Source organism: Elaeis guineensis, chromosome 10, assembly GCF_000442705.2.
Source record: "Elaeis guineensis isolate ETL-2024a chromosome 10, EG11, whole genome shotgun sequence".
NCBI lineage: Eukaryota > Viridiplantae > Streptophyta > Magnoliopsida > Arecales > Arecaceae > Elaeis > Elaeis guineensis.
This window is the reverse complement of record NC_026002.2, coordinates 36242459-36314102: the sequence shown is the minus strand read 5'-3', so window position 1 is coordinate 36314102 and position 71644 is coordinate 36242459. Positions and strand designations below refer to the sequence as shown.

General features: G+C 42.6%; 5 protein-coding genes across 15 annotated transcripts in view; 2 read left to right on the top strand and 3 right to left on the bottom strand.

The window, feature by feature from the left end:
- LOC105032091 (uncharacterized) overlaps positions 1–8151 on the bottom strand; it is a 19406-nt gene extending 11255 nt beyond the window's left edge. The window contains exons 1-5 of one of the 5 annotated variants that reach the window (XR_012134703.1): positions 7738–8151; positions 4846–5173; positions 3392–3606; positions 3123–3229; positions 1735–2017 (exon numbers count right to left, since the gene is read on the bottom strand). Coding sequence is in view for 3 of the 5 variants with exons in the window: in XM_073244153.1 (XP_073100254.1) it covers positions 3402–3606; positions 4846–5173; positions 7738–7885 (681 nt within the window). In the remaining 2 variants the exon portion in view is untranslated. Of the gene's footprint in view, positions 1–1734; positions 2018–2875; positions 3230–3391; positions 3607–4845; positions 6595–7737 lie in introns of those variants that run through there. The other 4 variants (XR_012134702.1, XM_073244153.1, XM_073244155.1 and 1 more) reach the window with 4 other exon arrangements.
- A 2786-nt stretch (positions 8152–10937) lies between these two features.
- LOC105032099 (uncharacterized) lies at positions 10938–18215 on the top strand. Its single transcript, XM_073244617.1, is given in 3 exon segments — positions 10938–12546; positions 12548–17644; positions 17900–18215. Coding segments are annotated over 2 exon segments (1815 nt in total). The 5' UTR covers positions 10938–11139; the 3' UTR covers positions 12956–17644; positions 17900–18215.
- A 15158-nt stretch (positions 18216–33373) lies between these two features.
- Positions 33374–40259, top strand: LOC105032089 (uncharacterized). 2 transcript variants are annotated; one of them, XM_073244616.1, is made up of 6 exons: positions 33374–33778; positions 34435–34605; positions 35549–35779; positions 36446–36514; positions 37180–37299; positions 39806–40259. In XM_073244616.1, exons 1-6 carry the CDS (start codon positions 33536–33538, stop codon positions 39848–39850), a joined length of 879 nt encoding a protein of 292 aa, XP_073100717.1. In that variant the 5' UTR covers positions 33374–33535; the 3' UTR covers positions 39851–40259. The 2 variants fall into 2 exon arrangements, with proteins under 2 accessions (XP_073100717.1, XP_010904743.2); XM_010906441.4 differs by having other exon boundaries at positions 33376–33778; positions 36446–36535.
- On the bottom strand, positions 39882–44559 carry LOC105032090 (histone H3-like centromeric protein CENH3). 6 transcript variants are annotated; one of them, XM_073244613.1, is made up of 8 exons: positions 44362–44556; positions 44244–44284; positions 44097–44142; positions 43827–43957; positions 43410–43484; positions 43073–43148; positions 40288–40402; positions 39882–40021 (listed from the first exon to the last, which is right to left on the bottom strand). In XM_073244613.1, the coding sequence occupies exons 1-8, from the start codon at positions 44447–44449 to the stop codon at positions 39925–39927; spliced, it is 669 nt and encodes a 222-aa protein (XP_073100714.1). In that variant the 5' UTR covers positions 44450–44556; the 3' UTR covers positions 39882–39924. The 6 variants fall into 6 exon arrangements, 5 of the variants coding, with proteins under 5 accessions (XP_073100714.1, XP_073100713.1, XP_073100712.1 ...); XM_073244612.1 differs by having other exon boundaries at positions 39883–40021; positions 40276–40402; XM_073244611.1 differs by having other exon boundaries at positions 39888–40021; positions 40177–40402; positions 44362–44559.
- An 11835-nt stretch (positions 44560–56394) lies between these two features.
- The window catches only part of LOC140851900 (uncharacterized), a 51023-nt gene continuing 35773 nt past the window's right edge, over positions 56395–71644 (bottom strand). The window contains exons 2-4 of the mRNA XM_073243996.1: positions 59655–59982; positions 56828–57042; positions 56395–56664 (exon numbers count right to left, since the gene is read on the bottom strand). Coding sequence (XP_073100097.1) covers positions 56838–57042; positions 59655–59982 — 533 coding nt within the window. The 3' untranslated portion in view covers positions 56395–56664; positions 56828–56837. The remainder of the gene's footprint in view (positions 56665–56827; positions 57043–59654; positions 59983–71644) is intronic.

Sequence of the window (71644 nt, the reverse complement as noted above, 5' to 3'; positions counted from 1 at the left end):
AGCTGCAAGCAGCCTTCGTCCGGACTCCTACGGGAACCGGACTCCGCCGACAACATCAACCGCAAGCGGACTCAGTCTGGACTCCTACGGGAGCCGGACTCCGTCCTCAACTCCGACGTCTACAGACAGACCATGTCCGGACTCCGTCCGGACTCCTACGGGGACCGGACTCCACCAACAACTACAACCTCAGGTGGACTCCGCCTGGGTCCCTACGGGGGTCGGACTCTGACCGCTGCCGAGCTTCAGCCAGCAGATCTGCATTCCCAGGCCACAATCACGGCCACGACCCTGCTCCACTTCCTGCGGCGGACTCCGCGCAGCCCCATCACTCCCTGACAGGCCGCAGTAACGGTCGCAACACTGCTCCACTCCCTACGACGGATCCCACGCCCACGCGGCTCCATTACTACCTGACAGGCCACGATAAACGGCCGCGATCCTGCTCCACCTCCTGCGACGGATATCGCACGATTCTCCCATCCGCTGGCAAGATGCGACAGCATCCACGCCCCACTTCCCGCGGCAGATTCCACGTGGCACGCCCCAGTGATGGCCACGGGTCTACTCCACTACTCCTCGCAGTAGATTCCTCCTGACTATGGACGGCCCACTACCAGGCGGTTACAAACGTCGCCATCAATCCGTTACCTCCTCCGCCTATAAAAAGGGGGACCCAGATACGTTATTCTATAAGCTCATTTCTTATCTCAAAACTCTGCTAAATTCTTCGTTCGAGCACTCCATTCTTGTTGAGGCAGAGAACTGACTTGAGCGTCGGAGGATCTTGCCGGAGCAACCCCACCTCCGGTTTAGACTTCCTTTGCAGGTCCCGGCGGCGACCGCGGCTTCCCCAACTCCAGCTTCTCCGGCGCAAGCAGATTTTTGCACCAACAGTATATTTGACAAGTCCAAGTAGATCTAAGGGCTCTACTAGTATAGAGAGACTAAATGATAGAGAGGATGGTCATTGAATAGAAAAAGAATGAAAAAAAGTGAAGAAAATTTATTACCCTCGTCTACGCCTCTATCTCACCATAGGCTTTGGGAGAAGACATCGCATATGTATTGTACATGTTGCACTCTAGTAGAATATGGTTGCTATAATAATTTTTTTTTAATAATTTTTTTGAGTAAAAGTTACTAAGATAAGTTACAATATTCATCCAAATTTATAGATTTTAAGAATTAGACTTTGATTTTTCTCTTTAATTATATATTGATCCTCAAATGGTTTTAGTTGTTGTGCACAGATGAAAGTATATGGCAATTGTTAATTAGGAAGTGGAAAATAGAAAAGAGAATTGCTAAAATCATATGCTATTTAGTAATAGAATGCGGCTAGATTTATGCAAATATTTTTTAAATAAATATTAGATTAGTTTTATTTTTTTATTTTTATTTTTTTTGCTCCAAATATGAGGGTACATTGTTTATTAGGGATTAAAATGTCAATGTTGCTTTAAAAAAAAAAAAATCATGACTTGAACAAGTGAGAGGACGATACCAGAGAAAACAAAGCAATTTAATGGTAACTCGTAAAATATCCCTCTTACAAAAGAGAAAATAAAGAAAAAAATTTATATTAAATTAAAAAGAAGTAAAAATTCAATTACTTGCATATAAATCAAATGAAAATAAAAAGTATATAATAATGACAAATATATTAATAATTGTAGTAATTAAAATATATTAATAATTGTAGTAATTAAAATAAATTTTCAGTGAAAGTCAACATTATACTATTAAATGAGATATTGATAAAAAGATAAAAATAATTATTAGCTAGAAGGCCTTCTAGAAAACAAAGATCGGTAGCTAATTTTAGGACAAAAAACAAAGATCCCTTAAACCAAGTTAATGATGACTTTTAACTTAGTCACTTGGATCTTAAAATTAGATGGATTTATTGTCTCTTCTTCTTGGGAGGATCTGTTCCTGCCTGTCCACTGTTTGCCCTCTCTATACCAACTTGGATCATTGCTTGTTGGTTCTGTAGTTGTCTACGCGTGAAGTGCTGCAAAAAAGGAAAAAAAAATCTAGGATCAAGAATTTTTGGTTCTCGTGTTTAGACTATAATGCTGGCGGTGGAAATCAAGGTAAATGATACAGCTACGAGTATAGTCAATAAGCAGAGATAGATACCATTGCGCCGACCTCTAAAAATGGGACTATAAGGTTGTTGGGAATTTGACAAAGACAATGTTTTCAGACGGTGAAGTTGATTGAGGAAATTGACCGAGGGGCGGGCACGGTGATCAAAGTTGGACAGGAAGAAGTGAAGAGCCGACCAAAAGGTTGAGGTAGAAAACTCTTAGATCAGGAAGAAATAACACGAAACCAACATCCTAGGTTCAATGGTTGAAGGAAATGATAGGAATATTTCCTTCTTCCACGGAATGGCTAATAACTAACACACACTGTAAGAGAGAGAAAAATAGAGTAGAGCTAATATATCGATTCGTACATCTTTCAAAGTCCAACTTGATCCAAACCAGACGGCCAGAGGTCTGACATTGATGATTCCAACAATTAAATATGATCTACCATTTCCAAACTATTTAATACCAAATAATTATATAATTTAAAAATCTCTAATCTATACATCAAATAATCAAAAAAATATGCATTCTTCGTATATTGAAATTTTCTATTCCTTTATTAATAGATGCTAAGCGAATCTCGAAATCATATTATTTTTTGACAATAAGCAATTTAGAGATAGTTGTTTATGTTTAATAGCTCACATCATGGATACTGATCCCTAATTATCTGGACTAGACTCATCTTATTTTGATTGTTGTATGGACCCCACATATTAGATATATTATAATATATATAGATAGACAGACAGAGAGAGAGAGAGAGAGAGAGAGAGAGAGAGAGTTCATAATTTAGTTAAAAATTTGCATAACCCTTAGGTCAATGTCCAGACTTTTCTTCCAGATATGGCAACAGGTCATATGGAAAAAGACTACAAATAATAGAAAAAAATAGAAAAGATAAGCAAATAACAAATACTTTTATCACTGAAAAATCCCTTGAGTTTATATGAACACCAAAATTCCTCTCCTCTTAAGTTGGGGAAAATGCAATTATGTACTCTATCAATTCATGCTCACCAGGCTCTGACCAACTTGCAGTTGCACAATGACTTGCTACAATTTGTATTGTAGGCTCAAACTATCATCACCATGTGACCCAAACCTCTGGCTCCAAGGTAACTTGCCTATCATAGAACAAGAAAGCAAGAAACATAAAGATTTAAGGAAAAAACCTTGTGATTAGAGATAGAAGGCAAAATACCCCTTTTCCTTCAACCCATTGAAATAACCTTTCACCTCATCAATTAATCAAAATCATCACATGACACAGAGTTTCTGATGATTACCCAATTTTTATCATAAGACAATAAGCTTTCTTGGCACATCCTCCACAACTAAATGCTCCTCACCATCATGGTCATGAAGAACAAATGTCAGTACACCAACCAGGCAAAGCACTGAACCTAAAATAAGCTTGTCGTAGTGCTCCACCCAGTGAAATTTGAGCTGGCTGGCTCCATAAAATGAGAGGGCTACCAGAGATATCATCACAATTAGAGTACTGCACCAAAAAGAAAAAAAAAAAAGAGGTAATGTACTTATTGAACTCCTGAAACTGAAGAAAAAACTAAAATATAAAAAGGTGAGACTTGTATCAAGTGTTCATTTAATACACTAACGCACACAAAAACAAAATTAAAAAATAAATGTAAACCTCTTGACCAGCATGGAATGCTGGTTACATACATGATGCCTGGATTAGCTTTGAACAAAAATTTTAAACCACATTTTTGATAGCCAGGGCCTTGCATCTAAGCTTGTCGGGTCTTGTCAACAAACTTTCTAAGCAAATTCAGTTACATTTGTTATTATATCACACATGAGTACTTCCGATTTGATGGGGTTTTATCAGAATTCTGATGCTCCTAGCCAGAATTTTTCCAGACCGATACTTCAATGTATACAACCCCTTTGATGTATATATATTCCTTCACAAACTACATTCTAACTTTACACTCTCTTCCATCTCTAACCTGATAGCAATCAATTTATAACAAGTTAATGTCAAAAATAACATATTAAGCCAACTCTTCAATGGTCCCGCATTTCACCAAATCACATTGCCAAAACAACTCTTAAAGAAGATAATTCTCCTATGCACATCCATTTGGTGGGATTCTCTTATATCAGTGAGCGTGATGTAGCTTTACAAAGTGTTGAAAAACTACTAGTTTTACATTCACCAAGATTGTTTTAAACAATAGTTTAATAGACAATTTGATATTCATGCTTTTTGATAAAACAAAGATGGGTCATCCAAATTGGGAACAGAAATTGGACAAAGACATGTAACAAAGCATTATGCCAATCATTTACAACACTATATAATTTATCCAGATAAAAATTTTATAACAAATATGCAGCCTAGTTTAATAATTTATTTCTGATCACTAGATGAAGCATTGGTTTAGAGGTATCAAGAACAGATGAGGGTGATGGCAACATAAAATACAGAAGTCAATGAGGCACGACTGGCATAATATATAAACTTAAACAACAAAAAGCCTCTGCAAAGTAGTGACTAAACCAGTATAACATTGCTGTTGAACATTAACCCTACTTACCCCTGCTAAAGGCAGCCAAACTGCTAGAATATCCTTACTAATCATACAAGGTACAATATAAATTCCTTACACATAAGATCTAAAATTCGGAAGAAAGTTCATAAAACAATCTGAAATGCACCCAATTCTTTTCATCATGTTCCTTTTACAAAACCAAAGTACATATAGAGGCATACCTGAATAGAAGCACAACAATAGCTAGCACCATCATAGATGACGAGTTGCCAACAGCAAGGAAAACAGGAAGTGTTGTTGCACAAGGAGATAATGCTGGTACAAGAATAAGTCCAGCCACAGCCATCTTCTCCATGGGATGGTTGTGGGAGTGACTGTGGCCTCCCTTACCAAATAAGAATAGCAGAACATAACTTCCTCCAAGAATTATGAGAAGCAAGGATGCAAGCCTATGCACTGTTTCCTCACCAGCAATTGTAGTGGCCATGGTAATTGCAGCAATGCCAAGCAGTGAGGTTGAAACCACATGCAGGACTGCTCCAAATGCAGCTGTTAGTAAAATTAAAGAGGAACTCTGTGAGTGTGCCAGGTTAGTCGCAACAATCGAACCACATAGATCTTTGCAGTCCAAATAGCAACAATAGTCTCTGTTTGACATCTGGAACTAACTCTAAAAGCTAATGAGCAACAATCTGATGTTTTCTATTTACATTCCCGTCTCTTAATAAGAACCACTAAACAATCTGACTAGACGGGTGCAGGTAGCTCGACTGCATTATCAAACTCAAAAAACAACTACGACAAGTGGATGCAGCCTGATCATCATTAAAACATAATGAACCAGTAATATGAATGACACAGGAATTATCATCAGATGTATATATAAACAGGGCTGTTTACTGTCAAAGATCACTAAATCCAGATAGAATGGTGAATGCTCCCCATTGCACCATGCAAAAAATGTCGGGACCTATATAAATGCTTATATATGGAGAGGACAGATGAACACTTGCTTATGCATCTGTGCTCATGTGTCGATTGATCAGTAGGCAGAATTAAAAAATATACCAATCAAACCAATAGGTACTGTAAATGCTGTTGCTATCAATCATCACCGGCATCAGCAGAGTTATGCCAAGAAGATCAATTTTTGTTACTGAAATCTACATACAGCTTGAAAGTGACCTCCTTGAGAGATACTCAACTAAGAGCTTGGAAACAAGTATGATACATAAAGCCAGGCAGGGATGCGGCCCTTTTTGGGGAGGAATGATGCAGTGCATGAGCCAGTGTGATCCACAGAACCACTCCCATGGGGGATTTCTTCCCCAAGCAGGTCCTCTTGTTCCTTTCCTTTCATAAGGGCCCACAAACTGCCACTGCTAGTTGGCCCTAAATAGACTTCAATCTTGTGGAACTCTCTTCTTCCTCCACACCAACCACATAGGAGAAATGAAAGCAGACTGGCCTCAGATATCTAAACAGATTTTAAGGATCTTTTAAACACCTTAAGAAAAGGAACAATTCAGAACCAAATGATTCCCCAAGTCTTATTTGGCCCTTCACGAGCAGCAACTATGGCTGATTCTCCACCCTTTCTTTGCCAGAATATCCCTGGTATGAAGCCTGTGCTTTGACAGCAGCCACATGAAAACCTTCATCTTCTTCTGGACCTCAGCTCGCGACATAATTTTTGCAAATAGACATAACAAGCCTCCTCTGTTGATGAACTAGTAGAATGTGTTAACAGTACAGATGGTGATCACTGGTGACTCTCTGGTACCTATCCCAATCTAAGAACCTCTTCACCAGGTCTAAATCTGAAAGTAAACTTCCACTTACAGTGTAAGTTGGAATTAGTTAACCTATGCAAATCATCTAGAAATGCAGAAGGTTACCGTCCTTGTATTGTTTGCAGATGAGTGGACACAAGGTACACCCCTATTGACAGAACAACCCCCCAGTGAGACCTTCAACAGAAACAACAAAAAACCAACACCCACAAAGTAAAGAAGGCAAGCCTTTAAAAGGATAAGATTATATCTACAATCAAGAAAATAAGTCATTCAATAAGATTTATCCTTTCTCTGTGATCATGGCAGCAATGCCACTATCCTGGTTCAAACCTAGAACCTCTCACTAGCAAAAGTGCTAAGGAGGGGGGTGCTGACTAGTGGAACCAAATCCTATCGACAAGAAATTATTTTGCTAGAACATAGAAAGCCAAAATTTATATTACTCATTTTCTAAATGCATGTCATCCCAGTCTTATGATACCTGCATAAAGTCGGCAAATGTTTATCATGGATTTAATGAAGGAACACAAGCTGACTAGGATAGGAAAGATGTTAAAATCCTTCCATTCACTAGCAAACAGTTATATGTACGTATGTATGTGTGTGTGTGTGTGTCACCATATTAAGGCATACTGTGAGGTTTATCACCTAATTCTTATTGTACTTTGATCATAATTTTCACATGATTTCTACTCTAATTTTAAAAGGTCAACACTAATTGGGACTTAACAAACAAGCATGCTGAAGGCCCAAACTGTGTCTCCTCCTTTGTCATCGGCCCCTTATTTAGGAGATATCACAGAATGAAAATAAAAATGGATTACTAGTATTAGCATAACGGGTAAGAAAGGTTTTAATATATTAAAAATAAATAACTTAGTTTTTACTAGCATGGCGACATCCAATTTCACCTCGCCCATATACTCTACATTCTACCATCAATGACTTTGTTAAATTACTCAAATAAGTATAAATTCATGGGTCCAACATCGAAGCCGGAACCAGTCCTAGAACTATCTAATGGCAGGATGCCAAAACAGCAGTTAGTGGCCATTAAATACCTTAAATCGCATCCTTTCACCCGAAAATGTCCAAACTGTCACTGCAGATTCCAAGATACCATTTTTTCAGACCAAGACCAATTCCACATCTAATACAATCCGTCCGTAATCGATACACATTACAAGGAACGGCGGGCCTAACAAGCATTTCTGTAGATCTCTAACGGAATATATGATAGCATAAAAATCAAACCAAGAATGATTCTGAAAACGATGACAAGATGTTAAGAAGGGATCTGAGGAATATATAACTCACTGACGAGGAGAGTTCTGGAAAGGGTCCATTTCTGGGCGCGACCGACAATGGAGAAAGGGAGCCAGTGGGTGGGGATGAAGGAATGGAGCAGAGATATGGTCGCGATCCCTCCGATCGTCGAGAAATCCTTCGGGTTGAAACCCTCCATTTCGAACCCCAGAGATCTATAGATGAATGATACAAACCGCTTCCATTCCCGAGATCCAAACAAAAGCTACTACAGATCACCAATTCCTTGAATTGAACTCCAACAAGAACAAGAAGCGAACCTAGATCTAGAGAGAGAATAAGGGGTGGTCGAGTTTGGGAGGAGGGGAGGGGAGGCGATAAGTGCGAGCGGGTGGAGTGAGAGAGCTCGGCGTGAGCCATCGGCGTTTTGTTACTCGCAGACAAATAACTCATGGGCGCATTTCCGGTAACGAGGAAGTCTTCGATCGAACGGTTCGACCATTTGTACCTCACATCATCCAATAATAAATTAATATATTATTTTATTATTATAAAAATATTATTATTTAAATTTAATTAAAAATTTTAAATAAAAAATTATTATTAATTAGGATCGATCAGCTATTAATTTTTATTATTATAAATAGAGAGAAATTAATTTTCTTGAACAGTATACTGTTTTGTTATTGGTGGTTCAAAATATATGCGGGGAAGCTATTCTATCAATATCTTTTTAATAAATATATATTTTTATATTTTTAAAAAATACGTGAAAAAAATTATACCTTACAGCATGCATCGTATATATGTGTATATTTTACAATGGTGCACCATGACATGCACTGCATGATCATTCAGACCGTCAATTATAGCTATTTTTTTCTATAAATTTTTTTTTACCAAGCATTTATCCCAGTGCATTGATATAGAAACGTGGGGATTATAATTGATAGAATATATGGCCATGTGATATAGGCCGTATAGAATATGATTTCTCGGTATATGATGCAATGCATGTGGCCCCAGATGGCCATTCTTGGCCAAACAACATGGATAGAAAAACTTGGTACCGACGATGGGCACTCTGATCATAAACATCTTATAAAATCTGCAATAATTTATGATCAATAATTTTATAAAATCTAATTACAAAAATTATAAATAATTTAAATAATTGGAAAAATATTGTTATTACTTTCATTATGATTCCCAAACGATGAATGAAACCAAATTTGGGATTGATTATATCATGTACTTCTGCCTCAAAACAAATCCAATGTCCCGTGCCTAGTCCATATACAAAGCCGCAACTCGTTACTGCTTCTAACCACTCTTTTCCACTGCCACATTCCACCACATCTGTCACTCTCTTGCCATTCTATGTCCATGCATGTATCTTTCTTTGCAATAATTTTATACGGCGAAGCTTAACCTTGTCTTTTTGTAAGATTTTGTGGTTATTGCGCATCTCTAACTTGTGAAAAAAACAAATGTAATATGATTTACAGAAGATCTAAGATACAAGAACACATCAGTGGTAGAATAGACAAGACAATATAGAAGATCTAAGATACGTGTATAGATTGATCACATCAACCCTCATACTCCCATGCCTCGAGATGTTCTTCAGTAGCCTGCAGTGTGGGAACCTTGATTCTCCAGAGTTTTTCAAGAAAAACCCATCATCTTGGACCGTGGAGAGCGCTATATAAGCAACTCCGTCCAGGTCAACATCCAAGATGTATTGGCGGTGCCTAGCAACAGGGCTGCAGATATATTTAATTTCTGCCATTAGTCATATTTATTTTCATATAATTTTATTTTATATTAAAAAAATTATCAATTTATACTTTAAGAAAATATTTGATCGGGGAGAGTGAGGATCTGAAATCAGAATCGGAATTGATAACTCTCATTCCAACCGTTTAGTTGGAAGAAGTCTCGTTTCGATTCCGATTCTTGAGTGGAATGAAAATGGCTAAATCTATATAGAATTCAATTCCTATTCTCTTCTATGAATTCAAATTTTTATTCCGATTCTGATTTTGATTTTGAACACGAACCAAATACTTCGGAGAATTTGATCATTTCAATTTTGATTCTAAGCCATTCCAATTCACATTCCTCTTCTAATTTCGGTTACGAACCAAACATCCCCTAAGAATCAAATCTTGTTTTTACTAAAGAGTTCCGTCCAAAGATGGCAATTTATTTCGTCCCATTAAGTATCTGATCCAATCCATTTCTCATGAGGACGGTTTTATCTGACCCACGATGGATTTAGAACAGATATGGATAATGATAAAACTAGTTTCAAATCTGATTTGGATATATATAGCCCTTTACAAATCTTTTTCAAAGGGCAAAAATAAAAAGATGATTCATATGCAAGAAAAATTAATTTTTCATAGTTTAATCCAACTTGAATCATCCAATCCATTCCATCCCATCCAGTCCCGAGACTCTATCTGCCCCATTCCACTCTGAGGCAAGTACAGGATGGATATAACTAGTAGTCTACTCAAGCCATACTTAACCTTTGCCAACACTTTCGGTTATATTTTGCCGAGAGAAATTCATTGTGCACCACGGATGGTGTAGAAAATCCGACGTGAAGTGCATCGTCTCATCCGATTGATCCACGTAATCATCGCTTTTCTTCATACATTTAATATCTACAGATCAGTTTTTTCGTTTAAAAATTTTGTATGATGAAAATATTTTTGTCATTTAGAAAAAATTACGATGAAAATAGCTTAGAGAAAAATTATAATATGAAAGGAGCATTTTTATCCAACCTTTTTCCAATGTGCAGCCTACAGGTCAATTTTTCTGTTTGAAAAATTTGAATGATGAAAATACTCTAGCTCTTTAGAGAAAAATTATGACACCTTGTGTATATTATAGATGCAAGATATCATAATATGGATATAAAATATTATAATTTTTTTAAAAAATAAGAATATTCTCGTCATACAAAATTTTTAAATGAAAAAAATTAATTTATATATATTAAATATATATTAAAAAATGATGACTATATAGATCAATCGAATAAGATGGTATATTTCATGTCGAATTTTTTGTACCATCTAAGGTGCATAAAAAAATTTTGTATTTTGCTACATTTGGTGCTATAGACTGATGCGGGCCCGGCCGCATCATCCACGCCCGACCTTACCATGGAGCCACCCCAAGCTCATATTGCCTTCCCCCTCCCTGTATCACCTCTTGTTCCCGTTGTATCTTTCGCGGAAGGGATGATTGGTCTTCGTTCGCGACGTCGACCGTTGGACCGCACAATGACTGTTTCGAGAGCTGTGCAGGCGGATAAATGATAGAGATCGAATTCGATTGTTGCCGACATTAAAAGATTAATAGCTGGCTCGCGCCTCAGTTGCTGGGCGATCAGCTCTCCAGGGTTTCGACCTCGATCCAAATCTCCTCTCGGCGATGGGGATCGATCTCTTCGACTCCTGCGATCCGCGCGCCGACGACGTCGACCTCTCCAAGATCGAGGTCGACCAGCAGTACGCCCGGCGATTGGAGAACAATAAGAAGCGGGAGGCCCTCCAGAGGTATGAGGAGCTCAAGAAGCGTGGCCTCGCCGGCAACTCCGACGACTTCGACGAGGGCGAGTCCTAGTCAGATGACGGCGACGACGATCCCGTCGACTCCGGTAAGAGGGACCTCCAGTTCTTCAATGCCCTCGTCAGGGATCGAAAGAAGGACCCCAGTATCCTCCAAAAAGATGCACAAATCTACTCATCCGATGAAGAGGCGGGGGAGGAGAAGCCCAAAGCTGCGAAAAAGGAGAGACCTTAGTATCTGAAGGATGTCATGGCCCAGCATTTGATCGAATAAGGACCGGAATTCGATGAGAAGCCACTAAAAGATAACCGCAAGGTCGAGCAGGAGGATGGTCTCAAGGCATTCCTGGAGGCGGCGGAGAAAGAGGAAGCAGAAGCCGTGTCTGAGGATGATGGCGATATCATTAAAGAGAAGGAGGCGGTTGTGAAGGAGGTTGATGAGGACGCCGATGAGCGTAGCAAGAAATTGGATGATTACTTTGGGAAAGATGATGGATTGAACGACGATGATTTGTTTCTGAAGAACTATTTTCTCCAGAGGTCGTGAGCGATGAAGGATAAGGACGAAAAGCCGTCCTTTTATGACATTGATGTTTCAGAGGACGAGGATGAGCTGGACAAGCAGGATAGGTATGAGGTGGAATACAATTTCCGGCACGAGGAAGGGGAGGCAGACCGAGTTCTGGGTCACTCGAGGTTTATTGAAGGGTCGGTGAGGAAGACGAGGAGCAGGAAGCTGGAGAGGAAGAGCAAGGAGGAGAGGATGGCGCAGGCTGAGTTTGAGAGGAAGGAGGAGCTGAAGCACTTGAAGAATCTGAAGAAGAAGGAGATCCAGGAGAAGCTCGAGAAGATTCGGATGATTGCAGGGATTGGAGATGATGGGTTCTGCAAGCTGGATGAAGAGGATCTAGAGGAAGATTTCGACCCAGAGGAGTATGATAAGAAGATGAAAGAAATGTTTGATGTAGATTATTATGATGCCGAGGATGCTGATCCAGGGCTTGGAAGCAATGACGAGGGTGATTTGGAGAGGCCAGATTTTGTTAAGGAAGATGAATTGCTTGGGCTTCCGAAAGGTTGGGGTGTTGATGGATCTAATGAGGGGATCAAGGCAGTGAGAGAGAATGTGGAAGAAGAGCCACAAAAGGAGGGGGGTAAGAGGAAGAGGAAGCGTAAAATCTCTCTTAAGGAGAAAGTTGAGCTTGATAAAGAGTTGGAGGAGTATCATAAGTTGGTTTATGAAGATACAATTGGAGACCTGAAGACTCTGGTTCAAGTACAAGTCTGCTTCAGCTAATAGATATGGCTTGCCCCCTGAAGAGCTTTTAGTGGCTAATGACAAGGATTTGAACCAATATGTTTCCCTGAAGAGGTTAGCACCATATAGGGAGATGGAGTGGAAGCTGACATATCACCAGAAGTTGAAGAAGGATTTGATCCTTCACGGGGGAAAAACAGATGCCCAGAAGACTGGTAAGAAGCAGAGGACAAAGGGAGGCCCAAGATCTACAGAGCCAGAGAAGGAAAAATAGAAAACAGAACCAGAGGAAGCAAATGGTGAACCTAATCAATTGTCTAGGCGCAGTAGAAGAAGGCACCGACAGGCTGAATTGAAACTGTCCCGGTCGAGGCTCATGGCTTATGGAAAGATCCCCTTGAAACCTCAGAAGAAGCTCTAAATTTTTTGGAGAAAGTTGCATGGGTATTTAAAAGGTAGTTCATTTATAAAATTTTGTCTTCTTTTGTTATTGATTTTTAGGTAGGCAAATCCTGTACTCTTTTCCTCAAAAGATGGAGTGATCAGTCAGCTTTCCTTTCATTTCCAGGGTCTCTAATGTTGGAATCCTAATATTCTTCATAGTTATTGTGTTTGAATTGCTATTTATGAGGCACTTTTGAGCACTTTGTAGTGGAAAATTAATTTCTTATCCGGACTAGTGACAAATTTAGTGATATGCAGATGTATGATTTGTGTTTCTCTAATGCTTTACATGAAAACTGTGTATTTTGCTTCATTTCTGGGTGGAACTGATAGGAATATATTCAGAGAAAGTCATTCTATTTTCTCCTATCTTCTTCTATCTTCGTAAAGACTTTTTATCTTGTTTTTCATCGAGTCTTGATATTGATCAATGATATTTCGATACAGTTATTCCATATAAATGAGTTGAGGATTAACATGATACTGATTGTTTAACAGCCATGCCTAATTGCTGTTAGAAAGCATTGAGCAAATGAAGGTCATAGGTTTCTATTATTTCAGGCATTAGCTAGCATTTTATTGCTTTGCAAGGATGGTTTGTTGAGGATGTAAAAATCGAGGGAGTGCTTATCTCATGGTAGTGAAGGATGGATGAGACTATCTGCTGTAGCCAAGGGGGGCAAGAAATCTGCAACAACAAGCTATTGCTGAATAAATTTCTATTGAATCAATCAAGCAAGAAAAGTTATAGATGCATGTCATCTGGCTTGAACTTAAGCATTTATGTAGAGGGAAGCTCTTGATAAATTTTTTACTAATGCTTGTCTTGGTAGTGTCAATCTTGTTCCTAGCTGCATGTGCTGTCATGCCCAATCAAGGGATCATAGATATTTGCAAAAGCTCCGCAGATATATGGGCATTGTTCCACCAAAATGGTGATTTACCTTGGCTAGTCCAAAATAAGGAAGAATTTAGACAATTTCCTCATCAAGATGACTTAAGATGATTATAGGGATGGCTTAAAGACAATGTTGCGATTTTTGGTACATGTGGAGTGCAAAAGTTTCATGCATATTTGAATAGAATAGATAGAACAACTAGAAGATACTTCATTTTATATGTAGGTGGGTTGAAGAATGCCCTTGTTCTTAGACAATGATGACGAGAGATATCAAGTGGAACACCTCATGGTCGTCTTGGGCGATATTTAAACAAACTAGTAATTGAAGCTATGTAATGTATTATAAGCTTTAAGGAAAGTTATGTTCACATTTTAATGAATATAATGTCTGCTTGCGAATGCATGATGCATTTTCTTAGATATAAGATCATTTGGTTAAATGTTATGGAGTTGAGACAGGATGGCATTAGTGCACTCAAGGTTGGTAAGTTAGTACTCGTACAATTTGATACAGTTTCTGCTTGCACGTAATACTTAAATCAAACGGTTACCTCCAGCCTTTTGTCATTCTATAATTTTTCATTTAAAAATTTTTCAGTTGTACCTGTACTTGGGAAATTAGTTGACTATCATTATTAATTCTAGAAAACCTTTTTATTTGTCTCTCATTTCAGATATTTGTTTACGTCGTAGGAATAAATAGTTAAGTTGAAGCTTTAGACTCAAAGTAGTTCATAAATGTGTTTTTGATGTTCATCCATATTGAGATATTTGTTTATACCATGAGAGTAAATAGTTAAGTTGAAGCTTTAGACTCAAAGTAGTTTATAAATGTGTTTTTGATGTTCATCCATATTGAGACGAGATGTTGGACATTCACTGTTATCAACTTTGATATGAGTGGACGTGCTACATGCTTGAAAGGGATTAAATATTTTCAAAGAAGCATCTAAGGCTTTGAAACTTGATGATTCCATTGGAAATATTACATATGTATTCTTATGGAAAAGAATGTTATTAATGAAACGTCATATTTTTAAATCAACTAATTTGAAACAGAATGTAGAAATAGGATTTTCTCTGTGCACCATTGCAAGATTTATTTCCCCTAAATTTAAACCATTTGATTTTAGATGCATTTAGTCAAGGTTTGTTCAAAAGTAACTTTCAAGTTTTGTTCAAAAGTAAAATTATTAAAGGTGTTTCCGAAGTGACCAAAGTTGATTCTAAACAATAAATCATCTGAAACTGACTTAACTGACCACTTGTCTGACAAATGGGTCCTTGACCAATATTAGCTGTGACATGTAGCATCTTTGGTAGCTGAAACTTTAATTGATACTCATTGACATCAGCAAGTAAAATGGTGTAGAATATGTTCAAAGATAAAGGTAAAGGTTGTGAATATTGCAGTGTACTCTGAGCTTCTAGTTGCTTGCTGTCTTCACAGGTATGTCACAATTATTTGCCTATTTGTATTTTAAGACTCTGGATGGAGTGAACCTTTAAGCTTTTCTCCTAGAATATGCCAAATGTGGTTTAATAAAGGGAGGTTTTTAGCAACATTGGATGCCATTGAAGATGGTCTAGATTTCATAAATGTAATTATAGCGACCTTTAAGCCCGCTATTTTGGAGCATGGTTTCATTCTGCATGAATAATTAAATTGCAATTTTCAAGTGTGTTGGTATATCAAAGGTGTTATGCCATCTTAATTTTGTGTCATAAGCTTTAATTGTAGGAGCCTTATATTGTGTACTGACCTGACACCTCTTTGATAATTGATGAGATTTCTATTCTTTGACCAACTAGTCCTGGCTACCATGACTTTAATTTGCTTTATCTAAATTATAGTACTGTTCTTCTAAAAGGACTGTAAGTTGAACTTTTAATATGGTACATAGTGTTGTACTTTACTAAAATTTTATGTAAACAATCTTGAGCCCCATTTTATTTCCCCAATAAAAAGCTTTAAATTTGTAACAGATGAAGTGGTTCCTACGTTTATTCCTTTCTTCCAAACTGATTTTTTTTTCTACTAGCCATTTGTTTATCTGCTTTGTGCGGATGATCATCAATTTTGGCAAATTTTGCCATGTGAACACAACATGAACTTTGAATAATTAGCTTCAACATTTAGCTTGTTAGAGACCACTCTGTATCTCATCAAGAAAAAAAAGAGATCACTCTGTAAACTATCCTTGAAAGAAATTGGGGTTCAAGTGCAACTTATTCTGTAAATCTTTCTTTTTTCTTTTTTAAATAAATCATCCTCAAAAGGAAGTAATTAGTTATAATTTAAGCCCGTCAAAGTCTCAAGGACAACTCGGTGACTTCAAAGAAGTATGAGGCGCCACCGAAAGAATGACAAACTATCATACGTCATGCTTTAATATTAGACCTAACCAGTGGCTGTAGAGTTTGCTTAATTGTTTGCACCATCCAAAATTGCTGATGAGCTGAGGAAATTTACATACGGTTAAATGTGATTCTTTGCTCACAAAAATGAAGTATAATCTAAATGATACTAGTTAGGCCTGATTTTATAACTTCTGGATAATGCTTAGGTGTATGTCTTCCCGATATATGGAACGATTGATGCTTTTTTTTGTCATGGGCATCAGGCGATTAAGAAGACGGAGCTAGGAAAGAACATGTTTTCTTTCCTTTTCTTTTGGACTTTGAGGGAGTGGTTCCCAAGATTTTCCACTTTTGGGGCCTATTCAAAGTAGCTCCCTAGCCTACAGTGTCATGCTGCTGCTGTAGTCATGACGATTTAGATGGAGCACTTGCCCAAAAATTACTTGTGATGTGGAACGTCCATGTTTTTCTATTCTTTTCTTATTGATGCCATTCTATCATTGTTTGTTTATTGAGCGAGCCTATGATATATTGTAAAATCTCAAAAATATTTTGAATGTTTTTGCTTTTGATCATTGTTGAAATCCTTATTGTTAATCACGGTACATCCATTTGTTGCAACTAAGGCTTTGAAGCTGCACTTATGCAGTCTGATCTTCCCCTGGTCATTCGGAAAATGGAAACCTGATCTTGCTGGCAGCTAGACCTAACTTGACATAAAGAGAACTATGTGAAGATTTTGTGAGAGGAATGAATGTTAGACTGCATAAGGGACTTAGATATATTCTCTTACAGGTTAACTTTCATGTAGCTTAACTGAGGCTGGGACTTCTCATTTGGAGTTCTTGGTTTTGAATCTAGTTGATTTATTCTGGAGCTTTTACAGTTCGAATCAATCCCAGGTATCATTTTATTTCATTTTTTATAATAGAAAAAATGGCATCGAGATGCATGGTAATGACCGAATGATGCATGCATTTCACTGGAGTGTGTTTGTGTGCCTTCATAAATAGGCTTTCACGAATGATGATCATGTATCATTTACTTCATTTATGTGTTCCTTTGCTACATATATAAAAGATTATGTGCTGAATAGGTCTACCTTGTGTAAAAGGCCTGCTCGCTAAAATAAGCTATTCAACATTGCGGAAGGCAGGCTTCGTATTGTGCCTGCTGATTGGGCAGTGAAGGAAGCTCTTTGGCTAATGGTCCAGTGACTTGGAGTCTCTCTTCCAGCCTTACTCCAATGCTCTTGCAACTACTGATTCCCTTTGAAATGGGTGTTCCAGAATTGAATATACGGAGAAATCAAGAACAATCCAGAACAAGCTCTGGTTAGGAATATCATGCATGCCCTGGAGGTGGCAATCACTGCATATACGGAGAAATCGGGTGAGCTAATAGGTGAGTAAGCTTCATCTACTAAAGATTTTATTAGTTTTAGGACTTTCTGATCTGCGAATCTTCTCTCGCAATTGGGTATCTTTTTTCAACCTTCAATGAATTTTATCCACAGATAACTTATCCCTGCCAATATTTCTCATTAATGATGCTTATCTTCTTGGATTGCGCTAATCCCTTCCTGCCATGCTGGCACGGGAAATTGCGGTGGATTTTGTTAGCATGACATTAATGCATTAACTTAATTTCAAATTGCAGGCACCAGGACTTGTTCATGATGTTTGCACGCAGGGGAGGGGAGTTCAGAACCTGGCTGGGGAGGGGAGGTCACAACTTAGCTGGATTACCAACATAGGTTGGACCCGGGGCCGGCTTCCGATGATATCCTAGTAATACCTCGACAACGCAACACCTGGCGAGGAAGAAAGTTCTTGAGCAAGCATGCTACATAAGAGGATGAGATGTGGAGCAATGTGCTCCTTTTTAGCTAGCATGGAGTTATCAAAAGATTAAAAAAGAGAAACACTGTATGATACTCTAATTTGATTCTTATCCCTAGAATATTAACTGGCAACCACTCACCAGAATAGTAGCTTTATAGTTAGTGTCACAGGTGGAGACCATTTATTATATACCAAAAATATTTAAGAGGCAACAGCCTACAATCTGCAGCACCAATGGTAATGGAAGGAGACAGGAATTAGTATTGCATACTTCCAGGGTCCAGTCCACAGATAAGAGCCTCCAAAGTATATAATCTCGTACAGCTCTTTACTTATTCCCTAACCAATGAACACCTTAGAACTGTATTGTCCTCAGAGTCAATAATATTAGAGATGGCAGTCTCCAGTTCGTCGGCTGTGATCCCTCATCGGGGTTCTCCCCCCCGCCGATCTTAGATTTTTTCAGTTTGAGCATAGTTCTCTGTCGCTCCAACATTGTGGTAAAGTCTTTTGAATAGTTGAGATTGAGGGAGAAGAGGAGGTCGTTCTGAAGGAGTCCGACCTTCAATACGGTCATCGTCACGGATTGATTCAGATTTCGAACTTCCAGAGTTGCAGCATTAAAACAGTAGATATAATCGTGGACGTTCTCTTTTTGCTTGATTGTAATAAGAAAGTTTGAGTTTTGTCGCTGTCGGCGACTACTGACGAAGTGTGCGACGAACAATCGGCTCAACTGATTGAAGGAGTCTATAGAGTTTGGCTGCAGGTTGGAGTATCAATGACGAGCAACCTTCCTCAGAGTCGAAGAAAAAGCTCGACAGAGAGTCGCATCATTAGTCCCTTGCAGAAGCATAAAAGTTCGAAAATTCTTCAGATAGTCTACCGGATCGGTAATCCCATCGTAGGGCTCCATCTGAGACATCTTAAACTGAGGCGATAAGGGTTCATTCATAATTTTTTGTGTAAATGGTGGGTCGATGTTGAACCCCAGATCATCATCCGACTGCTTCAGTGCCTGGAGTGCGTCAATCCATCGTTGCATCTTCTGGAACCTCCTTTTCAGATCGTTCTCCCAAGTTGGGCGATACCGAGGAGAAGTATGATTCGGAGTAAAATTCCTTCTGGAAACTGGGGTAGGTGACCGCCTAGGTCTATAGCGAGGTGGACTTTTAGGTTGGCTATGACGACTGGCTCTCACCCTCGAGCTATAGGGAGGTCAGTCTGCTGATCTCCCTCCGACCGACTACAGATTTTCTAGGATAGGATGAGGCTTGCTATTCTGTTGTATTTCTCTTACTGCAGTCGAAAGTGCTTGCACCTGCTGGATGAGACTATTATATTGATCCTTGGAGATTGTCGGTGTTGCTGGTGCTGTCGGTGTTGCTGGTGGTGGATTCTCTTGAATCGATGGTGGTGGTGCATTGATCTGTTGGATGTTGTGATCCATCGATTGTTAGAGCATTGCGATGCATTTGATGCACCCCTCTAAATCCTCGTGGTGGCTGATGGCGAGCTCTCTCCTCTCGAAATAAAATCTCGAAATCGATCGAGGAGTCTTTCCTCTAGTGCCAAGTATTGCTGTCGATCTCTCTACTTGAGGTCGATCATCGAGGTGATATAGTCGAGGTGAAAACCGCCACTGGAGCTTCATCCGAACACCTGCAAAAAAAATCCTCACTGGGGGCATTCTCCAATGAAGATCCTTCGATGCTCAAATCAGGAGATGGAGAACAATGAGAGGAGAGAGCGAGGAGTCGATTGCGTACTTTAGAGGATCCCGGAGCCTTTATTTATAGGAAAGAAGTTTGAGTTGTATCCATCTTGGAGTCCTGATAATTCTCAAATTTGTCATATAGATTGATTCGGATAAGATATTTTTCTTTTACGGGAGACTTGATTACAAAAGAATTTTACTCTATCTGAACTTTTTCAATTTGAAGGAGAGACGGATCTGGTGAGTTCAGCTCGGCCAAGGACGAACTATAATAGGTCATCCTGTGTTGAGGTTCTGGAGTCCGTGGAGCCGACATTCGATTTTAAGTTGGTTAAGATAGGTTGGCAATGTGCAAGCTATAGTAGGTCAGCTGAGATTGGTCATGGAGGCCGTAGGGTGTGTATCGATCTCAGACAATCTAGGATAGATCGGTGGGGGACGACCTAAAATAGATCATCCGAAGTCGAGGAGTCGAGAACCACTGTTGATGGGGTGCATCCGATGGCCTTCATCTCCATCACATCTGTATACCTACCGGCATCTATCTCCTATAGCTCGGTCAGAGCCGAGGCCGAGGTACAAATCTACAACAAGGATGATAGGAAAAAATGGTAATGTATAGTACTGCACCTGGTCTGAACTCGATCTTGCAAGCCCCACAAGCAATTCTGATGTTGGATGGAATATATTGAGTTGTTTTGACATTATGGTAAATAAAACATCTATAATATGTATAATAATTCATGGAGCAAGATTTTTACAAAGATTGGAGAAAATTCTTGTTCCATTCCAAAAGCACATAATGGAGTGATCCATCAAAAGCATGCAAGGGCTGGCAGGTCAGCACCCTCTCTTTCATCAGTAGGATGACCTTGGTGAGATCGGTGCTGAGCTCAGTTCCTATCTACCTCCTGGCCAATACGATTGTCTCTGTTGCTTGTATTAGATGGATGGATCAGCAGCTTGGCAACTTCCTCTAGGGATCTGGGCACGATCGTCATCCACTCCATCTGCTCTCCTAGGAGGTTGTGTGTTAGTCTTTGCGGGATGGTGGCCTGGGGATCTATTCCTTATTAGTGAGGAGGGAGGCTTTGATTGCCAAACATGCTGTTAGGTTTTTGCTCCAGTCGGACTATTTGTGAAGCATTGTGATGCGAGCCCGCTATAGTGAGTGGAGCCAGGGGACCCCCATCCAGCCGGCTAGAGAGTGCTCCTTCATCTGGAGGGAAATTTGTGCTCTGGGGCCCAAGGTGATGGAGCAGGTCAGATATTTGATAGGCGATGGTCACTCAGTCGCGGTGATCCAGGACGCCTGGGTCTCTAGCTGTCCTCTATCTTACTGGCCGACCTTTGTGAGCATCGAGATGGAAAACCACACGTGGGTGTCTGACCTCATCACTGCTGATGCTTTGGGCTGGAGAGTATAGGAGATCACTCGCTCCTTTGGGAGGCCACTTACGGAATGGATCCTTGCCATCCCATTTTCGGTGCACCCTACATAGGATGCGAGGGTCTGGGGTTGCTCCTCCTGCTCGAAGGTTTTTTTAAGAGACCTTTACCGTTTATATACCCCGCTGCATTTCAGACAGATTGAGGCCACCTAGATTTGGAGAGTCCCTGCTCGCTCCTTTGGGAGGCCACTTACGGAATGGATCCTTGCCATCCCACTTTCGGTGCACCCTACATAGGATGCGAGGGTCTGGGGTTGCTCCTCCTGCTCGAAGGTTTTTTTAAGAGACCTTTACCGTTTATATACCCCGCTGCATTTCAGACAGATTGAGGCCACCTGGATTTGGAGAGTCCCTGCTCATCCTCAGGTGCGGACTTTTCTTTGGAAGCTTGCTTGAGATCGGCTCCCTACTCAAACTTTACTTTGGGAGCGAGGCATGGAGGTTCTGATCTTGTGTCTGATTTGTGGGATAGAAGATGAGTTTGCGGAACATGCTATCCTGCGCTGCCCTAGGATGAGGGTGGTTTGGAGACAGGTGGGCGATTACCTTTGGGAGAGGATGTTGAGTTCCGGTGGTGCAGTGGAAGGATTAGGTGTTTAAAATTTTCATTAAAAACATCTGATGCATCGAAAATCTCAATTTTCAGAAACTCTTGACTATATCAATCAAAGTATAATAAAATAAATTTGGATCAGAAGAATATCTGTAACGCTAATCTAATTTTCATGAGGCATCTAAGTATCCGCCCTCCAACGGTGATCCACATAAAAATTGAACCAAGGACAGCGCTCCTTCTTCACCTTGCTTCAAGAGTTCTAATCCCTAGAACTCAACCAGCCACCAATCGATCAGATCTTCCTCCAGACCTGAGTTTGAACCTTTCTAAACCATCTACTGAACTTGACCACCTTTTTCTAGACCTCTTAAACCCTTAGAGTTGTTAGGATTAGGCTTGTCTTAAAAGATCAAGCCTTGTCCTAAAACCTAAAGTTGTAAGAGAGGGAGTGGATAGGGGATGTAAGAATTGAATGATCACCCCATCTGTCATCCCCTATTTATAGCACCAGATGGAGCACTAACAGAGAAGGCACACCTCATCTGAAAAGGTATATCAAGTCCTCGTATCACTTATCTGAGAGTCCTTAAACAGAAGGACTCTTCAGGGGGTGATACGTCGATTCCTGCCTTCTCACGTGCGCTCGCCCAGAACGAGATGCTTTTTGTATCTCTTCACATATCAGATTAGCATAAAATTTTACCACATAAATCTTTATTTAAATAGGAAGCCATCACCAAATTACACATTATTTGGATAAGAGTTTATATGTGAGAAGGACTCTTCACCGAAGAGACGTGCAAGCACCTTCTCCCTGTCACGCACGCAAAGGGTGTGAAAAGCAATCTTTCTTAATCTGATAATTTTTTAGATTTTTACCACATGATCAACACTTAAAATTGATCCTTATCACAAAAATTATCAGATAAAAAGTCACTTAAGACTCCCTAAATAGAAGGAGTCTTCGTGTCCCTTTGCACGTCAAGAAAAAACTATCACATGCACAGAAATATTTTGAGCAATTTTTTTACACACAATATGATAGATTTTTCATACTTCAAAAGATGCGATAGGTGGCTCATCATCTGATCTACTTGTCATAAAAAATAGAGGCCCAAAATAGAAGGATTCTTAGTCCTTCTCCATGCCACAAATAAAGTACGCATGCATTCTGCATATTAGCGTCAAGAGTCCTTCTTAAGTTGGACTCTTAGTTATTTGGCGTGTACACCAGATATGATGCCTCTTTTTGGCTGCTTCTAGGTGGCTTGACCTAATCCAAATGCCCACCAAATTGGGCTAGCAAATGAGCAAGGCATGAGACCAAATTGATCTCTAAAGGAGCAAGAGTTTCACACGTGCTAGCGTGCTTACCGTAGCCCTGATTGAATTCAAAATTCCAATCAACCTTTTTCAAAAGAGCCCTTGACCAATTTTCATATGTGTGTGACCCATTGGGTTCCACATCTAGCTGATAGTAGGTTTGGGTATAAATTGATCAAATTTGATTAGATTTCAATCTAATCGATTTAGGTCCAAATTGCTAATCCGAGTTCAACAATTTTAATCATTTCTAATTGGTGATCGAATTAAATTCTTTAATTCGATCAAAAACCTACAAGTCAAGATTGACATCTAGCAACGTATCATGGCTACCCAAAAGATATAGAATTAATTTTGATAGAAATACTAAATATACTCTTCAGTGGTAAGTTATCATACAATTCAATCCTTCGATCATCCTTGCATCCTGAATATGTTCATGAATATGGAATCATGTCAAACTCAAACACATATTCATATCGATTCTCAATTAACCAATGATGACTCTGATAAAGAAGTACCAGAAATTTTTTCTAATCTCTTTTCTGCTTTTAGCCAAAAGACTTTTTTCAAGTCATCTAGGATTGAGAATACACAGAATGCAATCTCCTCTTACTAGGAGTAATCGATTTCATATTGATCTACTCACAATCTCTATATACACTCCACCATATCCTAAACACCCCGTACATGTCTTAATATCATTCCTGAGTATGAACCAAAATATGGATTCATGTACATAAGATTCTATGGTGGTCTCAAGTCTAAGAATCACCTGCATAACTCTCACTTAGAGAACCATCTTTAACATGCAAGTAAGGCTTCCATAAGATGTTCTCTTTCATCGAGTCAATTCAATGGACTCATTTTTCAAATGAGCACCCATATCCTTGTATTAGTGTCCCACACAAATGGCTAGTGAGATCTGCCACCCTCTCCATCGAGCATACATAGGATGTGCCAGTCTATCCAGAATATTGATCCCCAATTCAATGCTCCTACGACTAGGAATGTTGAAGATTAAGATTTTAAGGTTTTAGGTCTCACTAGCATGATCCATTCATGTCTCCTAAAACTATTGTCCTAATCTTTGGAGTTCATCATAATCTTAGACATAATAAGATGAAGCTAATATGATGAATCAATGTCTCAAATAATAAATGTCATTACATGAGTTGAAAAATTATAAAGAAAAGTCCCATCGCAACACACTTATGATTAGCTTATAGGGCACTTTTCTTTCAATCTCTCACTTGCACTAAAGTCAATCGCTTTTATATCTCATATAATCTTGATGGTGATTATATAGCTGCTTTGGTATGGGCCTTAGTGAATAGGTCTGTTATATTATTCTTTCTGTCTACTCATTCAAGGATAACATCTTGTCTCTAACGAGATGAAAGCGTCTGAGGATGTGCTTAGATCTATAATGAGACCTAGGTTCCTTAGCTTGAATAATGGTCTCAGTGTAATTACAATAGAGTGACACTGGTCCTTCATTCTTAGAAATGACTCTTAAATCCATGATGAATTTTTTCATCCAGACAGCTTCCTTAATGGCTTCATTAGTAGCGATGTACTCTACCTCAATGGTTGAGTCAGTTACTGTCTGCTGCTTGGAACTCTTCCAACTCATTGCTCCATCATTAAGGTAAATACATACCCTGATATCGACTTGCTATCATCCGCTTTCCAATGATCCTCCCTTGGATCAGTTTGAAATCTGATAGCTATGCCTAAAGCATAAGCTACATCAGGTCGGTACATAGCATGACATACATAATTGATCCCATAGCCAAAGCATAAGAGATTTTATTCATCCTCTTCTCTCCTCTAGTGTCTTAGGACACATTTTGTTAGAGAGATGTATACCATGTCTTGTAGGCAGGTAACCTCTCTTACTAGCCTCCATATTAAACCTCTTTAATATGAGATCTATGTACCGTGACTGGGATAAGCCTAATATCTTTTTAGATCTATCTCTATAGATCTTTATACCCAGTATATAGGATGCTTCACCCAAGTCTTTCATGGAAAACTTATTCGATAGCCAAGTCTTGACTGATTGCATTATTGGGATATCATTCTCAATGAGCAGTATGTGATTGACATACAAAATCAAGAAGACAACAGCACTCCCACTTGTTTTCTTATACACACATGGTTCCTCCTTATTTTGATAAAGTCAAACTCTTTGACTGTCATATTAAATCAGATGTTCCAACTCCTCAAAGTCTGCTTCAATCCATAGATGGATCTCATTAGCTTACATACTTGATTTGTCCTACCACTTGAGACAAATTTCTCTGACTAAGTCACATAAACCTCTTCCTCTAGATTATCATTGAGAAAAACGATCTTGACATCCATTTGTCAGATCTCATAGTTATAGTATGCCGCTATAGCAAGCAAAATTCGGATGGACTTGAGCATAGCCACTGGTGAGAAGGTTTCATCATAGTCAATTCTTTAGCTTTAATTGAAATCCTTTGCCATCAACCTAGTTTTATAGATTTTTACTTGGCCATCTGCTCCGATCTTCTTCTTGAAGATCCACTTGCATCCTATTGGGATCACTTCTTTAGGTGCATCAACCAAGGTCCACACTTAGTTGATATATATCGAGTCCATCTCAGATTTCATGGCTTGCAGCCATCTATCTGAGTTTCTACTTATGACAGCTTTCGAATAGATCAGTAGATCATCATCCAGAATGATGTTGATCATATTGTCATCAAATCTCAGAGGTGCATGATGCACTCTATCTGACCTTCGGAGAGGAAGTGTGTATTGTGGATGTACCTCATCTTTAGGTACTTCTGATTGAGGATCTTTTTGTGGTCTAACCATTGATATTTTTGGATCGATTTGTAGATCATGAACTTTAGTAAGTTCAATATGAACTTTAGTAAGTTCAATATTCCTCCCACTGCCTCCTTCTTAGATGAGTTCATTTTTCAAGTGGCGTGCTTACTGATAAACACTTTTTGTTCAGTAAGGTGGTAAAAGTAGTATCCATTAGTTTTTATAGGATACCCTACAAACCTACACTTATCTAATCTAGCACTAAGCTTATGTCTAAAAATATTTCTGACATAAGCAGGACAGCCCCAAGTCTTAAGATATTTAAGATTAGGCTTCCTTCCCTTCCATATCTCATATGGTGTGCTTGCAACAGACTTTGAAGGCATCCTGTTTAATGTGTATGTGGCAGTCTCTAGGACATATACCAGAAAGATATTGAGAGATCAATGAAGCACTTTATGGACTGCACCATATCCATCAAAGTGCAAATCCTCCTTTCTGCTACGCTATTTAACTGGGGTGTATAAGGAGGGATCCATTCAAAGAGAATATCTTTACTTTTAAGATGATCAAGAAATTTACTGGATAAGTATTCTTCTCATCGATCAGATCGAAGAACCTCAATATTTTTTTCAGTTTGTTTCTCAATCATACATTGATACTCCTTGAACTTATCAAAGACTTCGAATTTATGTTTCATAAGATACACATATCCGAACCTTGATAAATCTTCCATAATAGTGATAAAATTGGAGTATTTTTCTCTGGCCTGAATTATCATTAGTCCACATACATCTGTATGTACTAGGACTAACAACTCATTCATCCTCTCTCCATATCTAGAAAATGGAGTCTTGATCATCTTACCCATGAGACAAGATTTATAAGTTCTCAATAATTCACAATCATATGGGTCAAAGAATTCTTCTTTGTATAACTTGTTAATCCTTGACTTACTAATATGACCAAGGCGACAATGCCAGAGATATGTGACATTCACATCTTTTCTCTTTCTTTTCATATTTCTTTTAATATGAAAAATATTTTTATTGAGTGCACGAATTAAAAGATTGTTATCAATATAACTACTGCCATAATATTCATTAGAAAAAAAAATGGAGCATCCATTTTTTATTAATCTTATTTCATAACTTTGTTTTAATAACAAAGGTATAAAAATAATATTTTTAATGACCTTTAACATATAATAATAATCTTTCAATATTAAAATTTTGTCTGAAGGTAAATCAAGCATATAGGTTCCCACAGCCTCTGCTCTAATGGACTCTCCATTTGTGCCATAAAGCTCGAGGTCACCTCTTTTCAGACCTTTGATATTTTGTAGTCGCTGTAATGAATTACAATTATGCGATCCACAAACGGTATCTCATACTCAAGTATTAGAGTCTGAGCCACTCAATGAAAAATAGGTTTGTATCATATACATATCTTTTGGTGCTATACTTGCATCCTACTTCAAATTTGCAAGATTATTCTTGCAATTATACTCCTAATATCCAAACTTGCCATAAAATAAACAGCTAATATCTATATAGACATCTTTTACTTTCTCATTATTACTGACCATTCCAAGATCAGGAATATCTAGAACATCGAAGTTCTTCTTCGATACGAACCTTGTTTGCAAGTTCCTCAACCAATCCAAAGAGTTGGATTGGCCAATATATTTTTTATTTATCATGTTATGTAGTGAAAATAAAGAAGTCATAATGCAGACTTAAATCTACATAAATAAAGAACAATAGTATAAACAGACCACTCATGTTTGACATGCATAACTAGATGAGAACTTTTAAACTAGTTATATTTTTCACTATTTTATCGGATACCATAGCCCGCTCCTATAGTAAACGAGAAACTCTAATCTGATTTCTTAATGAGGTTGAGATCCTAATCCCTCGATGAAGCTTTGTGGATATCACAACAAACCTCAATGAGTTCAAAGGTAGAAAAATCTATCCAATTGCATCTCACGTAACTCTCAACATAACTTGCCTCTAAAAATACTTATAACCTTGTGGATATCATAATAAACTATAGTATTTTTAGTTAAGTCAGATCCTTCATTTTTATACAGTCATATTTGAAAAATACTGTCCTTGTAGATATCACAACAAAGCAACATATCCAAATATACCGTAAAGCATATAATATGCATCAAGATAAATCCACATCAATTCTCATAGCAAGCTTTGTGGATTCATAACAAACCTACTATGATTTTTGATAGGATATTGACTAGGTATTAAGGAAGGCATATATAGTGTTCAAAATACTGAGCTACCTTCATTCAAGATTTAAACTAATCCAATTGGCCAGAAAAGTGTGAAGATTGGTGGAGGTTCCCCCGTTGCTTTTCTTAGACGTCAATAAAATTGGCCAGACCAGTAATGAAACTAATTAAATAACCACCGTACTTAAAATACTCCTTAGATATCAATTGATTAATCGATTCAAGAAATAGGTCAGCTATAGATTCATAACACTATGACTTAATATAATTTTTATAAGAAATTTAATGGTCTCAAGCACATCCTAATTCAATCATAATGATGCACTATTATAGTTATATTTTAATAATCATAACAACTAATTGTGGCATCTATTCATATCTCTAAGATATGAAATCATAATTATTCAATATGATTATAACTAAGCATCTCAAGTATATCACATATGCATAAAGTTCTAATAACATGCATGAATACAAAATACTCTTTTCACAATTCTTCTTCTTGGGACATCACAGTGGCACCCCTACACGCCATAAGAGTACCCTATTGAATAGGAAGAGATGATTTTTAAATCTTACTTGCTCTTATGATCGGACGGTCTGATGATGAATCTCAATTAGAGTACTAAGCTATTAAAAAAGATTTTATATATATACATCATGCATTTTATATTTAAAACACATCGCTAAGACATGCGAGAGTTTGGATGTTCAATCGAATTCAACCCTTGACCCGACTTGAACCAAACTAAAAACCTATGCTTGATCACAATCAAGATAATAATTTAATCTTTGATTATATAGATCAAGGTAGGCTCTGATACCACTGATAGATTTCGGTGATGCAGCAGAAGGGTTAGGTGTTTAAAATTTTCATTCAAAACACTCGATGTATCGGAAACCTCAATGCCCAAAAATCCTTGACTATAATAATCAAAGTATAATAAATATAAATTAGGATAATAAAAATACCTGTAATGCTAATCCAATTTTTATGAGGCGTCCAAGTGTCCATCCTCCAATGGTAATCCACACAAAAATTGAACCAAGGACAACGCTCCTTCTTCACCTTGCTTCAAGAGTTCTAGCCCCTACAACTCAATCAGCCACCAATCAATCAGATCTTCCTCTAGACCTGAGTCTGAACCTTTCTGAACTATTCACTGGACTTGACCACCTTTTTCTAGACCATTTAAATTCTTAGAGCTATTAGGATTAGGCTTGTCTTAAAAGGACAAGCCTTGTCCTAAAACCTAGAGTTGTAAGAGAGGGAGAGAGGGAGTGGATAGGGGATGTAAGAATTGAATGATCATCCCATTTGCTGTCCCCTATTTATAGCACCAGATGGGGTGCTAACAGAGAAGGCACGCCTCATCTGAAAAGGTATATCAAGTTCTCATATCATTTATCTGAGAGTCCTTAAACAGAAGGACTCTTCAGGGGGTGATACATCGATTCATGCCTTCTCATGCATGCACGCCCAGAACGAGATACCTTTTGCATCGCTTCACACATCAGATTAGTGTGAAATTTTACCATATAAACTTTTGTTTAAATAGAAAGGCTGTCACCAAATGACACATTATTTGGATAATAGTTCATATGTGAGAAGGACTCTTTATTGAAGAGATGCGCGAGCACCTTCTCCCTATTGCACACGCGCATGCCCAGAAAAGGGTGTGAAAAGCAACCTTTCTTAATCTGATAATTTTTTAGATTTTTACCATGTGATCAACACTTAAAATTGATCCTTATCATAAAAATTATCAGATAAAAAGTCACTTAAGACTCCCTAAATAGAAGGAGTCTTTGCGTCCCTTCGCGCATTAAGAAAAAATTATCGTGCACGCAGAAATATTTTGAGCAATTTTTTCATACACAATCTGATAGATTTTTCATACTTCAAAAGGTGTGATAGGTGGTTCATCATCTGATCTACTTGCTATAAAAAATAGAGGCCCAAAACAGAAGGATTCTTAGTCCTTCTCCATGCCACAAATAAAGTGCACATGCATTCTGCATATTAGCGCCAAGAGTCCTTCTTAAGTTGGACTCTTAGTTATTTGGCGTGTACACCAGATATGGTGCCTCTTTTTGGCTACTTCTAGGTGGCTTGACTTGATCTAAATGCCTACCAAATTGGGCTAGCAAATGAGCAAGGTATGAAACCAAATTGATCTCCAAAGGAGCAAGGGTTTCACACGTGCTAGCGTGCTTACCGGAGCCCTGATTGAATCCAAAATTTCAATCAACCTTTTTCAAAAGGGTCCTTGGCCAATTTCTGTATGTGTGTGACCCATTGGATTCCACATCTAGCTGGCATTAGATCTGGATATAAGTTGATCAAATTTGATTAGATTTTAATCTAATCAATTTAGGTCCAATCGAGTTAATCCGAGTTCAACAATTATAATCCTTTCTAATTGGTGATCGAATTAAACTCTTTAATTCGATCAAAAATTTATAAGTCAAGATTGATGTCTAGCAACGTATCATGATTATTTAGAAGATATTAAATTTTGATGAAAATACTAAATATACTTTTCAGTGGCAAGTTACCATATAATTCCATCCTTCGATCATCCATGCACCCTGAATATGTTCATGAGTATGGAATCATGTCAAACTCAAACACATATTCATATTGATTCTCAATTAACCAATGATGACTTTGATAAAGAAGTATTAGAAATTCTTTCTAATCTCCTTTCTGCTTTTGGCCAAAAGACTTTTTTTAAGTCATCTAGGATTGAGAATACACAGGATGCAATCTCCTCTTATTAGGAGTGATCAATTCCATATTGACCTACTCATAACCTCCATATACACTCTACCATATCCAGAACACCTGTACATGTCTTAATGCTATACCTGGGTATAAACCAAAATATGAGTTCATGTGCATAAGATTCTATGGTGATCTCAGGTCTAAGGATCACTTGCACAACTCCCACTTAGAGAACTATTTTTGACATGCAAGTAAGGCTTCCATAAGATGTTCTCTTTCATTGAGTCAATTCAATGGATTTATTTTTCAAATAAGCACCCATATCTTTGTATTAATGTCCCACACAAGTGGCTAGTGAGATTTGCCACCCTCTCCATCAAGCATACATAGGATGTACTAGTCTATCCGGAACATTGATCTCCGACTCAATGCTCTTACGATCAGAAATGTTTAAGATTAGGATTTTAGGATTTTAAGTCACACTAGCATGACCCATTCATGTCTCCTAAAATTATTGTCCTAATCTTTGGGGTTCATCATAATCTTAGATATAATAAGATGTAGCTAATATGATAAATCAATATCTCAAATAATAAATATCATTACATGAGTTGAAAAATTATAAAGAAAAGTCCCATCGCAACACACTTGTGATTGGCTTATAGGGCACTCTTCTTTCAGAGGAGTCCTGGCCCTTGGTTGGCATCATTTCTAAGTTTGATCCATCAGAGTGTTGCTGATAGGATGTTTATTGTTGGAGGGCAACTGGCTTATATTGTCTACCAGATCTGATTGTCTAGGAACCGCCTTGTCTTTGACGATGAGGTGATTCGTGCTCATCGGGTGCTGGAGTGAGCTATCTGTTTAGCTCAAGAGTACTATCAGTTTGATATTGCCACTTCGTCCCTTGACATCTTCAATCTCTGGAGCTCTCTGGCTGCCCCGACAGTGACCCATAGGGTTCTTTCCATTTCATGGGAGCCCCCACCCTCGAGGTTTGGTGAACTTCGATGGCAGTGTTCAGGTGGGCGGGAGCAGAGTTGGCTTTGTTATATGTGGCTCAGATGGGAGACTTTTAGCATGTTAGGAATTGACGCCTCGAGATTTAGCCTACATTGAACCCACAGCGAGGTTCACGGCAAAAAATGGAGTCAAATGAGACTAAGATTATCCCAAACGGAGCTCGGATGGAAGAGATACGAGCTTTTGAAGTCGGCACGAGACCCGAGACAGCGGAGGACCGCCGGTGGGTGGCGACGGTGCGGCCACAGGTGGCGGTGCGCGGGACGCGCGATCCAGGCACGTGGGACGCGCGACCCAAGCGGGCGGCCCAGCCTGTGCGCGGGCCTGCATGCGGGCACGGCCCAGGCCCATGCGTGTGGTCCGGCCCAGGCCCATGCGCCCTGCCTGGCCCTGTGCCCCGGTCCACCGTGGATCGGACGGTCCACGGCTGGGCTTGTGGACCGCGTGGGCATTTTCTATGCATTTCACGCAGTCCACGGCACTATTCTATGGACCGGAGCGCGATCGGAGGGCCCAGGGACATCCCGGTCTTGATCCGATGGTCCAGGAGGTTATTTGGCTTTGTTTAAGACTCCTAATCCATCTCTAATCAGGTTTAAGCCCTTTAAAAAGGCCTGTGACGAACAGTGAACAGCGGGGATTCGGTTTTTGCTGAGGGCGCCGTGCGGAACCCGAGAAGAGAAGAAAAAGAAAGGCGTAAGGCCGCTGAGAGAGAAAGAGCGGGGCTCTTGGACAGCGGACGCCAGGCACTTCAGGAGTTCAGGGAGGTCCTCCAAGAGAGAGAGAGCTTTTGAGAGGAAAACTTCTAGAGAGAGAGAATTGAGTGTACAAGGGTTGAGGGTGAGATCTCCTCTTGTAAAATTTTCTTTTTCATAGTGAAATTTGCATGTTTCGTGGAGGCGAGCCTTTTTGTGGCTGATCCACGTATTTTGATTGTTTTGCTTTGTTTCTTATTTCTTCCTGCTGCATCGCGTGGTACTGAAAAAGTCTTGGAAGGTGGTGTCCTGGCCAGACATCCATCCAACATAGCAGTTAGTGATTCCTATCTTTTTGAGATTTCAATCCCGACTGTGGAGCTTCATGCAGTTTGGGCAGGTATCATTTTTGCTAGACAGCAGCTTCATGCGAAGTAGATTATCTTGAAAGATGACTATGCTACTGTCATTTTATAGATCCAGAAGGAGGTCAGGCAGTATAATGGTCATCTGCTTCTTCAAAATATCAGGATCTCTCTCTATTGAGCTACTGTTGTGAGAGTTCGGTATATTTATAAAGAGATAAATATGATAGTAGATTGGATGGCGATTTTTATTGCCGAATATTCTGATGTTTGGCTACGAAGGTAGAATGAGATTTGCTTATAGATTTTATGAAATTTTGATCTATTAAATTTCTCTCGCATTAAATCAGTGTGATTGTTCGTTTGTATCAAAAATAAAAAGGGAGAGAAGGAGGAGGAGGACGAGAAGAATGTACCAACCTATGCCCGTTTGTACGTTATTGAGTGGAAAAGCATCGAGTAAGGCTATCACCCGAAGGGGATCTCTCCCTCGCTCGTTTCTCCCTTTTAAACCCCTCGCTTGATGCGCCGAAAATGCCAAAAAAAAAAAAAAAAACTCTTCCAAGCATCCTCGCCTTGAAACCCCGGTCGGACGAAAGAATGGCGGACGACCCTCTCTTCCTCCACCTCCACAAGCTCCCGGCGGCGACGTCGGAGGAAACCCTAGCCCGCGTCCTCGAAATCCTCTGGAAGACCCGAAAGACCGGCCTCGCTCCTCACGAGAAGACCCGCCTTTACTCCCTCCTCAACCTCCCCACGCTCCAAGAGCTCGACCCCGTAAGCCTCCCCCCCCCCCAACCTTCCGCCTTGCGAAGTCCAGGGATTCAACCTGTTTTTATGCTTAACTTCGTTGATTTGATGGCCTTCCGCTCTCTTTCCCGTTTGAATTTTGAGTATAACTGGATCCGTTTTATTGAATGTTAATTGCCTCGATTGTCATTTTGTGTTACAATTAATGTTTCATATTGGGCTACGCATATCTCAATTGATAATTGATCAAAGTTCACTTGGAACTATTTTTTTGCCCGATATTTTTATGATTTTATAAATCTATCAATGTTGCTTTCCTAGTTATTTCCTTTTTAAAGCCCTTTTCTTTAGCAAAAATCTTATGTTCAAGCATTTAACTTTAGTATGTTTTAGACCACCTTCGGTAATGCGCCAGCCTTTGTACGACCTTAATGGTCTTGATGATCTATTTTGTTTCACATATCTTATCTTTTTTTCTCTTTTTGATTGCTTTCTGGTCTTCAATAAGAAGTCCAATCAGATCTGTAGACTTCATTGTTCACCTGACAGAGTCTTGGTGCGTGTTATGCTGCTAGGTTTTTTATGACTTACAGGCTAGGTTGTTATTATAGTTAAATGAGCCTATTTCGGCCAAGTCTTGATCTCAGATTTCTTGTGCTATTAAAATATGAACTCAATTGGAGGTTTTGGCATGCCTTCGCTTCATTATCAGGAAGTGTGTACATGAGAAGCTCACAAGTGAAGATGTCCAAAGTTCATTTCCTGTTGATCTATCTGTTGAACTTCAGAGCACTCTTGTGAAGGTACTTCAGAAATATCAGAACCAGTGGATGGAGGAAGCCTCTAGAGACCAGGTATTCAAATCTTCTCTCAAAATGTTTCCATAAATTAGAACGATGTTCTCATACAGCAATCAATCAGGGTAGTCTATTGGTGTACTGCAGTAAAGGATGTTTGACTGCCTTATCTGTAGTTCTTTGTTTTATACAGCTCAACTTTCAAACTTTTAGCTTGTTCCAGAATTCTGATGGCGATAAATATAGGAAAAAATTTCTGAATTTTTTGGGAAAAGGTATTGGTAGAGATATGCAAAATTACGATGAAAATTAATAGTAAAAGATTGTACATCAAGTATATCGTGGCAACCTCGCTATCTTCTTGTGAATGAGTAAATTTCTAGATGCCTTCATTTCATATACTTAACAATTTGCTTCCATGTTACTTTTGGAAAGATAGATACGTGATCAAATATCAGAGTAGCTTATAAATTATAAGATTCATCGAGAAGTTTGTTGGTCACTCTCTTCCTAGAAATTCATATTTCATGCTTGTCCTAAATTTCAGAAAAATCAGGATTCCCTCAGCTAACCTGGCTTCTTTAAATTGGCTAGATCTTGCTTTATCTTGTAACTGCATAAATATAGAGGATTCTGAAAGTTTACAAGCTAATTTTGCAAACATCTGGGAAGTTTGAGATAACACAGTCTGGCTTATGTCATTTTCAATGTTGACTGCTGTGTCATCAGTTGCTGGTTATAGAATTTGGCAAGCTTCATACTTTTCTCTATATTTCTTATAATATCTAGATTTTGTGTTTTTGTTTTTTTTTTTCGGATTGTATAATGAATTTCAGAGGCAATACTGATAAGCACAAAGAAATTTGTAATGAGTATGGATTTAGAAAAAATTATATTAAATTAGTGTTGCAAACTTTGATGCTCATATGGATATTATTTTTCTCTTTCTTCTCTTGATGACGGACTCACCAATTTTTGTTGCCGTAATACATCATTTTAGCCTCTTTGGCAACAGACAAGGGTGTCATATCAGGTTAGAGTCAATATGCCACCAGCTCTTCCACCTCTCCCGGCTTCGGAACAATCATCACTATGGCCACGGCAAGATGATGCAACTAACTATCCCAACGGCAATAATTTCTGTGGTTCTGTTCCAAGCAAAGCTGATCCAAATCTGCCACGCATCCCCCCAATTCCCCTTCAATGGGATAATGGTTCTTTTGATAATCTGGTATGGCACATATGCTCTAATTGGAGACTTATTGAGTTATTCAGGTCTTTGTTGATAGGGATGCATGGTGCCTCTTGCGCAGTAGATGTATTGATAGTCAGAATGTGTTAAGTGGTGGTATTGATAGTCAGAATGTGTTAAGTGGTGACTGTGACCTGTATATATATGAGTGGTTATACCTTTGTTTTCAGTTGATGTTGACTTCAATTTGAATATGCTTTGCTTTTTTTTATTTCTGCTTTATTCTGGTTTGATTTCATTATAGATCCCGGTTACAATAACTATCACCATAACTGTCAATCCTTGTTCCCACCATTTGGTGCTGGCTTTTGGATATTTTTATAATTCTTTTTGTTGCTTCATCTGATGTTAGAGCATTAATCTTCCGATATATTTGAATGCTAAGATATTATCTCTATCTGAGATTCAACAATACATTGATTTTAGTAAGCATCATGATATGCAGTTTATCAACAATGCAGTTTGTCTATGGAAAATGTCAACCTTGACATGAAATAGCAGTCATTTAGATAGTAAGAACATGAATGTCTGACTCTGCTAAGAGATTTATCTGCTGCTTCAATTATGAAGGTTCCCTTCTGGCTTGAGCAAAATATTAGCATAATTATGCCTCAGTTTAGAGTAATTTGAATGAGTATATTGCAGGCGATTCTTCCCCGACTCAAGTCAATGACATGGACCATGGAGAATCGAAATTCAACACCTGCAAATCAGGTGGCTATCATTACTTTGAAGGTAGTCTATTTATACATGTCAGGCTGTTCTCTTATCGTAGATAAATTCATAATTTAAAATGCAAGCATATTTTATGGTTAGTGATGCCTATGTTCCATCTGCTAGTCAACGTATGACGTCTATTTTCTACTCCTATTGTATAATATGCATGCATATATGCATGTATTTATTTATTCTGGATAGGAGAAAGGGTTTGAGGTTAACGGAGGACAGTTGTTAATGGCAGTAAACATCAGATATTCATAATATGCTGCAATTCCTTCCATATCCAGCCCGCCCCCTCCTCCTCTTGCCTTTTCTCTGATAGGCACAACAAACTAATGAAGATTATGATATGGAAAATTAGCAACACATGGGCCTAAACGGGTCCCTACTTAATGCTCCATAATGCTGCTTTTATGCAAAATGTAAAAGTGGTCATTTTGGTTATGGCGCATGTGTGTAGCTTGGCAATGCGAAAGTGCATCAAACATGTTATAATACATGAAACTGTAAATTTTCTCCCTTTTTTTCACTTTTCTAATTTGCTTATTCCGGCGGTCCACTTAACTGTTAGCTATTATAACCAGGGTAAAAATTAATGCTTTAAAGTATCCATTACCATATTTTTTCTTCACCCTTTCCTCCCTTTTTTGTGCTTCCAGCTGCAAGATTATACAAAGTCTCCTTCAGGGGAAATAGGGGTGAAGTTTCAGCTTTCAAAAGACACACTGGAAGCCATGTTGAGATCAATGACCTGCATCAGTGAGCAGCTCTCAAGCACTGTAAGATATTGACTCTAACCTGCTGTAGTTTTCTTGTATATAGATCACCACTGTTTTTTTGTCATTTTAATAATTTTAATACTAAATGAGTTGTCCAAAATGAACGTCAGATAACTGAAAATATCAAATGCCTTACCATGATTTTACTCGGGTAACACCACTTGACCTGGATTATGAATCTGGTGAACTGCTGTGCTTAGCCAGCACAAAATTTTTGATTACAGATGTTCATCAAGCTAAATTATGACATTATGGTTTCGAATGGAAAAAGAAAAATCATGCTCTATGAATCTTTTGACCAATTTCTTTGTGGTTGACATGGATATTTTGTCTAGATTGGTGAACTTTGGATTTGAAATTCAACAATTCAAAGATTGTCTTTTTTTTTATAAAAAAAAAGAAAATTGGTCCATGTGGCTGCATATGTATTGGGCCTCTTGACTGGGGCAGGATCTAAGCCACTTTTGTGGATAGACAGGCTGCATGGTGGGCATCCAACCGATTGCATAAGCCCAAGCTTCAGTCCTTTATAATTTTTTCTTATTTTTCTGAATTGTAATTAAACTATTTCTAGATGTTTTATTATTTTATCTATTGTTATGAACTTATTTATTTTTTATAACTGTTACATATGAACTTCATGGGTGCCTGGCGAAGTGGACTTATACCATTACGGCACCATGTGGCACTTTGACTGCCCACGTATTGTGGTTGCTTTTTGAAACCTCAGCTGTGTTATGCATCCAAATACATTTATTTACATGTAAATGTATTATGTCATTGTTTCTGGTTAGTTTGATGCAACTTTATCTTATCATTGTGGGATAGGAAAGTGTAGATACATAAATTAGAACGGGTGGCAATCATATCGAATTTGAAGGAGGTCATGTCCATCATTGTTATTGATCATCAGGTGATATCATGTTATTGGCTCGAGCAAGAAATCGCTGAGAAAATACTAGTCCACAAAACATAGCAGGAAGAATAAGGAGAAAGTGATATATTCGTGCATGCAGTCTTCACCAAAAATACGGGTCCACAAGAAATCACAGGCACACAAAACCCACCACCACATGCATGGAAAAATAGCATGAAGAATAAGGAGAAAGTGATATGATTGTTTGTGCATTTTTCCCACTAATAAAATTAAATTTTGTGAAGCAATTGGTTGCACCAGCCACTTGGAGACAAATTGATTTATATTTTATCTTTCTGATTATTGATGTGAGATTTGGATCTCATAAGCTTCTACCTACCTATGCTCGACTTGGATCTTTTACTCCATAAATATGCCTACTTGAGTGTCAATTTGTCCTAAATTGGATTTATAAGTTCCAAATACTCTTTTTTGGAATAGTGGAAAGGTCACATTAGTTTGTCGAAAGAGCGGGTAATCAAAATCCAAAACTGATTGCTCACGAATTTGACTGCCCACCCATTTCTTTTAAGAGTAAACCATTAAGGGCCTTGAGATGAACATTCATTTATTGATCCTTAAACATGCTACAAAATTATAAGAAGCCATACTACACAAAAATATGAAGAACAACCATGCACATGCCTGACATTGATCATAAGCTGATGATGAACACTGAAAATGCAAATCTATTCTTCACATCTTCCATCATTTCAAATATCCATTTGGTCTTATCTATTAATCACAATCAGTTCAGCTTACACAACCAAGATTATAACTCTCCTTATCGTGTGTCCCATCTCCACCTTAACACCTCTAGCCTCTGAACACAACCAAGATTGTAACTCTCCTTATCATGTGTTCCATCTCCACCGTAACACCTCCAGCCTATGGCCCATTTACAATCAACTTCACTCCAGCACTCTCTCCTCTACACACGAGTGGCTTGTTGGGCATTGTCCTTTGATCCAAGCGTCTGACCAAAGACGGGCAGAGACCACTGGGTTCGTATCCCATTTGCATCAATAAATGGCTTCAATCTCTGAACCTGAACGCTGGATGTGTGCTTGCTAGCTTATTCAGCTACAGGCATGAGATTTTTGGTAGGAAATATCCCGTGGGATATAAGTCTTTATTGTGGTTAAGCTAGCATGTGACTGATGTTAATTTGTCCGCATTTCAAGCTCTTTTTTTGTCCTGAGAGCTTGCTTTGATTTTTTAAATTAACCGCTACCATTGGGAGAAGCGGTTTATACTTTATGCAGTGCAATCCCGAGTTTTTTTACTTTATAATTGGAGTCCACTATGGAAGTTCTATAATTGGTGCACAACACCTTGTATATAAGAGGCCCCACAGGGTTGTTCACCAGTAAAATGGGGAGAATGATGTGGCTTAGTGGCTCCGTATACATTCCGTCTGGCTTCAGAGCTGGGGACCAAGTCCTAACAAACGTTTCGTATTATGTAACTACACAAAACTTAAACATCAATTTACAAGCTCAAAAAATGAGACTACAGCACAGCATTCAGTCTGGCCTTGGACATTTCATAAATTATATATGTTTATATGACTGCATGGTTGCTTGGTAGGTGGAGCCACCATCAGAACCATCATCAAAGAAGCCGTGGCAGTAAGAGTCGAATCGATCACTATCTTATTGCACCACTGAGTTTCAAAGCCAGCAACATCCGAACAGGCATGCAGACCTTCATGTTGATGTCATGGCACCCTCTCCAACTTCATTTGCAGACAATGAACATTTGTATGTATAAATTGCCACTTCATGTATTTTTCGTATTTGCTTCCTGAAAATGTGGTAGCAACTACAGTATGAGATGATAGATGGATGAGCACTCATCATTTTATAGGGATGCAGAAACCACTGATATCACTGTTAGTGTGTGCGGAAAGAGAGATGGGAGTGTTAAATTCAAATATTTATTAGTGGAATTGAGATTACCAAAAATTTGAAATAGACACATTGTAATGATTGTGAAAAAGAATAGTATTCTTTAATTTCAGCTGCTTTGCAATTTCTAAGGAGAGAGAGGTACTCCACATTTTCTCATACATGCTGCTGTAATCTCCAATCCTGGTGGCAGATGTGACTATTTGGCTCGTTACCCTCCACTGCTGGTGGGATCTTGCCATCAGAAACATCAGAGAGACCGTTGCTCGTGTATTGCCTACAGATCAGATTTTGTTATGATTTTTGATGTGCTACCCATATTCTGTGTTAAGTGGTACGATATGTGAACTTATGGGTTGCAAATTATAGCAGGCATCCTCATTAGCTGACACTATTCTCGATCAATTTCAGTATTTTGCATACAAAATTGAGTTTCAGGTATGCATATGTAGCATGAGATGATAGAAGAAATAATTTAGTTGACTAGATGAGAAAATTACTATAAAGTTAAGCAGACAGTGAGTATAATATGTCACGTTGGGTGATCAACAATGTGCAAAACCGCCAGCTCATGCTAACCATCAAAATAAATCCACTTGAATGGAAAACAAATTACAGTCTTGAAACACAAATTATTAGCATTAAAAGGCCAGCCAGATGAACGACCCACAAGCAGTGCATAATTTTTTTAACAGCGCACCAAGCCTGCAGCTAACAGGTTGAATTTAGCATATCATAAATCATTTATATGCAACAACTTGATACCAAAAAAGACCTGACAAGATTTCACGAATAACTTTCAGAAATATCATATTTCTGAAATACTGGTGTAATGAAAAGTGCTATAGCTTCAATAAATATCTCAGTCACAATCAATATCTCAGTAACATTACAACAATCAAGGTTAGCAAACCTACCATGGGTAAGATTTCTAACAGCGATGGCATCCATAGAAACCCAAGGCTGCCCAAAGGCAAGTAAAATACTACATCCTACATTGCGAAATTACAGACACATCAAGTTGTTAGCAGATTGGTTTGGAACTTCAGAATTGCTGAGGTACCGAGAATGATACATGACTTAAAAAGTCAGATATCAGAACTGCTAATACCACAAGCATTCACCAATGTTAGAGCGTACATCTTAACCTGGCTCGTCTCACCAATGCCTTTTCCCACCAATCCGCCTTGCCAGCTGTATATCCTTTGTCACTGCACCAAAACTCATCATATTTTAACAAGGGAGGTAGAGCATGCAAGTGGAGAAAATTAAGTGTTAATTTCACTTCATATACTGTCTAATAATGCTTTATAGAACTTCAATCGATCATATGCAGTCCAATTCATAATCGTGATGCACAGTCATAATCTCATAGAATTTTCTTCATTGAACTTAAACTTGAGCTGATAAATGACAACAATATAGACTTGGAATTAATTTAATCAGTTGACAGTTACTCCCACCAGCTAAGTGAGCTCAAATTTAACTTGCACTGGTAAAACAAGAACGAACTCCATCAACATGCACCATGCACGGTAAGAATCCTCCTCCCCACTCCGCCTTCTACATATTTAAATTACGCTTTCAAAGCTCCTAATCACATTTTATCATTGGGCAGATGTGTCATCACTTCTTTTATGGTGAGGGCGAGATCATGAAGAAGGATGTGGAACAGCTTGAACCAATAAAAAATTTCGGTGATGTTTGAGCATTATGTAGCCAAATTTGGAGGCAATATAGTGACAGAAGGTGATTATGAAAATCAATGCATCATAGGGAACGATAGAAGCATGCAGGGACCATAAAAGCAGAATGTAGATGGCATAAGATGAGAAAGAACTGAATTTAGCATAATTGCCAGATTAGGCTTAAGGAGAGGATGGTAAAGAACGATCTGGCGGCAGAAAACAATAGAAAATATAACAGAGAGATATTCATAATCGCAAAGAATAATTTTAATTTCTACTAAATCATCAAGCCTGAAATACAAATCGAAGCTTCTTAAAGTACCGCACATGGAAAATCCTTGAGGCAACTCTAAATACGACTAGCATGACAACGAGACTTCCAAATCACAGAATACTAAATGGACTGCATGAAAATTTTTATTCTAAAAATAGACTTCTAAAGTTACTGAAATCCAGTATCTTAATAAAGAAGCCTCCAATTTATAACATATCATGCCTTGATCATGACAGCCAAACCCATGAAAGTGGAACAAAGCTTGTTGGTTAACCTGCTAGGACACATGCATCTGTTTAAAGAAAGATGAAGCATCATGTTTGGTCACATGAGGGTCATGGTGACGTTGTCAAGGCCACTTCAGGCTTCTTCCAGTGGATCTACATCCAGTCATTGGAGCTTCATTCTTCACTCTGTACTCCTCCATGCAATGCCATTCAACAAAATTGGAGTAAGTTTTTCCCTTCTCAATTATGATCTTTCTGCTTTTCCGAAAGAGCTTGCTTATTCTTCAATACAGGCCATCTTTTCCTTTTGAATCAATATGTTCATTGCCATGCTTTCTTCAACCACATATTCACCCTTAAAAATGGGTTCCCACATCAACTCTCTTGTATCAGCTTAATTTAGAGAGAACCAAAACACCCAACAATGCATTTTTCATTACAAAACCAATTTATCATCAATGTGGTGACTTTGGTTTGAAATTTACTACTCAAAGCTGTTGCAAAGAATTTTGAAAAGAAAACCTAAACATGCTTTGCAAATTGGGCAAGGCTAACAAGTTTCTATATGAAAATAGTATTAAGCCTGAGTACTTTGATTTGATTAGCATAGCCAAGCATGGAGTTTTCAGATGCATGCAAATTGCTATACAAGAGGCCTGCCAACTAAGGGCTTATATGTCCTTAAAGTACTGAATGATATTCTGGCAAAAAACAAAAGAAGAAGAAGAAGAACCTTGTGTATTGGAATTCTAACTTACTAAGAGTAACACGTTTGGCATGAATTGCACATAGATTTGCATCTTCAAATAGCCCATGGATATAACATTCTGTGGCCTGCAAGATTTTGACATGTAAATAAATGACAAAATGCATCAATGAGTATGAAGGTGGATTGTGTTCAACGCTATTCAGAGTGTGGTATACTGTATACTTTTGGTTTTAGAGAATAGAAATAGATTTGTGTTGGAAAGATGCATGCACATACATAGCGTGCTGTCATTTGCAAGAGTTTATACTTTATAGTACATTGCATTATAGCATGACTAGAATTGCACAAAAAGAGGGAACTAGCGAGAGAGAGAGAGTAGCAGTCACCTCTTGAATTGCAAACAGAGCTTCAGCTGTCCATCGAGACACATCTCTTGAATAGAAGCTAGTAATCTCCTTTACCTAGAAATTTTAACAAACATAATTAGAGCCAAAGCAGATAATCACTCCATTTCTTCATAAACCCCAGCTTATTCTTGAAAGAAAGCAACATGAGCAGGACAACAACGAGAACCACCCAACCATTCGAAATGACACTATCAGCTAATCAATTCCAAAATCCATATAAACGCATAAAACTATATTGAAAACCACATACCACTCCAAAGTACAAGTTCCAGCATCCCTACCCTAACTCTTGATCCAGAAGCTAGAAATACCATAATTGCCACTAATATGTAGCAAATTTAGCCAAAAACTGAGTAATTCTAGCGGGGAATAAGTGATTGAATGGCAAGTACTAACAAGTCTGACGAAGGGTGCGAAGGGGATCAGCAGCTTCCAAGTCCTCTGCAGCTTCCGGATCTCACGGAGGGCCACGGTCCCCGGCCGGAACCTCCGGCCCCGGCGGGCCTGGTCCGCAGGAGTTCCTCCTTCTACTTAAAAAAAAAAAAAAAGAAAAAAGAAAAAAAGAAAATCCTTTTTTGATCAAGTAGAAGGCCAATCTCCCGAAAAGAAAACCTCGGAGAAACCAAAGAAAGCACATGACAAACTAATATAAAGCGAGAACTAGACCTTGAGGCGCCTCTGGTTCGCCACCTCTCGCACTCGGTCTCCCTCGCTGCCATCACGACGGCATAATACAAAAGCCTTATCAAAAGAATTCATTAAAAAAAAAAAAGGACAAAAAGAGGGTAAAAAGAGGAGAAATCGGAGGCTTGCATGGATAGAGCGAGATTGCGTCCCCGAGGTACTCGCTTCACCTGGAAGAAAGATTGGGGGTTAGGGTTTCACTGATTTAGAAGCGCACGCACAGAGAGAGAGAAGGGGAGGGGGGGACCAGCTTTCTGCTGCGAAGGCTGGTTCCATCGAAGTTTTTTCTTCGGACGAGAGCGGGGCTTGTTCGTGAAGTGTTTCGTCCTCGCCATGGGAGGCGCAGGAGGGAAGAAGCCAAGATCAGAGAGATAGAGAGAGTTTTTTTTTTCTATTTTTGTTTTTCTAAAATTTGTTTGGTGAATGACTGAATGGAAATTTCCCGGGTTCTTTGTTCGGTTTTCGGAGGGATTTTGATTTTTTGAAGAAAATGCATGCACTGCCTTTTGTTTAACTGCACACAGCATTTATATGCGGGAGTTCTACTTGCCGTCCGATCTTCCGGCGTGAAGCAATCGCTTCCGCTCGTTTGGAGTCACTGGAAAACGGTGTACTCATAGAAAGATCTATGCGCACGACTGGAACATAGGGTTCGACCCACGCCTGGATGCCATTCCTCTTTGTTAGGGGGAATGTTCCGCCAAAAATTTTGAGTTGGTTCGCTCATTTGAAAATGTCGACCGTTAAGCCATTATTCCCATTATTTTTTCCTTCATTTATACATTGGAGACTGGTAAGTTTACCAAATTACCCTTGTGCTCGCAATCGGGAGATCGTGACCGTTGGATCTGGACAGGCATGTGTTTGCAACGTCTGATTGAAAGGCGAGTGTAGCAAAGGCTCGTCTGGGCACGCGCGTCCCGGGAAATTATTGGTTGCCAGACGGATGACCGGCGCGGCGCGAGAAATTATTAGTCAGAACAGTCCCACAACCGTATATTTCTTGGATCACCTAATAATGTATCAATATATTATTTATTATTAAAAAATATTTAAATTTGACTAAAAATTTTTTGTAGAAAAAAATTTATAATTAAGCATGATTAGCTGACCAACATTTTTTTGTTGTTTTGAATGAAAAAACTCATCCATTTTACATAATATGTTGATTTTTAATCGAATAATATGAGAATGTGTGATGGAATAGTTCCTGTTAGGTATAAAATACCCACAGCCGAAACTCTCAACCGAATCGACATCAGCGCAGCTCTGCCCGGACTCCTACGGGAGCCGGGCTCCACCGCCGACAGCAAGTGCAGCTCCGCCTGGACTCCTACGGGAGCCGGGCTCCGCCGCCAACATCAGAACAGCTCCGCCTGGACTCCTACGGGAGCCGGGCTCCGCTCTCAGTATCAACTGCTGGTAAGCTCCATCCGGACTCCTACCAGAACCGGACTTTACCCTTAACTTTGATTGCAGTGCAGCTCTGCCCGGACTCCTACGGGAGCCGGGCTCCACCGACGACAGCAAATGCAGCTCCGCCCGGACTCCTACGAGAGTCGGGCTCCACCGACGACAGCAAGTGCAGCTCCGCCCGGACTCCTACGGGAGCCGGGCTCCGCCGCCAACATCAGAACAGCTCCGCCTGGACTCCTACGGGGGCCGGACTCCACCCGCAACTTCTGCTCCGAGAGGGTTCCGCCCGGACTCCCCCGGGAGTCGGGCTCCGCTCACGACCCCTACCGCCAGGAGGACCTCTCCCGGACCTCAACAGAAATTGGGCTCCGGCCGTTGCCGAGCTTCAATCGACAGATCCACGCTCCCTGACAGGCCCTCAAAACGGCCACGACCCCGCTCTACTTTCTGTGGCGGACTCCGCGCAGTACCATCATTCCCTAACAGGCCGCAGTAATCATAGCCACCCTGCTCCACTTCCTGTGGCGGACTCCGCACAGCTCCGCTATCCCCTGGCAGGCCACAGTAACGGCCACGAACCTGCTCCACCTCCTGCGACGGATACCATGCGATTCTCCTATCCGCTAACAACGGACGCTGCTCCACCCCTCATAACAGATTCCACATGGCGGGCCGAGGCGATGGCCACGTGTCTGCTCCATTATCTTTCGCAATCAATTCCCCTGACCATGGGCGGCCCACTACCAGGCGGTTACAAACGTCGCCATCAATCCGTTGCCTCCTCCGCCTATAAAAGGGGGATCCAGATACGTTATTCTTTAAGCTTATTTTTCTTTATCCCAAAACTCTGCTAAATTCTCCGTTCGAGCACTCCATTCTTGTTGAGGCAGAGAACTGACTTGAGCGTCGGAGGGTCTTGCCGGAGCAACCCCACCTCCGGTTTAGACTTCCCTTGCAGGTCCCGGCGGCGACCGCGGCTTCCCCGATTCCAGCTTCTCCGGCGCAAGCGGATTTTTGCACCAACAGGATTGGCGCTAGAGGAAGGGTCTGTGTCTTCGCAGCACCCTTGTTCTTGAAGGAGTGTTCAACGGAGCTGCCTCCGACCGTTTCTCCGTCATCCACTCCTAATCCCCCCCCGCAAGATCGACACCCGATGCCTCCGCGCAGGGCGTCCACCCGGCGGTCCACGGCCTCCGCGGCCAGATCTCAGGCTCCGGCCTCCCCTCCCGTTTCTCAGCCTCCTCCTCCTCCCCCTCCGGCGACGGCGGTCGGCGCGGAGCAGTTTGACTTGCTGGCGCAGCAGGTCAAAGGCCTCGTCGAAGCCGTACAGGCAATGCAGCAGCAGCCACCGCAGGCGTCGGCGCATCCGGAGGGGGCATCTCCGGAATGCCAGAACCCGGCGGTGGGGCGGGCCACCTGGGCCAGCCGCCCCGTCCTTCCCGGGAAGGCGAATCCGAGGGTAGAGAGCCCTCAATCAGACCACGACTCCACCCCTGGAAGATCCTTGCCCCCGTTCTGCCAAAGGACCCTCGAGACTCGAAGTCGAGAGGATTTTCTGGACCGGAGGCTCCAGGAGATGAACCGGCGGATCGAAGAACTCCGCCACGTGCCTCCCGCTTATGGTGAGGATATTTGCACTGACCCTCCCTTCTCCCAAATGATTATGCAGGAATCGATCCCGCCGAATTTCAAGCTTCCCCAGTTCGAAAGCTACGACGGGACGTCAGACCCGGTTGATCATCTGGAGGCCTTTCGAACGATGATGCTGCTTCACGGTGCTCCTGACGCCATCTTGTGCCGGGCTTTCCCGTCTACTTTAAAAGGAGCAGCAAGAAACTGGTACTCGGCTCTGAAGCCGGATACCATATTCTCCTTCGATCAAATGAGCCACCAATTCGTGGTCCATTTTGTCAGCAGCCGACGTCCCCGGAAAGGTTCGGAGTCCCTCATCAACATCAAGCAGAGGGAAGGGGAGTCCATACGGGCCTACGTCAACCGCTTCAACATCGCGGCGTTGGAGGTCCGGAACTTGGACCAGTCAGTTGCCATGGCCGCCCTGAAAGGTGGCCTTCAGAAGAATGATCTCTTGTACTCCCTGGAGAAGAAGTACCCCAAGAATTTTGCTGATCTGCTGGCTCGGGCTGAAGGATACGCCCGAGCGGAAGAGGCCTTCAAAATGAAGGACGAAGAAACTGCGAGGGAGCGTCAGGCGGGAGATTCTGGTAAGCCCGCAGTTGAGAAGAGGCCAAAGGAAGCCCGGCCTCGCTTCCGATCCCCTCCTAGACATAAGCGCGCCCATACTCCCCCCCGGGCACACAGGCAGAGAAGCCCGGACAACAGGTTTCGGCGGGGTTCCCCGCCAGGGAAATTTCGCAGCTACGCCCCCCTCAACGCCTCGAAGGCCCAGGTGCTGATGGAGGTCAGGGAGCAGCTCCCTAGGCCGGAGAGGATGCGCACACACCCCGAGAAGCGCAACCCCAACAAGTTCTGCCTCTACCACCGCGACCACGGCCACGACACGGAGGAATGCATCCAGCTCCAGGACGAGATCGAGGAGCTCATTCGGCGAGGTCGACTCGACAGATTCATCCGCCGCAGGCCTGAGGATAGAAGAGACCGGCCAAGAGCCCTCCCACCGCCTGAACCACAGAAAAGGGAGGAGCAGCCCGGGGACTGGCCGCCCATCGGGACCATCGACTCCATCACCGGAGGGCCTCAAGAAGGAGCGGGAATACTGTAAATGTATCGCTTACTATTTCGCTTTGAATCTACTTTTCTTTTTAGCTAACATGCTCCTCCCACCTAGCGTGGATGTATTATGACTGGATATGATTCCTCCAAAAATACGGCCATGTCAGGAACAGGAGGAGAACCTCGTCCTGACATGAGCAAGATCAAAGGCCCGATTCTTTTAGACCAGATGGGGGGAGAGGCCTCACAACGCCCTAATGTGCCCCCACAGCCTTGTTAGGGACAGGAGGAAAACCTCGCCCTAACATGAGCAAAGTCAAAGGCCCGGTTCTTTTAGACCAGATGGGGGGAGAGGCCTTACAACGCCCTAATGTGCCCCCACAGCCCTGTTAGGGACAGGAGAAAAACCTCGCCCTAACTTGAGCAAAGTCAAAGGCCCGATTCTTTTAGACCGGATGGGGGGAGAGGCCTTGCAACGCCCTAATGTGCCCCCACAGCCATGTCAGGAATAGGAGGAGAACCTCGTCCTGACATGAGCAAAGTTGAAGGCCCGGTTCTTTTAGACTGGAGGGGGGAGAGGCCTTACAGCGCCCTAATGCGCCCCCACAAGCCAGGCTGATAACGAGAACCTCGCACCGGCTCAAGCAAAATGGAAGACCCGGACTCCTACGGGAGCCGGGTTCCGCCGCCAAGGAAAGCTTCACCCGGACTCCTACGGGAGCCGGGTTCCGCCGCCCAGGAAAGCTTCACCCGGACTCCTACGGGAGCCGGGTTCCGCCACCAAGAAAGACTTCGCCCGGACTCCTAAGGAAGCCGGGCTCCATCCGCTACTTCGCCAGCAAGGGTTAAAAATGGTGGCGAGACTTGGCCACATGACGAGATCGGAGGGAAGGGAAGAGTCTCTTCCCACGACGACATCTAAGCCAAACAAGCCAAACGATGGGAAAGGGTCAGCGGACGACAATATCGGTGCTACGCGTGGGCAAGGTAACACAAAGCGCTTCTTCTTCATTTTCGATATACGTACTACAGGGCCAGGACGGCCAGGGAAAGAGGGACAAAACGACAAGAAGAAAGCAGCTACAAAAAGGGGGTGACTACAAAAGAACTCTAAGGAGGTCCTGCTCCCTCCGACCTAGGGTTATCACCTCCATCCCTCAACCAGGACTGCCTCAGAACTTCAGACTCCGCCTCTGCATCCGCGACGGCCTTCCGCTCGAGCGCCAGTTGGATTTTCACTTGTTGAAGCTCGGCTGTCTTCTCCCCAAGGGAGACGGAAATCCCTTCGACAGTGCCTCTCAGGGCTAGGAGCTCTTCGATATCTTGGGCGTTAGTAAGCTGCGCCCTGGTAACCAACTGCCTCTGGAGACGAACAACCTCGTCCGCCGCCTGACGGAATCTCCCTTTGTGCTCTTCCACTTGCCGGCGCCAGCTGGCCCGCTGCACATCGTGGCTCATCTCAGCATCTTGGAGTTGCTTCTGGAGGTCGGAGACCTTCTGCGACCATTTTTGTTCATCATCAACCCATGCCAGGAGCCAGGATGAGTTTCCTTCCAGCTGGCCGATCTTCCTCTTCGCAGCTGATAGCTCCACCTTAAGGGCGCTGATCCTGGCTTCTTGAGCCCAAGTTCGGTCGCTGGCGCTCTTCTTACATTCCTCGAGCTCCTTTGTGAAGTTCGCCTTCCTCCAGCTGTAGTCCATGATTGCCTTCACTTGGAGACTCCTGAAGTGGGCGGCCTCAGCGACGGCTTCGGAATAGCATTTTCTCGACTTGCGGAGCTCGTCCTCCGACTTCTTCAACTTCTTCGTCAGGTGGAGGACCTCCTTTTTCAGCCGCTGGACAGCTGACTTCAGCGGGACCCCCAGGGGCAAGGGGAGTGCCTCAGCAGGGCACTGTCATCGGAAGGTGCAAACATCAAAGACCAGCTCATTACAAGAAGAAAGGCAGAAAAGAGGAGGAGGGGAAAGGAGAGGCCATCCACAATAAGAAATCCGACTTTATTGATTAATTTTGAAGACAAACGGAAAGGAAATATGGCGACAAAAGAAAGACACAAGAACGGAGGTCTCAGACCTCGGGGGCAGGGGGTGGAGAGCTCGGCGCGGGGGGTGCGACTGCGGTAGTGGCGGACGAAGGGCCGGCCTCGTCATCAGACTCCTCCAAAAAGCCAAGATCAAGGTCGGGGTATCTACTGGCCACCCTCTCTCGGCAGAGCTCGAACCCCTTGGTGAACGCCTCCAGGCCGAACTGGACGTTCAGTTCCCTCATCTCCGCGGAGGCCTTGAACTCCTCCACTGCAAGGGTCCTGGCCTCCGAGACCAGAACCGGAGTTTGCTCGGCCAAATGGGCGACCTCGGCCTCCGCCTTCCTCGCCGACTCCTCCAAGCTTCGTCTCTCCTCCTCCCGGGCTTGTCTTTCCTCTTCCCGGTCTTGCCTCTCTCTCTCCAGGGCCTCCCGGAGGGCGGCCACCTCGGCCGTCTTCGCTTGAAGATGAGCAACCTCATCCTGGCAGTGCTCCTCCGCCTGAAGGAGGTCCCTTCTCATGCAGCTCGACGCCTCGACATAGGCGAAGAGCTGGTGCCCGATCTGCAAGGACGGATAGAGAATTACAACAAAGACCGAGCGACCATGCAAATAAACATCCGCTTACCTCAAGGAAGGACCCCAAAGTGTCCCAGGCCCGCTGCTCGGGATCGGCGCGGTCGATCCTCTCCACGACATCGGACAGAATGCAGCCATCGAGCAGCCGCCTGATCAGAGCCTTGTCGTTGAAGGGGTTCTCCGATCCCCCCTCGGAGCAGACGGACTCGTCTACAGCGGCTCGGTGGCTGCTCACCCTGCGGGCCACCGATTTCCTCCTCCTCCCCGCGGCGGGCGCCTCCGTGGGGCGAACCCCCGGAACGGGGACCCCAGTCGGCGGGCTCCTTGAGGAAGCCCGGGGGGCCGCTGGCTCGGCATCCGAAGGAATGTCGATGGCCGGGGTCGCCTGGACAGGCGCGGCCAAGCTCGTCTCCTCCACCCTGGTCCTCTTCGCCAAACCGGAGGTCGTCGCGCCCTTCCTCTTCTGAGCTCTCATAGCCTTAGCGAGCATCCGCGTGGCTTCGGCGTCCATTGCTAAAAAAAAAAAAAAAAAAAAAAACAGAAAAAGAAAAGAAGAAAGAAGAAGCGGCACTGATCAGTCCAGAGTCAAAAAAAAAAGAGAGAGAGAGAAGAAGAAGGCAAGAAAGGGAAAGATAAATACTTGCTGGATCCTGAGGGCTCAGGCCGATGTTGAAAAGAAGCTGCTCCCTCAGAAGGTTAGGAAGGGAAGGAGCGAGATAACTCAGAAGCTTCTGGGCAGCCTGGAGGTCGTCCTCTCCCAGGCTGGGAGCCTGACGGACGGAATCCCTCAAAGACCCCCAAGGGGGCAGGCCCAGTTCCAGGGTCGGGCAGTAGACGAAGAGAAATTTCCCCTTCCAGTTGTGAATCGAAGAAAGGGCGCCCTTCAGCAACCCCTTCTTACCGAACTGGGGGGAGAAGTACCACCAGTCCTTCGCTGAAGGATGGCGTTTGAAGGTGTAGAAATGCCTGAACAGGGAGAGAGATGGCTGGACCTCGGCTATATGGCAGAGAGAGAGAAACCCTATCAAAAACCTAAAGGAATTCGGGGCCACAGAGGCGAGAGAAATATCTAAGAAGCGAAGGAAAGCGGCAACAAAGACAGGAAGCGGAAGCCGGAGTCCGGCACGAAATGCCTCCTGGTACAAACAAAAGCGACAAGGAGGGGGAGCGCTGGCCCGGTCGGAGGGGCCAGGAAGCTCCAGGTCGTACTCCGAAGGAACCCCGTACCGAGCCCTTATCAGAAGGAGTTCGTCCGGAGTCGACGAACATGGAATGGCGCCTGATGCGAAAACCGGGCGAGGCCCTGCCCCGGACGCGGGTTCGTCCACAGAAACAGGGGCCTGGGGGTTCGAAGCAGAAGAACTCCCAGAACTTACGGGAGCAGAAGAGTCGGAAGACATTTTTCGGGGGGAGAACCTAAAGGATCCTAGAAAGGCAAACCGAAAGGGGAATGAGACGCCGAAGGCCAACTCAGAAGAAGACACAAAAGAAATGAAAAGAGGAGAAGCCCCTAGGCGGTAAGAAGAAGGTTGGCACTAACCTATCTTGCTCTGAGGACCTGGGGAGCGAGAAACGGGAGGCGCCTACGGCTCGAGAGGGCGTTCAGTAGAGCAGGCTCTCGGAGAGGAGACAGACGCCAGCAAGAAATCAGAAATAGAGTAGGACGCCTGAAAGGGGGAGGACGGGTTTAAATAGACCCTGGGATCCGACGCCATAATGATCGCGAATCCCCCCAAGCCAGTCCGCATCCGACGCCTGTCCCACTCCCCGTGGCAGACGGCTAAAGGCGGCTGGCAGTTGGCAGGGTCATAATTGCGCCGTACCTAGGCCAGCATACCTGCGGGGTTTTCGAAGCGTCCCCTCGTACCGCCCCAATTCGAAAAGACTCCGGCACGCGCTCATTTAATGCCAAAATATCTGGGAGCGGCAGGACGCAGGATTCGAAGGGACGGTTCCGGCTGTACTTCTGTATACTTCCTTCGTTTGAAATTCAAACTCGGATGTAGGGGGACTGGTGTTAGGTATAAAATATCCACAGCCGAAACCCTCAACGGAATCGACATCAGCGCAGCTCTGCCCAGACTCCTACGGGAGCCGGGCTCCACCGCCGACAGCAAGTGCAACTCCGCCCGGACTCCTACGGGAGCCGGGCTCCACCGACGACAGCAAGTGCAGCTCCGCCCGGACTCCTACGGGAGCCGGGCTCCACCGACGACAGCAAGTGCAGCTCCGCCCGGACTCCTACGGGAGCCGGGCTCCACCGACGACAGCAAGTGCAGCTCCGCCCGGACTCCTACGGGAGCCGGGCTCCGCCGCCAACATCAGAACAGCTCCGCCTGGACTCCTACGGGAGTCGGGCTCCGCTCTCAGTATCAACTGCTGGTAAGCTCCATCCGGACTCCTACCAGAGCCAGACTTTACCCTTAACTTTGATTGCAGCGCAGCTCTGCCCGGACTCCTACGGGAGCCGGGCTCCACCGACGACAGCAAATGCAGCTCCGTCCGGACTCCTACGGGAGCCGGGCTCCACCGACGACAGCAAGTGCAGCTCCGCCCGGACTCCTACGGGAGCCGGGCTCCGCCGCCAACATCAGAACAGCTCCGCCTGGACTCCTACGGGGGCCGGACTCTACCCGCAACTTCTGCTCCGAGAGGGTTCCGCCCGGACTCCCCCGGGAGTCGGGCTCCGCTCACGACCCCTACCGCCAGGAGGACCTCTCCCGGACCTCAACAGAAACTGGGCTCCGGCCGTTGCCGAGCTTCAATCGACAGATCCACGCTCCTTGACAGGCCCTCAAAATGGCCACGACCCCGCTCCACTTCCTGTGGCGGACTCCGCGCAGTACCATCATTCCCTAACAGGCCGCAGTAACCATAGCCACCCTGCTCTATTTCCTGTGGCGGACTCCGCACAGCTCCGCTATCCCCTGGCAGGCCACAGTAACGGCCACGAACCTGCTCCACCTCCTGCGACGGATACCATGCGATTCTCCTATCCGCTGACAACGGACGCTGCTCCACCCCTCATAACAGATTCCACGTGGCGGGCCGAGGCGATGGCCACGTGTCTGCTCCATTATCTTTCGCAATCAATTCCCCTGACCATGGGCGGCCCACTATCAGGCGGTTACAAACGTCGCCATTAATCCGTTGCCTCCTCCGCCTATAAAAGGGGGATCCAGATACGTTATTCTTTAAGCTCATTTTTCCTTATCCCAAAACTCTACTAAATTCTCCGTTCGAGTACTCCATTCTTGTTGAGGCAGAGAACTGACTTGAGCGTCGGAGGGTCTTGCCGGAGCAACCTCACCTCCGGTTTAGACTTCCCTTGCAGGTCCCGGCGGCGACCGCGGCTTCTCCGACTCCAGCTTCTCCGACGCAAGCGGATTTTTGCACCAACAGTTCCAACTAATAATTTATCGTACTCAAATGTTTCTGTGCAAACAGTTGAAACCATATATTTGGCAAGCCCAAGTTGATCTAAAGGCTCTAGTGTCCAACATGGAGAGATTAAATGACAGGTAGGATGGTCATTGAATAGAAAAAGAATGAAAAGGAGCCGAGAAAATCCATTGCCCTCATCTCCACCTTTGTCTCACTATAGGCTTTGGGAGAAGGCATCGTATATGTATTGTACATGTTGAACTATAGTAGTATATGGTTTCTATAATAAGTTTTTTTTTGATAATTTTTTTGAGTAAAAGTTGTCAAGATAAATTACAAGATTCGCTCAAATTTGCAGGTTTTAATATTTAGATTTTTATTTTTCACTTTAATCGTACATTGATCCTAAAATGGTTCTAGTTGTTGTGCACAAATGAAGAAAAATAATATTTGATAATCAGAAAAGTGTAAAATAGAAAAGAGAATCGATAAAACTATATACTAGTTAGTAATAGAATGTTGTTAGGTTTATGCAAATCTTTTTCAAACAAGTATAAGGTCGGTTTTATTTTTTTATTTTTTATTTTTTTTTGCTCCAAATATGGGGTACATTGTTTATTAGCTGTTAAAATGTTAATGTTGCTTCTAAAAAAAAAAATCACGACTTGAATAAGTGAGGGAATGGTGCTAGAGGAAATAAAGCAATTTAATGATAACTAATAAAATATCTCTCTTAAAAAAAGAAAATAAGGAAGAAAATTTATATTAAATTAAAAAGAAGTAAAAATTCAATTACTTGCATGTAAATCAAATGAAAATAAAAAGTATATAATAACGACAAATATATTAATTATTGTAGTAATTAAAATAAATTTTCAGTGGAAGTCAACATTATATTATTAAATGAGATATTGATAAAAAGATAAAAATAGTTATAAGCTAGAAGGCCTTCTGGAAAACAAAGATCGCTAGCTAATTTTAGGACAAAAAACAAAGATCTCTTATACCAATTTAATGATGACTTTTAAATTAGTCACTTGGATCTTAAAATTAGATGGATTTATTGTCTCTTTTTCTTGGGAGGATGTATTCCTGCTTGTCCACTGTTTGCCCTCTCTTTATATACTAACTTGGATCATTGCTTGTTGGTTCTGCAGTTGTCTATGCGTGAAGTGCTGAAAAAAAAAAAAAAAAAAAAATCTAGGATAAAGAATTTTTGGTTCTCATATTTAGACTGTAATGCTGGTGGTGGAAATCAAGGTAAATCATACAGCTACGAGTATGGTGATTAAGCAGAGATAGATACCTTTGCGCCGAACTCTAAAAATGGGACTACGAGGTTGTAGGGAATTTGACAAAGAAAATGTTTTCAGACGGTGAAGTTGATTGAGGAAATTGACCGAGGGGAGGGCACGGTGATCAAAGTTGGACAGGAAGAAGTGAAGAGCCGACCAACAGGTTGAGTTAGAAAACTCTTATATCAGGAAGAAATAACACGAAGCCAACCTCCTAGGTTCAATGGTTGAATGAAATGATAGGAATATTTCCTTCTTCCACGGAATGGCTGGTAACTAATGCACACAGCAAGAGAGAGAAAAATAGAGTAGAGCTAATATATGGATTCCTACATTTTCCAAAGTCCAACTTGGTCCAGACCAGACGGCCAGGGGTCTGACATTGATGATTCTAACAATTAAATATGACCTACATTTTCCAAAGTCCAACTTGGTCCAGACCAGATGGCCAGGGGTCTGACATTGATGATTCCAACAATTAAATATGATCTACCATTTCCAAACTATTTAATATCAAATAATTAGATAATTTAAAAATCTCTATCTACACACCAAATAATCAAAAAATATGCATTCTGGGTATATTTAAAATTTCTATTTCTTTATTAGTAGATGCTGAGCGAATCTGGAAATCATATTATTTTTTGACAATAAGCAATTTAGAGATAGTTGTTTATATTTAATAGCTCACTACTGATCCCTAATTGTCCGGACCGGACTCATCTTATTTTGATTCTTGTATGGACCCCACATATTAGATATATTATAATATATATAGATAGATAGAGAGATAGAGATATATATAGAGAGAGAGAGAGTTCATAATTTAGTCAAAAATTTGCATAACCTTTAGGTCAATGTCCAGACTTTTCTTCCAGATATGGCAACAGGTCATATGGAAAAAGACTACAAATAATAGAAAAAAAATAGAAAAGATAAGCAAATAACAAAAGCTTTTATCACTGAAAAATCCCTTGAGTTTATATGAACACCAAAATTCCTCTCCTCTTAAGTTGGGGAAAATGCAATTATGTACTCTATCAATTCATGCTCACCAGGCTCTGACCAACTTGCAGTTGCACAATGACTTGCTACAATTTGTATTGTAGGCTCAAACTATCATCACCATGTGACCCAAACCTCTGGCTCCAAGGTAACTTGCCTATCATAGAACAAGAAAGCAAGAAACATAAAGATTTAAGGAAAAAACCTTGTGATTAGAGATAGAAGGCAAAATACTCCTTTTCCTTCAACCACATTGAAATTACCTTTCACCTCATCAATTAATCAAAATCATCACATGACACAGAGTTTCTGATGATTACCCAATTTTTATCATAAGACAATAAGCTTTCTTGGCACATCCTCCACAACTAAATGCTCCTCACCATCATGGTCATGAAGAACAAATGTCAGTACACCAACCAGGCAAAGCACTGAACCTAAAATAAGCTTGTCGTAGTGCTCCACCCAGTGAAATTTGAGCTGGCTGGCTCCATAAAATGAGAGGGCTACTAGAGATATCATCACAATTAGAGTACTGCACCAAAAAAAAAAAAAAAAGGAAAAAAAAAGAGGTAATGTACTTATTGAACTCCTGAAACTGAAGAAAAAACTAAAAACTAAAAGGTGAGACTTGTATCAAGTGTTCATTTAATACACTAACGCACACAAAAACAAAATTAAAAAATAAATGTAAACCTCTTGACCAGCATGGAATGCTGGTTACATACATGATGCCTGGATTAGCTTTGAACAAAAATTTTAAACCACATTTTTGATAAACAGGGCCTTGCATCTAAGCTTGTTGGGTCTTGTCAACAAACTTTCTAAGCAAATTCATTTGTTATTATATCACACATAAGTACTTCTGATTTGATGGGGTTTTATCAGAATTCTGATGCTCCTAGCCAGAATTTTTCCAGACCTATACTTCAATGTATACAACCCCTTTGATGTATATATATTCCTTCACAAACTACATTCTAACTTTACACTCTCTTCCATCTCTAACCTGATAGCAATCAATTTATAACAAGTTAATGTCAAAAATAACATATTAAGCCAACTCTTCAATGGTCCCGCATTTCACCAAATCACATTGCCAAAACAACTCTTAAAGAAGATAATTCTCCTACGCACATCTGTTTGGTGGGATTCTCTTATATCAGTGAGCGTGATGTAGCTTTACAAAGTGTTGAAAAACTACTAGTTTTACATTCACCAAGATTGTTTTAAACAATAGTTTAATAGACAATTTGATATTCATGCTTTTGGATAAAACAAAGATGGGTCATCCAAATTGGGAACAGAAATTGGACAAAGACATGCAACAAAGCATTATGCCAATCATTTACAACACTATATAATTTATCCAGATAAAAATTTTATAACAAATATGCAGCCTAGTTTAATAATTTATTTCTGATCACTAGATGAAGCATTGGTTTAGAGGTATCAAGAACAGATGAGGGTGATGGCAACATAAAATTCGGAAGTCAATGAGGCACGACTGGCATAATATATAGACTTAAACAACAAAAAGCCTCTGCAAAGTAGTGACTAAACCAGTATAACATTGCTGTTGAACATTACCCCTGATGCACTGCTTACCCCTGCTAAAGGCAGCCAAACTGCTAGAATATCCTTACTAATCAAACAAGGTACAATATAAATTCCTTACACATAAGATCTAAAATTCAGAAGAAAGTTCATAAAACAATCTGAAATGCACCCAATTCATTTCATCATGTTTCTTTTACAAAACCAAAGTACATATAGAGGCATACCTGAATAGAAGCACAACAATAGCTAGCACCATCATAGATGAGGAGTTGCCAATAGCAAGGAAAACAGGAAGTGTTGTTGCACAAGGAGATAATGCTGGTACAAGAATAAGTCCAGCCACAGCCATGTTCTCCAAGGGATAGTTGTGGGAGGAACTGTGGCCTCCCTTATCAAATAAGAATAGCAGAACATAACTTCCTCCAAGAATTATGAGAAGCAAGGATGCAAGCCTATGCACTATTTTCTCACCAGCAATTGTAGTGGCCATGGTAATTGCAGCAATGCCAAGCAGTGAGGTTGAAACCACATGCAGGACCACTCCAAATACAGCTGTTAGTAAAATTAAAAAGAAACTCTGTGAGTGTGCCTGGTTAGCCGCAACAATGGAACCACATAGATCTTTGCAGTCCAAATAGCAGCAATAGTTTTTGTTTGACATCTAGAACTAACTCTAAAAGCTAATGAGCAACAATATGATGTTTTCTATTTACATTCCCGTCTCTTAATAAGAACCACTAAACAACCAGATCTGTTGTGGGGGTTATCCCACCTCAGATCATAAGAAAAACGATCTGAATCAAAAACCGAGCTCATAAGAAAGCCGACTTGAACCAGATGCTGAGTTCATAAGAAAGCCATCCTAAATTGGAGGTTGAGTTCATATAAAGCCAACCTGAATTGGAGGCTGAATGCCGACCTAAATTAGAGACTGAATGCTGATCTGGCTTAACTCAGCTTATCTAAACACCGACCTGAGCTACCTAAATTGACTTCTGGTGAAGTATTATGATTAGCTCATATAAATATTGGTCTGACTCATTTCAACTTATATAAATACTAATCTGAAGCAAAGTGTTTCATATATCCGAAATGTTCGGAGTCTTATATGATACTTGATCTTACCTCGGTCTTTTATCGAGGTGAACCATAACATTAGTGGCAGCAGTCATTCTACGAGAGCCCACCATAATTTTTACAACTAAGCCACAGTTGGCCATGATCTCACATACAGCCATACTATAGCTCATTCCTAGCTGGCACATACAGCTAAGTATGACTTCATTTCCAGCTAATATATACATTTATGCTCTAGCTCACTTACAGCTGGTCTTTAACGGTCTAACAAACTCTTTCAATGGCCTAACAAACTCTCTAATGGTCTCATCAGCTCCTCTATAAATAGAGAGCCAAGAGATCCTTTAGGTAAGTTCTCACTCCCAAGTCCTAAGTTCTAAGCTCAAGCTCTAGAGCTCAAACTAGAGTAAAACTCTGCTGGTGGTACATGTAGAGGCATATCTTCTGAAATGCACCCAATTCATTTCATCATGTTCCTTTTACAAAACCAAAGTACATATAGAGGCATACTTGAATAGAAGCACAACAATAGCTAGCACCATCATAGATGAGGAGTTGCCAACAGTAAGGAAAACAGGAAGTGTTGTTGCACAAGGAGATAATGCTGGTACAAGAATAAGTCCAGCCACAGCCATGTTCTCCAAAGGATGGTTGTGGGAGGGACTGTGGCCTCCCTTACCAAATAAGAATAGCAGAACATAACTTCCTTCAAGAATTATGAGAAGCAAGGATGCAAGCCTATGCACTGTTTCCTCACCAGCAATTGTAGTGGCCATGGTAATTGCAGCAATGCCAAGCAGTGAGGTTGAAACCACATGCAGGACCGCTCCAAATGCAGCTGTTAGTAACATTAAAGAGAAACTCTATGAGTGTGTCTGGTTACATCGAACCACATAGATCTTTGCAGTCCAAATAGCAGCAATAGTTTCTGTTTGACATCTGGAACCAACTCTAAAAGCTAATGAGCAACAATATGATATTTTCTATTTACATTCCCGTCTCTTAATAAGAACCATTCCTATCTCTTAATAAGAACCACTAAATAACCAGATCTGTTGTGGGGGTTATCCCACCTCAGATCATAAGAAAATCGATCTGAATCAGAGACCGAGCTCATAAGAAAGCCGACTTGAACCAGATGCTGAGTTCATAAGAAAGCCATCCTAAATTGGAGGTTGAGTTCATATAAAGCTAACCTAAATTGGAGGCTGAATGCCGACCTAAATTAGAGACTGAATGCTGATTTGGCTCAACTCAGCTTATCTAAACACCGACCTGAGCTCCCTAAATTGACTTCTGGTGAAGTATTATGATCAGCTCATATAAATATTGGTCTGACTCATTTCAACTTATATAAATACCGATCTAAAATAAAGTGTTCCATATATCTGAAATATTCAGAATCTTATATGATACTTGATCTCACCTCGGTCTTTTATCGAGGTAAACCATTACATTAACGGCAACAGTCATTCTGCGAGAGCCCACCATAATTTTTACAACTAAGCCACAGTTGGCCATGATCTCACATACAGCCATGCTATAACTCATTTCCAGCTGTCACATACAGCTAAATATGACTTCATTTTCAGCTAATATATACAGTTATGCTCTAGCTCACTTACGGCTGATCTTTAACGGTCTAACAAACTCTTTCAATGGCCTAACAAACTCTCTAATAGTCTCATCAGCTCCTCTATAAATAGAGGGCCAAGAGATCCTTTAGGTAAGTTTTCACTCCTAAGTCCTAAGTTCTAAGCTCAAGCTCTAGAGCTCAAACTAGAGTGAAACTCTGCTGGTGGAAATTTTACCAGTTCTTCAACGAGAGCTCTAATTTTCATCCAGTTCAAACTCTCTAGTTCCACACCAACCCCTCTGCTCTCTATTATACTTTTTTCACCTTTTGTTTTTGAGGCTCGAACCGACTTAAGCGTTGGAGGGTTAAGAACCGGAGGATCCACATTCGGTTTTTTGACTTATTTTGCAGGTTTCTTAAAGACTTGTCAGATTGGATTGCTACAGCCTCTCTAGTGTGGTTTCTTCCGATCCCATTATTTCAGATTTTGAGCCTCGCAGCAACAGGACTAGACAAATATAGATAGCTCGACTGCATTATCAAACTCAAAAAACAACTACTACAAATGGATGCAGCCTGATCATCATTAAAACATGATGAACCAGTAAAATGAATGACACAGGAATTATCATCAGATGTATATATAAACAGGGCTGTTTACTGTCAAAGATCACTAAATCCAGATAGAATGGTGAATGCTCCCCATTGCACCATGCAAAAAATGTCGGGACCTATATAAATGCTTATATATGGAGAGGACAGATGAACACTTGCTTATGCATCTGTGCTCATGTGTCGATTGATCAGTAGGCAGAATTAAAAAATATACCTGTTGCGGCCAATCGCCTCGTCGTCTGATCGCCGGGGAACGTGCGCCTGCAAAATGAGAAGTCCACACTGACCGGAGGCGGCTCCGGCGGGGACCCTCCGACGGTCAAGTCAGAGAGGTGACTGGGCAACAGTGAAATGAAGACAGAGAGCTCAATCGAGAGAGAGAGAGGGGGGAGCAAGCCTGTGGTTCCGAAGTCGAAATGGAGGTCCCCTGCACTGTTGCCTTCCCCGATTTATATAGTGGAGCATGGTATGGCGCCGCCATTAATGGCGCGGACAATTGAAGAATTGTCAACTCACTGTAGACTGTCAGAGTCGCCGTAAGGGTGTCAAATCGTCGTGGGGCTGTCAAATCACTAGGGTTGCCCCATGCCTTAGGTGGGATAATGCCCCTAGGCGGCAGTGCCGCATGCCGTTGTCAGGACTGACAGTTTCTGGCAGTCGTACGGCGTTTGGGAGGGCTGGCCGATCATACGTCGGTATTCGGCTGCCGAGATGTCGGGTGATGACCCGGAGGCACCGTCGGCTGGTCTGGTGTCTTGCTTAAGTCGGACGTCGGCTGCCACCCCCGATAGTGAGTCGGTAATATGGGTTCGGCCACTCGGTCGGTCGGGAACAGCATGGGTCGGTTCGGCCGACACACCTTCGATCGGATATTGTCGGCAGCCGTCTGTCGGGGTCGTCGGTCGGAGTCGTCCGTCGGGGTCGGTCGGAGTCGTCCGTCGGGGTCGATCGGGGTCGTCCGTCGGAGTCGTCGGTCGGAGTCGTCCGTCGGGGTCGTCCATCGGGGTCGTCCGTCGGAGTCGTCCGTCGGAGTCGGTCGGGGTCGTCCGTCGGAGTCGTCCGTCGGGGTTGTCCATCGGAGTCGTCCATCGGGGTCGGTCGGAGTCGTCCGTCGGGGTCGTCCGTCGGGGTCGTCCGTCGGAGTCGTCCGTCGGGGTCATCCGTCGGAGTCGTCGGTCGGAGTCGTCCGTCGGGATCGTCGGTCGGTATATCCCAATAGTTGCCCCCCCCACTCCTGAGCCCGATGTCGTGTTGGCTCGCGTGAACACGTGGGCGACGGCTTCGGACGAAAGGAGTGGTTTTCCGTCTTTTCTTGCCCCGACTCTGGCGATCACATCAACGAACGATCCAATATCGGTCGTCCCGATTGTAGGTCGAGCATGCACGTCGAGTCGGAGGTCGGCCGACCTCCGAACGTTGCTCGTCGACATGATCATTCCACAAAATCTGATAGTCGAGTAGCGTCCGATGTATTCGGATAGGATAACGATGGCAAGTCGAATATCCATTGTCCTGCCCTTGGTCGGACGTATGCGTCGGGATGTATGATAAACGGTAGCAAGCCGAATATCCTTCGATCGATCGTGACCAGATCGGTATGTCGCGAATGCGACTGCGGTCGTCTTGGCGTTTTGCCCTTCTTAGTCGAAGCTAAGTCGGCAAGTTAGCCAGCCGTATTAGTCGAAGCCCTTTGCCTTCAGAGGTGGGGGCCATCGTAGATATTCTGCCCCTTCGATCTCCGTTGTAGAATCCGATGTGTCCTCGATGATCGAGACGTAGATTGAGCCGTTGGTTCGGCGATTCGACGATCAGGCCGACGACGGAGTCGTAGATTCAGCGATCGACAATCGAGCCATGTTGGTCTGGGCCTTTTGCCTTCAAAGGCTGAGGCCGTCGGTTCCGACGATCGGTGATCGAGCTGTTGATTCGGCGATCGGCAATCGAGCCATGTTGGTCGGGGCCTTTTGCTTTCAAAGGCTAAGGCCGTCGATTTCGGCGATCGGTGATCGAGCCGTTGATTCGACGATCGACGATCAGCCATGTTGGTCGGGGCCTTTTGCCTTCAAAGGCTAAGGCCGTCGATTTCGGCGATCGATGATCGAGCCGTTGATTCGGCGATCGACGATCGGCCATGTTGGTCGGGGCCTTTTGCCTTCAGAGGCCGAGGCCGTCGGTTCCGACGATCGGTGATCGAGCCGTTGATTCGACGATCGGCAATCGAGCCATGTTGGTCGGGGCCTTTTGCCTTCAAAGGCTAAGGCCGTCGATTTCGGCGATCGGTGATCGAGCCATTGATTCGACGATCGAGATCGGCCATGTTGGTCGGGGCCTTTTGCCTTCAGAGGCCGAGGCCGTCGGTTCCGGCGATCGGTGGTCGAGCCGTTGATTCGGCGATCGGCAATCAAGCCATGTTGGTCGGGGCCTTTTGCCTTCAAAGGCTAAGGCCGTCGATTTCGGCGATCGGTGATCGAGCTGTTGATTCGGCGATCGACGATCAGCCATGTTGGTCGGGGCCTTTTGCCTTCAGAGGCCGAGGCCGTCGGTTCCGACGATCGGTGATCGAGCCGTTGATTCGGCGATCGGCAATCGAGCCATGTTGGTCGGGGCCTTTTGCCTTCAAAGGCTAAGGCCGTCGATTTCGACGATCGATGATCGAGCCGTTGATTCGGCGATCGATGATCGGTCATGTTGGTCGGGGCCTTTTGCCTTCAGAGGCCGAGGCCGTCGGTTCTGACGATCGATGATCGAGCCGTTGATTCGGTGATCGGCAATCGAGCCATGTTGGTCGGGGCCTTTTGCCTTCAGAGGCCGAGGCCGTCGTAGATTTTTTGCTCCTTCGATCTCTATCAGGATCTGCGCATGAGGAGCGGGGAGAGGGGTGTAGGAGTCATACCTGCGATGCGTCGGTCTCGGACTCCGTCGTCGGGGCAAGACCCGTCTATCGGTGGAGGGCCTGCTGGGTTCAGCATGGGCCCGACCTTTCTTCCATTTTTCTTTTCGGCCCGTGCCTTAAGTCAGGCGCCGGTCGGAAGCTCCTTCGTCCGCGCGCATGTACTTGTACGCGCGCTCCAGCAGTTCGGCATATGTTCGGGGGAGGGTTTTGTCCAGAGAGTAGGTGAACCGGGATGTCCTTAGCCCCCGTTTCATGGCCGAGATGGCCATGTCTCCATTGTGGTCCCGGACCTCAAGCGTGGCCGCGTTGAATCGCATCACGAAGTGTCGTAGAGTCTCATTTTCTCTCTGCTTGAGGAAGAAAAGACTGTCCGAGGTTCGTGGCGGCTTCCGACTGGTGCTGAAATGGACCACGAAGGAATGCTCGAGCTGTCCGAAGGAGTGGATACTTCCCGATCGAAGACCGGAGTACCAGGCCCTGGCAGCTTTGCGGAGCGTGGCGGGGAAGCCGATGCGAAAGAGAGCGTCGGTTGCCCCTTGAATCGTCATGAGAGCTTTGTAGCTCTCCAGATGGTCGATTGGGTCGGTGGAGCCGTCGTAAGACTCCACGTGCGGCATCTTGAACCGACTGGGGATCGGTTCGTCGAGGATGAGTCGGGAGAGAGGTTGGGCGGTCTGGAAGTCGACGTCGTTTGAAGACTTCTGCCCGTCCACCTGCAGCTGCGCGAGCCGACGGTCGATTTTCTCGAACCTGCGTTCGTAGTCGTCTGTCCGTCGGTGCTGGGAGACCCCAGGAGTGGAGTCTCTGGAAGAGTCCGAGAGAGAGGCGGACGGCGTTCGCGGTCGCTTCTCCTTCCTCGCTCGTTCCAGCTGGGAGGGAGAATGCTGTCGGGACCGATGGGCGTCACGCCGCGGCCGCCCTCCTTTCTGTGGGAGCGCTGTGGCAGGTGCTCCCGCGGAGGCGACGGAGATCGACGCGGGCGTCGGTGGCTGCTCCTGGAGGGCATCGGACGTGCCGCCGGTTGCCCGACCGGTGATGGCGGCAGCCGTGCGGGTTGTTGCTGGAGGCTTTTGACGGCATCCGTCAGCACGGTCATCTGCCGTACGATCGCCGCGATCTGCGCCTCCGTGGTGACCGCGGGATGCGGGGAGCTAGGTTCCGCCGCGGAGGGTGGCGGAGAGGTCTCTTCCTAGCAGGAAGAGCGTCTCGCCGACCCGGTGACTCTCGATCGTTGAGCTCTTGTCTTTGTCATTAGTATATGCTGCTTGCGTCCCCCCTACCTGGCGCGCCAATCTGTTGCGGTCAATCACCTCGTCGTCTGATCGTCGGGGAACGTGCGCCTGCAAAATGAGAAGTCCACACTGACCGGAGGCGGCTCCGGCGGGGACCCTCCGACGCTCAAGTCAGAGAGGTGACTGGCAACAGTGAAATGAAGACAGAGAGCTCAATCGAGAGAGAGAGAGGGGGGAGCAAGCCTGTGGTTTCGAAGTCGAAATGGAGGTCCCCTGCACTGTTGCCTTCCCCGATTTATATAGTGGAGCATGGTATGGCGCCGCCATTAATGGCGAGGACAATTGAAGAATTGTCAACTCACTGTAGACTGTCAGAGTCGCCGTAAGGGTGTCAAATCGTCGTGGGGCTGTCAAATCACTAGGGTTGCCCCATGCCTTAGGTGGGATAATGCCCCTAGGCGGCAGTGCCGCATGCCGTTGTCAGGACTGACAGTTTCTGGCAGTCGTACGGCGTTTGGGAGGGCTGGCCGATCATACGTCGGTATTCGGCTGCCGAGACGTCGGGTGATGACCCGGAGGCACCGTCGGCTGGTCTGGTGTCTTGCTTAAGTCGGACGTCGGCTGCCACCCCCGACAGTGAGTCGGTAATATGGGTTTGGCCACTCGGTCGGTCGGGAACAGCATGGGTCGGTTCGGCCGACACACCTTCGGTCGGATATTGTCGGCAGCCGTCTGTCGGGATCGTCGGTCGGAGTCGTCCGTCGGAGTCGTCCGTCGGGGTCGGTCGGGGTCGTCCGTCGGAGTCGTCGGTCGGAGTCGTCCGTCGGGGTCGTCCGTCGGGGTCGTCCGTCAGAGTCGGTCGGGGTCGTCCGTCGGAGTCGTCCGTCGGGGTTGTCCGTCGGAGTCGTCCGTCGGGGTCGGTCGGAGTTGTCCGTCGGGGTCATCCGTCGGGATCGTCCGTCGGGATCGTCCGTCGGAGTCGTCGGTCGGTATATCCCAACAATACCAATCAAACCAATAGGTACTGTAAATGCTGTTGCTATCAATCACACTGGCATCAGCAGAGTTATGCCAAGAAGATCAATTTTTGTTACTGAAATCTACAGTAATACAGCTTGAAAGTTACCTCCTTTAGAGATGCTCAACTGAGAGCTTGGATACAAGTATGATACATAAAGCCAGGCAGGGATGCGGCCCTTTTTGGGGAGGAACAATGCAGTGCATGAGCCAGTGTGATCCATAGAACCACTCCCATGGGGGATTTCTTCCCCAAGCAGGTCCTCTCGTTCCTTTCCTTTCATAAGGGCCCACAAACTGCCAGTGCTAGTTGGCCCTAAACAGACTTCAATCTTGTGGAACTCTCTTCTTCCTCCACACCAACCACATAGCAGAAATGAAAGCAGGCTGGCCTCAGATATCTAAACAGATTTTAAGGATCTTCTAAATACCTCAAGAAAAGGAACAATTCAGAACCAAATGATTCCCCAAGTCTTATTTGGCCCTGCACGAGCAGCAACTATTGCTGATTCTCCACACCTTCTTTGCCAGAATATCCCTGGTATGAAGCCTGTGCTTTGACAGCAGCCACATGAAAACCTTCACCTTCTTCTGGACCTCAGCTCGCTGCATAATTTTTGCAAATAGACATAACAAGCCTCCTCTGTTGATGAACTAGTAGAACGTGTTAACAGTGCAGATGGTGATCGCTGGTGACTCTCTGGTATCTATCCCAATCTAAAAACCTCTTCACCAGGTATAAATCTGAAAGTAAACTTCCACTTACAATGTAAGTTGGAATTAGTTAACCTATGCAAATCATCTAGAAATGCAGAAGGTTACCGTCCTTGTATTGTTTGCAGATGAGCGGACACAAGGTACACCCCTATCGACAGAGCAACGCCCCAGTGAGACCTCCAGCAGAAATAACAAAAAACCAACACCCACAAAGTAAAGAAGGCAAGCCTTTAAAAGGATAAGATTATATCTACAATCCAGAAAATAAGTCATTCAATAAGATTTATCCTTTTTCTATGATCATGGCAGCAATGCCACTATCCTGGTTCAAACCTAGAACCTCTCACCAGCAAAAGTGCCAAGGAGGGGGGTGCTGACTAGTGGAACCAAATCCTATCGGCAAGAAATTATTTTGCTAGAACATAGAAAGCCAAAATTTATATTACTCATTTTCTAAATGCATGTCATCCCAGTCTTATGATACCCGCATAAAGTCGGCAAATGTTTATCATGGATTTAACGAAGGAACACAAGCTGACTAACATAGGAAAGATGTTAAAATCCTTCCATTCACTAGCAAACAGTAATATGCACGTACGTACGTATGTATGTGTGTGTGTGTGTGTCACCATATTAAGGCATACTGTGAGGTTTATCACCTAATTCTTATTGTACTTTGATCATAATTTTGACATGATTTCTGCTCTAATTTTAAAAGGTCAACACTAATTAGGACTTAACTAACAAGCATGCTGAAGGCCCAAACTGTGTCTCTTCCTTTGTCATCAGCCCCTTATTTTAGGAGATATCACAGAATGAAAACAAAAATGGATTACTAGTATTAGCATAACGGGTAAGAAAGGTTTTAATATATTAAAAATAAATAACTTAATTTTTACTAGCATGGCGACGTCCAATTTTACCTCGCCCATATACTCTACATTCTACCGTCAATGACTTTGTTAAATTACTCGAACAAGTATAAATTCATGGGTCCAACATCGAAGCCGGAACCAGTCCTAGCCAAAACAGCAGTTAGTGGCCATTAAATACCTTAAATCGCATCCTTCCACACGAAAATATCCAAACTGTCCCTGCATATTCCAAAGATACCATTTTTTCAGACCAAGACCAATACCACATCTAATACGATCCGTCCGTAAACGATACACATTACAAGGAACGCAGGCCTAAGAAGCATTTCTGCAGATCTCTAGCAGAATATATGATAGTGTTATAGATCTGTACCTAGATCTCGACTAACACATTTTCAATATGGCCGAGCTATAGGAGTGATGCTTATCAGATCTTAAGTACACAATGGTTATGAAGATCACCAAACATGATTTACTGAATTGGCAGCAGTTCCTATCCCTCAGTCCAATGCTAGTTCATTTCGTACCTACTACTCATTCTCGACCGATCTACTACAGTAGCTCATTCTCAACCGATCTACTACAGTAGCTCATACTCGACTGATCTACAGCTCATACTCAGCCGATCTACTACAGTAGCTCATACTCAGTCGATCTACTATAGTAGCTCATACTTGGCTGACCTATAGCTCATAATCGGCCGATCTACTACAGTAGCTTATACTCGTCAATCTACTGCAGTAGCTCATACTCGGCCGACCTACAGCTCATACATGGCCGATCTACTATAGTAGCTCATACTCGGCCGACTTACAGCTCATACATGATCGATCTACAATAGTAGCTCATACTCGACCGACCTATAGCTCATATATGGCCGATCTACAATAGTAGCTCATACTCGACCGACCTATAGCTTATACATGGCCGATCTATGGTAACTCATCTATTACCGATCTATGTTCTCCTCATCCATGGCCAATCCATGGTAACTCATCTATTACCGATCTATATTCTCCACCGACAAATCCATCCTTCCTTCAAATTGAGAAAGTCCAGATGAGGTAAAATTTCTCTGCGATCAAATCTCTCGTAAAAAGAAAGTCCTCCAAATCTATCTATATGATGAATTCGAAAATCATCAGGACTCCGAAATAGATATGACTCAAACTCCTCTCCTATAAATTAAAGGCTTCAAGACCCTTCGAGATATGCAATCAATCGACTCCTAACTCTCTCCTCTCATCGTTCTCCATATCCTGACCTAAACGTTGGAGGGTCTATACCGGAGCTATCCTCCTGATGTGGACTTATTTTGCAGGTGCTCAGGTGAAGCCCCCACGGTGGATTTATCTCGGTCACATCTACCTTGATGACCGACCTTAGGCGGAGAGATCGGCAGTAATATTTAATGCTAGAGGAAGGGTCTTCTTCGACTAGTTTCGAGATTCTATTTCGAGGTTAGTCCTTAGGTACTATTTTGAGAGGAGAGAGCTCACCACTAGAAAATCTTCAGATGAAGACACCTTCACCTCATCCTCAGATGAAGATACCTTCATCTCATCTCCAGATGAAGATACCTTCACCTCATCCTTAGATGAAGACACCTTCATCTCATCCTCACATGAAGATACCTTCACCTCATCTCCAAATGAGGATCCCTTCACCTCATTTCCAACCGAGGACTCCTCTATCTCATCTCTAGTCGAGGACTCCTCCACCTCATCTTTTGCCTGAGATCCCTTCGCCACACTTTTTTTCGGGAAGATAAAGCCCGACCTCACTGGTTTGGATTTTGGCGACAACAAATGGAGCTAAAAGGAGGGCCCCCAATCTTTACTTGGGGCTTATTTTGAGAGAGGATTTCATCATAAGGCCACAAAGAGGAGCTTCAAATGCCTTTCACCCCTAAAAAGGTCTACAGGCTCATGAGCACGTAAAATTGAGGCTGAGGTAAATCAAAACCAAGATCGAGGTAAAACCTAAGACTGAGGCCGAGGTGAAAATCAAGATTGAGTGGAGGTGAAACCTAAGGCCAAGGATGAGGTAGAGATCAAGATCGAGGCTGACCTATCAATTCAAAGGCCGAGATGAAAATCAAGATTGAGTGGAGATGAAATCCAAGGCCAAGATCGAGGTAAAAATTAAGACTGATCCAAGGTGAAGAAAAAGGCTAAGCTATTAAGCCCAAGACACTCCACTGAGGCCGAGATAAATCAAAATCGAGGCCAAGGTAAAACCTAAGACTAAAGCCGAGATGAAAATCAAGATTGAGTGGAGGTGAAACCCAAGGCTAAGGTCAAGGTGAAAATCAAGACAGATCTAAGGTGGAAGTGTAGCGAAAATTTAGTGCAGGGGCAAAATGATAATTTTAAAACTTTTTCAAAATTACTATTTTACAGCGGAATCATTAATTAATCTCATTAATTAATACTAATTAACCCTACACTAGGATCTAAATATGATACAACAGCATGCATTTAAATTTGAAATTCAAATTTGAATCAGTAAACGTTTTACAGTACTGTGTTCAGAACACATCACCTTTTGCGGGTAGTCGATCACCGCAATCTGATCACCGTCGGGGGGCTCTGATCATCACATCGCAGCCACACAAATGTCTGGCCTCTGCGGATCATCCACACGAAGCTCCCGTCTGATCAGCTCCTCACGAATGCTAGTTCGTGATTTCACCCTTTTGATGGCAGATGTTGATCGAACTCCTTCGATCGTTGTGTGCCGACTTTTTGGATGCTCCAGATCATCTGCACAGTCGCTTGAGAGGCTGATGGATCTCTCCCTGAAATTTGGTGGACTCACGACACTCGTGGCACACCAATCTCACTTCTCGAACCCTAGGTAGAAACCCTAGGGTACACACCAAAAACTCTGCGCCCAATTTTCTCTCTTTTCTTTCTTTTTCTCTCGGAAGGTTTTGGACCTTCACCTTGCGCAGAAGTCTTCCTCACGCCTCAAAGTTTCTCTCCTAAAATTTTTTTACGCACGTCCCACCTTTCTCCTCTTTTTAAAACAACATCGAACGCGTCTTATCCGCGTGAGAGGATAAAGATAAGAGGTTACACATTTGAATTCAAATCAAATTTGAATTCAAACGAAAACCAACTTATCCCTATCCTTTTGGGCGTGAGAAGAGAAGGGGTGTGGCTCTTTGTGCATGGAAAATATTTCATGAGAAACTTTTTCTCGTGTAAGTAATGTGGCGCACAAAATGGATAAGGATGAAAGGACAAGTGATAAGTTATCCATTCAAATTCAAACATGCTTTGAATTTGAATGGCTAACTAATTATTTTATCTATCCATATGGCACACAAATGAGGGCGTGGGGAAGGATTTTGTGTGAGAAAAATTTTACGAGAAGTTTCTTCTCGTGAATTCAAATGGGTGCAAGGAAGTTGGGTGTCGCAGGGAATTTAAAACAAGGTGGTTTGATTCAAATTGAGCCAACCTAGTTTAAAATAGGTTAAGCACAATTAGACCAGATTAAACCCAACATAATTAAGCTTTAATTAGGCTCAATAAAATCCTAATCAAATCAAGAATTAACTAAACCTA

Excerpts from the sequence above, each read along its gene's own strand:
- LOC105032089 (XM_010906441.4), top strand. The coding sequence starts at position 33,536 with ATGCCAAAAAAAAAAAAAAAAACTCTTCCAAGCATCCTCGCCTTGAAA. Across the intron at positions 33,779-34,434 it reads CGCTCCAAGAGCTCGACCCC|GTTTTGGCATGCCTTCGCTT; the intron begins GTAAGCCTCCCC and ends ACTCAATTGGAG. Across the intron at positions 34,606-35,548 it reads AGGAAGCCTCTAGAGACCAG|CCTCTTTGGCAACAGACAAG; the intron begins GTATTCAAATCT and ends ACATCATTTTAG.
- LOC105032090 (XM_073244611.1), bottom strand. The coding sequence starts at position 44,449 with ATGGCGAGGACGAAACACTTCACGAACAAGCCCCGCTCTCGTCCGAAG. Across the intron at positions 43,485-43,826 it reads TCGCACCCTTCGTCAGACTT|GTAAAGGAGATTACTAGCTT; the intron begins GTTAGTACTTGC and ends TAAAATTTCTAG. Across the intron at positions 40,022-40,176 it reads GTGTCTATTTCAAATTTTTG|GAAGCAAATACGAAAAATAC; the intron begins GTAATCTCAATT and ends CCACATTTTCAG.